The sequence below is a fragment of the Orbicella franksi genome, chromosome 3, assembly GCF_964199315.1.
Source record: "Orbicella franksi chromosome 3, jaOrbFran1.1, whole genome shotgun sequence".
Taxonomy (NCBI): Eukaryota; Metazoa; Cnidaria; class Anthozoa; order Scleractinia; family Merulinidae; genus Orbicella; species Orbicella franksi.
In genome coordinates, this window is record NC_138147.1 from 25,939,903 (window position 1) to 26,011,036 (window position 71,134).

The 71,134-nt window shown below is 39.5% G+C and overlaps 9 protein-coding genes and 3 pseudogenes across 10 annotated transcripts in view; 11 read left to right on the forward strand and 1 right to left on the reverse strand.

The window, feature by feature from the left end:
- The first annotated feature begins 606 nt into the window (after positions 1-606).
- LOC145482837 (adenosine receptor A2a-like) lies at positions 607-4,551 on the forward strand. Its single transcript, XM_081461475.1, has one exon. The coding sequence runs from the start codon at positions 756-758 to the stop codon at positions 1,776-1,778; it is 1,023 nt and encodes a 340-aa protein (XP_081317601.1). The 5' UTR covers positions 607-755; the 3' UTR covers positions 1,779-4,551.
- Positions 4,552-4,646: 95 nt separating this feature from the next.
- LOC145482832 (adrenocorticotropic hormone receptor-like) lies at positions 4,647-9,962 on the forward strand. Of its 2 annotated transcripts, none has more exons than XR_014048825.1 (2): positions 4,647-7,404; positions 8,578-9,157. XR_014048825.1 is itself a non-coding variant. In XM_081461471.1 (2 exons), the coding sequence occupies exons 1-2, from the start codon at positions 5,363-5,365 to the stop codon at positions 9,927-9,929; spliced, it is 1,035 nt and encodes a 344-aa protein (XP_081317597.1). In that variant the 5' UTR covers positions 4,647-5,362; the 3' UTR covers positions 9,930-9,962. The 2 variants fall into 2 exon arrangements, 1 of the variants encoding a protein (XP_081317597.1); XM_081461471.1 differs by lacking the exon at positions 8,578-9,157 and adding an exon at positions 9,835-9,962 and having other exon boundaries at positions 4,647-6,302.
- Positions 9,963-13,027: 3,065 nt separating this feature from the next.
- On the forward strand, positions 13,028-14,623 carry LOC145482840 (octopamine receptor beta-2R-like). The gene has a single exon (XM_081461478.1). It carries the CDS (start codon positions 13,463-13,465, stop codon positions 14,468-14,470), a length of 1,008 nt encoding a protein of 335 aa, XP_081317604.1. The 5' UTR covers positions 13,028-13,462; the 3' UTR covers positions 14,471-14,623.
- A 5,694-nt stretch (positions 14,624-20,317) lies between these two features.
- LOC145482859 (uncharacterized) lies at positions 20,318-21,216 on the forward strand (annotated as a pseudogene).
- Positions 21,217-23,562: 2,346 nt separating this feature from the next.
- LOC145480464 (uncharacterized) lies at positions 23,563-25,951 on the forward strand (annotated as a pseudogene).
- A 1,238-nt stretch (positions 25,952-27,189) lies between these two features.
- LOC145482787 (uncharacterized) lies at positions 27,190-29,666 on the reverse strand. The gene has a single exon (XM_081461421.1). It carries the CDS (start codon positions 29,660-29,662, stop codon positions 27,572-27,574), a length of 2,091 nt encoding a protein of 696 aa, XP_081317547.1. The 5' UTR covers positions 29,663-29,666; the 3' UTR covers positions 27,190-27,571.
- Positions 29,667-30,847: 1,181 nt separating this feature from the next.
- Positions 30,848-33,534, forward strand: LOC145482854 (adenosine receptor A3-like). Its single transcript, XM_081461493.1, has one exon. It carries the CDS (start codon positions 31,498-31,500, stop codon positions 32,413-32,415), a length of 918 nt encoding a protein of 305 aa, XP_081317619.1. The 5' UTR covers positions 30,848-31,497; the 3' UTR covers positions 32,416-33,534.
- Positions 33,535-41,940: 8,406 nt separating this feature from the next.
- On the forward strand, positions 41,941-45,126 carry LOC145482849 (adrenocorticotropic hormone receptor-like). The gene has a single exon (XM_081461489.1). It carries the CDS (start codon positions 42,167-42,169, stop codon positions 43,115-43,117), a length of 951 nt encoding a protein of 316 aa, XP_081317615.1. The 5' UTR covers positions 41,941-42,166; the 3' UTR covers positions 43,118-45,126.
- A 2,728-nt stretch (positions 45,127-47,854) lies between these two features.
- On the forward strand, positions 47,855-51,350 carry LOC145482456 (trace amine-associated receptor 9-like). Its single transcript, XM_081461068.1, has 2 exons — positions 47,855-47,871; positions 49,682-51,350. The coding sequence occupies exons 1-2, from the start codon at positions 47,855-47,857 to the stop codon at positions 50,580-50,582; spliced, it is 918 nt and encodes a 305-aa protein (XP_081317194.1). The 3' UTR covers positions 50,583-51,350.
- An 8,282-nt stretch (positions 51,351-59,632) lies between these two features.
- Positions 59,633-61,490, forward strand: LOC145482836 (adrenocorticotropic hormone receptor-like). Its single transcript, XM_081461474.1, has one exon. It carries the CDS (start codon positions 59,785-59,787, stop codon positions 60,808-60,810), a length of 1,026 nt encoding a protein of 341 aa, XP_081317600.1. The 5' UTR covers positions 59,633-59,784; the 3' UTR covers positions 60,811-61,490.
- Positions 61,491-63,586: 2,096 nt separating this feature from the next.
- On the forward strand, positions 63,587-66,827 carry LOC145482922 (uncharacterized; annotated as a pseudogene).
- Positions 66,828-69,001: 2,174 nt separating this feature from the next.
- The window catches only part of LOC145482917 (uncharacterized), a 6,873-nt gene continuing 4,740 nt past the window's right edge, over positions 69,002-71,134 (forward strand). Inside the window, exons 1-3 of the mRNA XM_081461560.1 lie at positions 69,002-69,301; positions 70,334-70,574; positions 70,782-71,134. The exon at positions 70,782-71,134 is cut by the window's right edge and continues 921 nt beyond it. Of these exons, the coding sequence (XP_081317686.1) occupies positions 69,160-69,301; positions 70,334-70,574; positions 70,782-71,134 (736 nt within the window). The 5' untranslated portion in view covers positions 69,002-69,159. The remainder of the gene's footprint in view (positions 69,302-70,333; positions 70,575-70,781) is intronic.

Here is a 71,134-nt window from a genome sequence, read left to right on the forward strand (position 1 = left end):
TGTTCGTAATTTTCTCAGTAATGTTATAAGTGATTGCTGTTACCAAAGCTCGGTTTTGATATAAGCAGCTTTTATTTTAAGCTAATTCCTCTTATAGGTTCGTGTAATTTTGAGGCAATTTTCACATGACAGGTTATACAAGCTGATTATCATGCCCTGCGAACTGAAACATATTGTCAACTCCTACTTGGTAATTTATTAGGACAGATGAAATATTAAAATGGCCTTAATGCGATCGGTCGATCATTTTAGGCAACAAGAAACAAATAATCAGACAGCTTTAACGTATTATTTTTAATCATATTGTTGTCGGCTAGAATTAGCTTTTTTTTCGATTGAAATAAATCCTCCTCACTCTATTAATACTAACACACAAAAACGCTCTTACAGTTTGTATATAACCAACACATAATTATTAAAAACGTACTCCTGAGCAAACTGCTTTATGTTGACTTTTGTTTCATTCCTCGCTAAAAATCTGCTAAGAAAATGCTACGGAATTGAAAAAATTGCAATTTTTTAGAGTAAAGAAAGGTTTTGAATATGTAAAGATTAAATATTCCAAAGTGATTGAAGGTTGTGTGACGCTATTGTTGCCAGCTGGTCATATAAGTTCAGTTCCATGCTGGGCACAGTGCGAATTACAATACAACATCTCCACGCTCGACTTCACGTCCTAATCATTGCGGTAAATTGAGATACAATTTCCTTGGCTGCTCGTCTAATCGACTACTTTTCATCACCGCAGATCTAGAATGTCCTTGCTCGGCAAGTATCCGTGCGATAACATCACAGCTCCAACCTACTTGTCATTCTCTTCGGCTACGTGTACAATATTGTCGTCCCTTGTCGCAAGTGTTGGCAATTTCCTTGTTGTCCTCGCCGTTTTTCTGGACCCCAACAAAGATCTTCACTCTCCGTTTAACTACTTCGTTGCCAACCTTGGATTGGCGGATCTTACTGTAGGGCTTGTCACCTCTCCGCTGGCTGCCATATACCTCATCTCCGAAGGGCTGAAGAATCCAAATCAACAATTCAGAGTGTGGATGCATATGACCTACTTCATTTCCTGTACTGCATCGCTGCTTAGCCTCACTACCTTAGCTTTAGATCGGTATGTTGCCGTAACATACCCTCTGCTTTATAGATTCAAACTCAGCCCCGTACGAGCATTCTTAGTTTCACTTCTCGTATGGACTGTGTCGATCTTATTTTCGCTGATCTACTTCGTCGTTGGGTACAACAAATTCAGATTTGTTTTCGCTAACACAGCTGTAGCTGTTACCTTCGCCGTGCTAATTTTCACCAATATGAAAATCTTCAAGCATTTACGACGCCAGGTACATCAGTGGGATACGCTACCAGGCAGTACAAATGAGAGCTTGGCCATGAAGCAAGCGGTGAAGAGAGAAAAAAAGGTCACAAAAACTCTATTGATTGTATTGATATTGTTTCTAGCTTGCTATCTGCCGTCATGTGTTTGCATCTATATCGTTAACTTATGTTCTACTTGTGATTGTGTGTTTATTCACTGGGTCAGAGACATTCAGTTTGTTTTCGTGATGACAAATTCAGGCGTGAATCCATTCGTGTACGCATGGAGACTGCAGAGCTTCAGGAAGGCTTTTAAGAGCATCCTGACATTCCGAGCATGTTTCCAGCGTCTCAGGGTCATTTCAGTCAATCTTTACCAAATGTCAACTTTGAGCGTCAACAATCCTGCTTCATTTGATACTGCCGCCGGGAGATTTAATTCTTCGGCAGAAATCAAGGACTAGCATTGTAAAACTCCAAATGAAGAACCTGGTTTTCCTGAGGAGTTAGACTTGAGCTTTGTTGTAAATAACAGGATGTGGATACTCGGCCGAAATTTCTACACTCATACTTGTCCAGACATGTCAATTAAAAGAATGCGGTTTAATTCTATTTTTAAAATTTCAGGTAAATATCAAAAAAAAAAAAAAAAAAAAGAAAAGAAAGAAAAAATCAAATAAGGTTTTATTGAAACCTTGTGCTTAATTCGTGCCGTCTAAAATAACAGATCAGAGAGTTGAGAACGTAGGCCGTCCGCAACCAGAAAGTGGAGATGCATGGTTCCGAAGCTAAGTTCAAACCGCGAAGGATCGAAAGGGAAGTCAACGAAGATACATAATGCATCTAGTGATAGGACAATAAATAATTGGCCACTCTCCATTGGGGCTTTTCAGGACCAATGTAAACAAACAATGATAAATAAATATTCAAATAAACATAACTAGGTTAACCCTTTGAATATCAATTACGCATATATGGGTAATTAATGGTCGTGCTCGTTGTACCACTTGAGACGTCATCAATTTAAATGTCATCAGATATTCTTGATAAGCATATAGTAGCACTAGGCCTTTCCGCACAATGGTCAGGTTTAGATATCGACGACATTCCGACGTCGCAAATCGAAAAACAACATTATCAGTTTTGGTGCAAATACGGTGGTAAAAGTCCAAATTTTGGCTTATGCGCATGCCCGCAATTGAAATATTGCCCAATTTTGTACCTAATCCTCGAAAAATCTCTGCTTTTAGTAAAGAAAAAAAAAGCTTTCTCAGCGCATTTGAACATTGCATGAAATTTGCGCAATGTAGATTTCATTATTATTCAGTATTATTACGTTAAGCTCAAACTGCCAAGTATTAAAAGAGAAGTCTATGAATATGCATAATGCCCGTGGTGATAAAACAATTCCTTATATGACCGTTGATTGGCTGAGAGCAGGCCAATCTTATCGTTAATTCTTAATTTGCACTACAGCGCAAATTAATCCAGGCCCGTTGAAAAATGTAGTGACATTGAATTGATATCATCGACGCTACTGAGAATTAGAATCTGAAATGAGTCAGGGAGGCGAGAAAAACTTGTTTGTATGATAAAGCTAGATTGAACGAAATTAAAAAAACCAAAACGGGAACACTGAATATCTCGGAACATCCCAGAACATGTCGGAACACTAAAAACGAAAACAAACAAACAAAAACAAAAACAAAACAAAAGACAAAAACAAAAACAAAAACAGAAAACAAAAATAATAGTAATGATAAAAGAAATGAAATAAAGCTTATGGGTAATTCTTACCCAATGCAAGTGGTTATGTCAGTATTAGGCCTCACTTAACCTTTACATTTGCTTGCAGTTGCTTTGGTTTCATTTCAATTTGCTTGAGGTTAAACTTTCATTTGTTAGAAAGCACTCAACGTTTTTATACCCTAGTTCGTTATACAATGTTTTAATATTAAAGTATTTCAGTGTTTCGGCATGTGTTACCACACCGCTTCGCGGCTCCGATTGTGTGTTCATTCACTGGGAAAGGGGCAGCTCCGTTGTTGTGGTAATGGCCAATTCATGCGTGAATCCATTTTTGTACGCCTGGAGATTAGAAACTTTCGAAAAGCTTTCAAGAGCATTCTGACCTGCTGTGCATCTGACCTGCCGTGCATTCAAGGCCTAGGAGCGGCTGAGGTCCTACAATTATCAACAACTGTAAGTGCTAATGGTCTCTTAAAGCAACTATGAAGAATGATGCAGTCCAGTAGATATATGATATAAAGTAGACAGTCGAATTAAGACAATTAACGTAATAGCGTAACTTCTGCAAGACAATTCATAAAGGGAATCTTGGTAGAACCCGTGACAGCCATAATCCTGTTTGGGTCAATATGGTCCAGTATGAATAAGGGCCTCACAGCTGTCGACAATTATTTTTCATCATGGACAACTAAATGTTAACCCGGCAACTTAAAAACGTAGAGTTGTGAGATGAATTTTCGACAACTTAACTCTACTTTTTTAGTTCTCGGCAACTAAGTAGTTTCCCTTTTCGAGAAGGGACACTTCTTTAGTTTTAATCAACTATTAGCACTACGTCTTGACCGTTCTTCCCGTGTGGGGGAATCATTGGTTTAGTTGTCAACAACTATCAAAACATTACACACATTTGAGCATGCATTGTGTCTTGAGCATGCGTATTGTGAAAGTCATTCCCCAAGCTCTCGCTGGTCTGACTTAGCTATCGACAACTAACTATCGACAGCTAGCACTCCATTGTGTGGAATGCTCGCATCGGACACAATTAGTTGTCGATAACAAATAGTTGTCGACAACCAAGTATCTAGTCTGTGAAGACCCTAAAACACGAGACAGTTGTTTTCGTGAAGGCTCCTGCGCGTGACTGATTCGTGATGTTTGCGTAGCGATCAACAACGCATGATTTTATTTAGCATCTGTTTCAGAGAGAGGTTCGTATTTCTTTGCAAAACGTTATATTTGGTTTAATATCTTAGCAATGCCCTTCAATTAATTTAATAAATTACTTTATTATTGTTGGAAAGCTGTTTTTGTGAAACTGCAGAAGGCCAAGTACGCCTTAAAGGAAATGCTATCAGAACAAAATAGCGATTTTAATACTTAAGAGTATAAAATCGAAAGTCAAATAGATAAGGATTATTTTGAAAAAAACTGGATATTTAGACCGATCCAGTAATTAAGTAAATCCGGAGTACATACGAAAATATGTAAAAAATAATTTAGTTCGATTCGCTTTTTCGTAATCAATTACAAATAAATAAATTAATTAATTAATCTATTTGTTAACTCACTGTGTCTTTTGTTCTTGTTGCCTTTTTCTTTCGCTTTTTTCTTCGCTTGTTATGTAACGTAGTCTACTGATATAAACTTGAAAGCTAAATATTATTTTTTTTCAGCCTATTTTTACAATGTAATGTAACATGTTGAACTGAAAATAAAATTGTAATAGTAAAAAAAAAAAAAAGAAAAAAAAAAACCGTGGTATTTAGGTCCCCTTAAAAATACCCCATGTCTTCTCAAGCCTAGTGTTCGTGCTTTTGATCACATTTCACGTGCATGATCTTTCACCTATACTCTCGTATTGAAATGGTCCAGCCTCGCTCCCAGGGCTGTTCCCTGCAAAAGCCCTTGGAACGAGGTTGAAAATGGTCGGCAAAGTGGAGAAATGACTGAGATGAATAAATATGCGGGTAAAAATTTAAATATTTGTGCTTTATCTTTTTCTCATGCTGCTATGTACAGGTCCCTCATGTTGTGTGGAATATGTCAGCTTGCTTACCGTGGCGTACCTTGGGTCTTTTGGTTTCGTTCCTCAGCCGCCGGCCACCTATATACGTATCATTCGGCAGGTTGTAGCTATGGTTACACAAATTCGACGAATTCCCTTTGACTCGAAACAGAAAGTTTCTGAAAGGCATTTTACTTAATTGAGCTGAAACTGAGTGAGTTACTGCTTCTAAATACTAAACTCTATTACAGGTTAACGGTCCACTTGCTGTCTTCAGATAGACAAGAGCAAAAAATGTCTCTACTTGGAAAATATCCGTGCGACAACATTACTGCCCCAACTTATTTGTCCTTCTCCACGGCCTCATCTTCAATATTGATCACCATCGTTGCATCTGTTGGAAACTCTCTGGTGGTTCTTGCTGTGTTTCTGAATCCAAACAAGGACTTGAGGACGCCGTTTCACTACTTTGTGGCCAATCTTAGCATTGCGGATCTCATCGTTGGACTTATTACGAGTCCAATGTCTACGGTATATCACATCTTTGAAGGAGTTGGCATGCTGAAACAGCGATTTAAAGACGTAGTTCATATAACATTCTTCATTTCTTGGACTGCATCCCTGCTTAGTCTAACAGCCCTGGCGCTCGATCGCTATCTCGCCATCGCATACCCTCTGATGTACCGAGCCAAGCTTAACCCTGTCAGGGCGTTGTTGGTCTCGCTCATGGTGTGGATTGTGTCGATTCTCCTTTCAATGATCTACTTCATTGTGGGGTTCAACATTTTTCGCTTTGTCTTTGCAAACACTGCTGTTGCTGTTACTTTGGCAGTACTGCTCTTTACGACCGCAAAAATTTTCAAGTATCTGCGATTCCAAGTACAGCAATGGGACGACTTGCACGACAGTACAGAAGAGAACTTAGTCAAGAAACAAGCGATGAAATGGGAGAAGAAAATAACAAAAACCCTAGTCATTGTACTGGTGTTATTTCTAGCGTTTTATCTGCCTGCATGTATTTGCATATACATCATAAACTTCTGCACAGATTGCGGTTGCGTGTTTATTCACTGGGTAAGAGACATTCAGACTGTTCTAGTAATGGCCAATTCAGGCGTCAATCCCTTTGTGTACGGCTGGAGATTGGAAAATTTTCGAAAGGCTTTTAAGAGCATTCTGACTTGTCGCGCGTGCATGGAGCGACTGAGGTCCTTTTCAGTTTTAAATTTAACGCATTTAAATGTATCGGCGACAGTAAGTACTGATGCGCCCTCAAACAGCCCGGAAGGGCTATGCAATCCGGTAGATATCGAGGACAAAAAGTAGACAGATTTAAACTATAGGAAAGAAGTTATTGCTAAATAGATCACAGATGAGGAAGTGAAAAACGTAAACACGGATTTATTTAGAGTTTGTGTTCAGAGAATCATACCGGAAGACACAGCTACAGGACTGATGGTTTACTTTTGATATGTTTAAACAATGGTTAAGTTAATTTGTCATCTCATTTTCATGCAGAGGTAACAGCCTCATTCCGCCATTCAAACCAAACCTAGGACATATAGAACTGGTCTAGATAGCAGCAGACATGTAAAGATTTTAAGGAAAACGACCAATTCTTTAAGTTTAAAAGACATGTTTCGACAGAACTTCTGTCATCTTCAGTTGAATGAATGATTACAAAGCAAGTTGAATAATAAGTAGGCAAAAATGCTAATTAAGACAAATAGTAACAACAGAACGTGAAAAGGTGTAAATTAAAAGGATAATTTTAGATTTACATGGTGTAATTGCTGATTGAGGCAAGGTAGTTCTTTTTGAATATGGATAACCTCCTTTATCTTGAGTTGAAAGCTGGTAGTGGCGTGATCTAAAATATGAAAGCAGTCTATTGAACACAATGAGCGACAACGTTCAGAATTCTGAAGATGTTTGAAGATTTGAGAGGCCCTATCAACGGCTAAGTGCTCACGTACGCGTGTGGAAAAATGTCGGGAGGTTTTGCCGGCATAACAGGCATTACAGCCCGCACATGTAAACTTATAAACCACACGTGAACGAAGCCCGCCGGGGATAGGGTCTTTCACACCAAAAAGGTTACCTATCTTAAAGGAAGAGAAAACTAATTCGATGTCTAAATCATTACAATAGCGCTTGATTTGACATCAAATGATTTAGACATCAAATTAGTTTTTTCTTCCTTTAAGATAGGTAACCTTTTTGGTGTGAAAGACCCTATCCCCGGCGGGCTTCGTTCACGTGTGGTTTATAAGTTTACATGTGCGGGCTGTAATGCCTGTTATGCCGGCAAAACCTCCCGACATTTTTCCACACGCGTACGTGAGCACTTAGCCGTTGATAGGGCCTCTCAAATCTTCAAACATCTTCAGAATTCTGAACGTTGTCGCTCATTGTGTTCAATAGACTGCTTTCATATTTTAGATCACGCCACTACCAGCTTTCAACTCAAGATAAAGGAGGCTATCCATATTCAAAAAGAACTACCTTGCCTCAATCAGCAATTACACCATGTAAATCTAAAATTATCCTTTTAATTTACACCTTTTCACGTTCTGTTGTTACTATTTGTCTTAATTAGCATTTTTGCCTACTTATTATTCAACTTGCTTTGTAATCATTCATTCAGCTGAAGATGACAGAAGTTCTGTCGAAACATGTCTTTTAAACTTAAAGAATTGGTCGTTTTCCTTAAAATCTTTACATATAGAACTACTATCAAAGCTACTGGTAACGGGAAAGTCATAAACTGAGTGAATTTTGTTTTAAAACAGTGCTCTTCATGTATTTATTTGATACACAATGCACTTTTGTATCTTTTTATACCATAATATGGAGACTGTAAACATTCACTCTCGTACCTGTATTTACAAGTAAGATAACATTTGCATCTTTTGTCTTACAAAAAGTGAGGATAAAAAACACTAAACAGTGCATTTTATATTTGTTCGATACACAATGCGCGTTTGTGTATATTATATACCATGGAGACTGTAAACATTTACCCTTGTACCTGTATTTACGAATAAAATAACATTTGCATATAAGTAATATTTAAGCTTACAGAAGGTAAGGTTACAAACTCTAAATAGACCTCCTATTTCAGTTCAGGGAAGTCTAGTCATGAAATGTGTGGATTGTAGATTGGCATAGACAATCTACTGTAACTGTTGCTATATGATATATCAAACGAAACTTACATCTACACTGCCATACATATTTGGCTTTATTAGCTGTTTACGTGTGAGCCAGGTACGTGTAGTTGCAATTCTTTGTTGGACAACAAGAGAGCTCTAAATTGCTACTTGTTTTTCTAATTTAATTAAGACTGCCTATGTTCCTGTATGATATATTATTTGGAAGCTATTGCTCTGTGTAGTACACAAATCTCATCAACGACCACTAAGGAAGTGATCGCTTTGACAAACGATGGTTCGAAAAAAGATAACAAAAAGTCTAAAAAAATTAAGACTATCTCTTTTTTAATATAGATAGGACCCTGTGCGCGCTCTGATTGGTCAAAAGCCAAGTTTTATCAGAATATAAAACATAGTAAAAGCGCGTTTTATTCAGCTGTTTTTGGCCACATCACCTTTAGTCAATATTTGTGTTAGAGATGGCGAAAAACATTTCCTTTGAAGAAATTTGTGATGGAGTTCTCTGCGAAGCAGCAGAAAGTTTTGAAGACGAGGCATGTAGCACTTTAACGGTATTAGATTGCGTCAGTTTGTCGATCTGTATGCTTTGTTGTTTCTACTCGCGGCGTGTAAAATCTATATCCATATCATAACTTAGTCCTTCGTCTGGACATTTGAAAACACCTGAGAGGCAGAAAACACTCGCCTGCGGCTTCTGATTTCTTCATTTCCCTCGTGTTCTCAAATACCCGTCGTGTTTTATCACAGTTAATAGACTTCTTAGGCTTCTTTGAGTGTTAAATATATTAGCTATACCCCTTAACTACACCTTTTTTTTACAGCTCTCAATCAATAATGCTCCATTCACACCAATTAAATTAGTTTAAGTAAATTAGGTTTGGGTTTGTCCAATTTGTCGATTGCACAATTTGTAGTCATTTTGAGAAGACAAATTTCAAGCCATCTTGCTAAGATATTTTAATAAAACAGGTTTTTACCTTGTTTAGTTGTGGGGTGTACACTGCATAAGCGGCTAATTTTTTCACCTTGCTTAGTTAAACCACTGTTAAACAGGTTTAACATGTTGGCGTGAACGGGGTGTAAAAATTAATGTAAAATGAATTAGAGGCCGAACTCGGAGGCCGCCAAAGATCGCGGAACCTGGCGACGACGAGGTGTGATGGGGAATTAAAATACCCGACGAAACCAGGTTACGCAGCAAGCTGCAACAAAGAGGCTTTGAAACAGGCTGGCCTCGCCCCAGCGAATCAACTTTGTCTGTAAAGACTGGCTTACGAATAGGTTTCTGTGACTTAAACTTAGAAAGTTATAACCGGTTACTAAAAGTACGTCTATTGCATCGCTACTCAAAACTCGATTTGTGCCATTTTAACAGTAAAAACCAAACCCGTTTTATCTTTTTTTCTCTACATCGTCAACTTAAGTTCTACATATGGCTACGCGTTTATTCCCTGGGTGAGAGACATCGAGTTTGTTCTCAGTCGTAATAACAAATCCATTGAGCAGTGACAAAGGTTCTGGAAGGCTTTTGAGGGCACCCTTCTATTCCCTGCATGTCTCAAGGCCATTTGACCTGTTCAATGAACAATTAAATGCCAACTTTGGGCGTCAACAATCCTGCCTCATTTGATATTGCCGCAGGAAGATTTAATGCCACAAAAATTAAGGACTATAGTAGGAGGTAAACTGGAACTTATTACAAATAACATGATGTGGATATTTGTCAAGACTTGTGCTAAGATATGCCAATTAAAAGTACCTGCTGTTTATTCTATTGTTATCATTTCAGGTAAATATTCATGGATTTTTCTTTAATTTTATTTTTTTAATGAAACACACAAAACCAGTTACAATACAATATTTTACAGCTCACACGTCTTACATCGATTACGTTGTTTACAACAACTTGAAGAAAAGAAAATTAACTCATTACAGTACCAGTTCATAAACTATAATAATATTAATATTAAAGGAGCTCAGTCACGGTTTGCGCATATTGAAAAGTTTAGCCTCGATTTTTCAAATTCGTCGTTTGTAATCCGTGTCAATCTTCTCCATCCTTAGCCATCCTTGTCCCTTTATGGTTTATCATTATCTCTTTGGTGTTTTTCTATCTTATTAAACTGTTATTTTCAGGTTTCCTACAATTTAAACGTAATTTTGTATGTGGCCAAAATAACTCAGTACCGTGACTGAGCCCCTTTAAGAAAGAAGCAAACAAGGAGACAAAACAAACAAACGAATTTTTCAAACTGAATTAAATATTGAAGTATTTTAGGATGTCAGATAAGGTTTTATTGAAATTTTGTGCTAAATGGTTGCCGTCTAAAATAACAGCAATTTGAAAACGTAGGCCGTATGTAACCAGGAAGTAGAGATGTATGGTTCCGAAGGTAAGTTCAAATCGCGAATTCAAAGGATCGAAAGGGAAGTCAACGCATACCTGTATACATAATGCATCTAGTGTTAGGAGAATAAATAAATGAAGAAATAAACAAGACAGTAGGAAGTTTAAGAAACCACGACGCGACGCCGAGGACAACGTCGATTAAAAAATGATTTTATATTTTACCTACAAATCTGGCGATACTCTAAAGTCATTTTCCTTTGTTTCTCAGTGTCAAAACTATCACGACACTGAACCTGAGATGGGCGAAACATTTGAAAAAGAAATAAAAAAATTAGCCGTCGCGGTTCACGTTCTCCAGACAACGCAGAATTTGGTCATTTCACATTGTTGTTTTCCAGAGGACGGCAAAGAAATGTACCATGAATTATAGCGCACGTGCAGAGCCATTGTTCTGCTATTGTTTGGCGACGTTCCCGTTGCCGTTGCAGTCGTGGTTTTCTTAAACTCGCTATTAATGAACCGATCCTCGTCATTAAACTGAGTTCCGACTCGAACAGTTTTCCGACTTCAACCTGGCACAAAAGTGCCTGCATGCATAACTCTTCTCCTGGAAACCAAAATGTTCGCAGCAAGGAGCGCAGCATAATACTGCTGAATCCATTTCCAAGTTACCGTGTGCCTCTTTTTCAAAACCAGTCATCGTGCAAAACCTTTGATATGAAAATGAGTTTCAATTGCATGAAAATGAACCTGTAGGGTAAAACATTTTTTTACATGAATAGTTTCACACGAAGACACGTTCTGACAAAGAGTGAAAGGCAACTCGCAAATGGCCTATTAGTTGTTGCATTGGCCTCGTGCACCTTCGATCCATGGCTTTCACTGACAGGGCAAATCTATATATACATAATAATAATACTAATGATAGCAACGTCATAAGCGATATCTTGCCTTCTCGGTTGACCTGTGTCCAGTGAGCGCTAGAAAAAAGGAAAACACACAAACAAACAAAAAATTAATAAAGCTTTTTAAAACAACGTGAAGCTGATGTTTTACTTATTAGCAGAGGGATTTGATACTTTAGAAGTTATATCATAAGCAAAACATTGGCACGTTTTCCGCTGTCTTCGTTTTCCCTTTAATTTTCTTTTTTTCTTTACGTTTTCTCGTTTCCAGCTTGTCTTCTCTAGGAATGTGAGAAAGTGCGAAAGTTTAATATTTTCACGAGTTTTGCCAGCTGACTATTCCTTTTTTTTCTTTTAATAAACAGGGAAGCTAACACGCACTTAATCGACTCCATTTGTCTGGAACATCTTGCTCATCCGGCATTCAGTATGTTCCCCATCAGTTAATATTATTTCTGACTTTATTCATTGTTCCCTTCTAGCCAGTCCAATTTTCGTCCGAGATCGCGTTTAATCGAGGCTGACAAAATGCAGGGATGTTGAATTAATTTCACCGACTTTACCGAGTATTAGAAACCAAAAATGAATCTGAAAGGCGAGAAAACTATTTCCGCTGTAACTTCGTTCTATGATATCACATGATTGAGCGGAAGTCTCTAAAAACAGGCGCAGCGCATGGAACATTTATATACCGAAACAATAAAGAAAACAAGAAAAAAAAAAAAGTAAATAAAATGAAATCAGTTTTTAAAGTAATTGCTACCCAATGTAGGTTATTATCTCAGTATTGAATCAAAATTAACCCGTAAACATGTTAACATCAGTTTAGTCCACATTCATTTGCTTGCAATGTGTTCCACCTCAGTTTGCACGTCGCTGACTTGCATTAATTTGCTACGAGAGACAGCTGCAGCACTCTATGCATAAACCTCTGAGTTCATTATGCACTGTACATTGTGGAAGTATTTTAGTGTTCTAGCAAGTTGCGGAATGTTCCATATTTTCTATGTTCCTGTTTTTTTTTTGTTTTTGTTTTTTTTCTATTGAGATATCTAAAGCAAATGTTACTTTGCGCTGCAATGCGTTCATATTACGATAAATTAAATGTAAGAAAAAACGCTGCTAAAAGGCCGGCGTTTGTACGATATCATTGCGGACTAAAAATAATACCGAAAAACAAAACTTACCAAGAGGCCATTAAAAGGTATTGAAAAAAACACCCATTAAGTTTTAATTGAAAGTATGCCTCTTTCCGCTGCAACGCGATTTTACGAAGTCGCGCAGAGTGAATACGATTAATAAAACTTTGATATCACATTAAACCTAGCTTTGTGTTCCATTTCCTACAAAACGAAGTGTTAACTATATAAAAAATGATAGATAAACACGTCTTCCCGATAGCGTACTAACGGAAGGAGTCAAACGTGTTCCTACATGTAGAACAGTTTAAAAAAGGAAGGAGAAGTCGTTTATTTCTTTTAACATGAGCTGTAGAGCCCACGCATGGCTTCCAGGCTTATATGCCGATGTACATTTGATTAAATTTTTGATCTAATTATACCGACGAATTTGACACACGTCACTTTAGAGACTATAAATAGTTGCAATTGATTAGAATTTCAAACTATTGCAGTACATGTATATATGGACTGTTGTACAAAGACAAAAAACATTAAGCGCTCGTAGAGCCTGCACTAATGCTACTAGAAGTAAGGCCCAGCTTCCGGTCCTGCCTAAGCAACACTGACTACATTTTGGCCCGTGGTGATCATCCGTCGAGAAATATACCAGTTCGATTCACACTAAGCCGAACACATTCAGCTCGCTGGAAACACCATTCAGCACTCAAACTTTTTACGATCGGCGTTGATGAAACATTTCCTCAGTATAACTTTCGACATCGCTGGTTGAGTTGAAGTTTACATAATTTGACACATCTCTACGGTCGTTGTCGCCTATCAGAATGTCCCTTTTGAACAAATATCCTTGCGTTAACATTACAGCGCCAGGTTATCTGTCATTTTCGACGGTGTCCTTCACGATATTATCAGCTGCCGTCGCCACTGGTGGGAACCTTCTGGTCGTCCTTGCCGTGTTTTTAGATCCAAACAAAAATCTTCGTTCGCCGTCTAACTACTTCGTGGCCAGCCTTGGATTTGCGGATCTCCTTGTTGGGCTTCTTGCCTGTCCGATGAGCGCAGTGTATCCCATCACGGAAGGACTAAAACAAACAAACTCGCTATACAGGGTCTGGATGCACATGATATACTTCGTCACGTGCACCGCCTCGCTGCTTAGCCTGACTGCCTTAGCGTTAGATCGGTATGTAGCCATCGCATACCCTTTGGTCTACAGAACAAAGCTGAGTCCTCTCAGGGCATTCTTAGTGTCGGTTCTGCTGTGGACTGCGTCTGTGTTGGTATCACAGATTTACCTCATCGTTGGTGACAACAAGTTCCGCTTCGTCTTTGCCAACACAGCTATAGCCGTCACCTTCGCTGTGCTCACCTTTACCAACGTGAAGATTTGCAAGTATCTGAGATGTCAAATCCACACGTGGAGTAATTGGCTTAATAATACAAGAGGAAACTTGGTGATGAAACAAGCTTTGCAAAGAGAGAGAAAGACAACAAAGACACTTTTTGTTGCACTGGGATTATTCTTAGCCTGTTATTTGCCATCTTGTGTTTGCATCTACATCATCAACTTTTGCTCTACTTGCGAATGTTTGTTTATTATCTGGGCGAGGAATATTCAATGGATGCTAGTGTTGGCAAATTCTAGCGTCAATCCCTTCGTGTACGCATGGAAGTTACGAAACTTTCGAAAGGCTTTTAAGAGCATTCTGACATGCCGCGCATGCGGAAGGCGTCAGAGATCCATCTCGGCGAAACTTCCTTTGACATCAAGATTCATCACAAATTTTTCATCAAATAATCATGTGCTTAGAGAAATACAATCCATGAGATAGTAAATGCTAATGTACCTTTAGCAGTTGCTTTGAGTCAGCTTGAGGTATCGTGTAAATAGTTGAAGAAAATGTGACTATGCATGATAAAATATGCAATTTGAAAAACTACGGAAGTGATACGTACCTATGATCGAACTTTAACAACTAACAACCCACTGTGCACGTGCATTCGCTATTTTGCTCTTTTAACGCCTTTGATTGGTTGATATAGTCGGCATAATTGCTGTGATCATAGAAGAACCTGTAAAATCCATTCGAAAAGTTATGTATCACCAAGGACGGAACAGAGGCGTATGCATATAAAGTAGCGTAGACGCACATTGCAGTTAAGAATACTCAAAGACGGAATAGAGAGTCCAGCAGCAATCAATGGGGAAGACAAGTTCCAGAATTAACTTTTAATTAACACCCTGTTCAGCTGAAAGTTTAATCTTTGGTCTTCTTCTTATAATAAATAGTAGCACAGCCTTAAAATAGTAGCATAATATCAGATTAACTTTTAATCAACAGACTTCGTCAGTTGAAAGTTTAGATCTTCATCCTCTGCTTATAAATAGTAGCATCGTGAGTCGAAATTGCCCACCACATATTTTAAGGCAAGTACATCTACCTAGAAAATATCGTTCCCTTGGAACATTGTTTCCGCGTCTTTGGCACTGAACAATTAATAAGACCGATGGATACTTTCGTTTTGTAAAATTCGTTCCCTTCTGTACTGTGCGAAGAATCTTGTATCCTACTGGGTTTAGTAGACTTTTAGGACCTCAACTGTTGAACGGAGAGCGCAAGTCTTTATCAGGATTCAAGGACCTTGACACAGCAACGATTCCCGGGCGGGAAGGGGGCATGCGCTTCTATATAAAAACGACGGGGGTGCTGGTCGTACCTTCTAGAAATCTGAAAGCCGCTTTGGTATCTTTTAGATTGTTCAGCATCAAAATGTCCACAGCGGAAGCTTTCGCGGTATTGTTTAAGGGATTGAGCCGCAAAAAGAATATGACAGCAGCTAATGTGTTGTGGAAAATTGGTACCTATTAGGGGTTTAAAAAAAAAAAAAATTCAAGCGACGCCCACAAAACAGGATCCTGGTACCCTTTAAGGATTCTCAATTCCGAAGAGCTCCCCCGTTCTTTTCATATGGGAGGCCCCCCAGGCAATGATTAGCAATATTGAGCATAATTTGGGGCTACCTCTCACGTTTGGCACTTTCCATTTGAGGAAAAAAAATCCGGTTTGATTTTCCAGAAATTTCCAGTGGTGAACTCAAAGCATTTTCGGAATTTCCGGAAAAGAGAAAAAACTGCAGAAGATACTCAAAATTTCTGTTCAAGTTGATTATTGCACGAATTAAGAATTTCCGAAATTTTCGATAAAATGGTTCGCATTTCGGAAATTCAACATTTTTCAGATAAACCGACGGAACTATTCGCCACCGTTTCGACAGTTCCAAATTTTCATGAACTGAATGCGATTTTGTAGGCGGCATTATCGCATTATGCTGGTGGCTAGATGGAAAAAAAATATATCCTCTTACTGAGTAGTCACGTAGCGATGAACCACATAGCCTACGAGCAGGCTCATTTTGGGTCACACGGACGCCCGAGGAGCGAGTCCGGGAGCGAAGTTGTATTCTGTATAAATCACAGTGAGGAGCAGTATTTTCATAACGCGATAAATTGTTAGAAAGATTAGAAAACAAAACTCGCTTATGTTAATCGAAAAAACAAACAAACAAACAAACAAACAAACAAATAGAAATCCTCACAGCAATAACAGAAGCGTCGAAAAGCGGCAAAAATAGTCACCGACGTATCCCGGCCAATGTTCGCGGAAACACTTAATGTGATCGATGGTCAAATAAGTCGTGACAAGACTGCATCCAACACAATGTTTAATACTCTCGCTAAATACATGTTACGCATACGTACACAGTCCGGGATCGTTATCAGATTTGATAACCATGTGACGTCACAACATGGCGGCCATTTCAAAAACCGGGAATTTTCGTATTCACTTCACTTTGCTCGTTATTTGTTCGATTATACTCGGGTAATTTACCCATAATTCTATCCGATAATTACCAGAAAAGAAGGAGCCTCACGTGTTTTGAAGATGGCGGTTGAAGACCAGCGTAAACGATGTAAAATGCTACCCGTAAAGTGAAACAGCGCTTGCAATTTTGCATCCAAACCAGGTATGTTTTTCATTTTGTCATTAGATTTAAGTTACCTGGAGATTTTTGCGAAAATCACAAAAAATATGTCGTTATTCTTCACGCCATATTCTTGGGATTTAACGTGTTTTTAGTGTTGTGCACGATCTGTGAAAAAAGTGCACGGGGGTATTTTGATTTGCGATGTGTTGTTCGTAACGGCGGCCATATTTACAGCTGTAATCGATATGTTCCTAGGTATTGAGATGGCGGATGCTGGTACCCATAGAATCAAAATAGCAAATTTATGTCGATTTTGTGGATATAGCTTGGTCATTACATAGGGTAGGTTTATTGTTGTCGAGTTTTGCAGCATAAAATTTTCGTTCCTTTTAGGCCTGACAGACACGCACCATTCAACTTTAAGAATTACTGGTGGCAAAATCAAGGGGTACGTAAAAGTAACTTACATAAATCATCTAAGCCCCTTCAGAAAAAATTATAGCTCTTAGTGAGTCGCTCGATTCATGGTACGGCAGTCCAGGTGGTCGGGAAACCACTTGCGAATCTAACATTAGTTGTTTATTTTCTTTTGAAGGGTTACCATGAGGTCAAAATCAAGGGGCCAGAAGGAACTCCTTTTCATGTCCTTGCTGAAAATTCGAAAAAAAGACTCGTTCGCACTTCGTTGTGTTTTGCCGGAAATTAGAAAATACCCGAGACACTTCTAGACGTGCCACAGTCTGGTATCCAAGAGCGCTAAGAAAAATTACACTTTGAGAGAAGTTGCTGGAAGACAGATAGGCCGGGTGCAATACTTCATTAACTGGGAACTAAAACACCTTTCGGACTGCGGGAAAATCGACAATCACGTTAAAGGGTAAGTTGCCTATATTTTAGAGTCAATTTCAACAACTCGCGGTCCTGAAATATTTTCGGGAAATGCCGGCCAAACTAGGTCAGTTTTCTGGCACACCAGTCGTTATATAATGAAGCTTATTGTTGGATTTAGCGAGTGAACTATGGTACGAAAACATATTACTTGAATTATAGTTTCTTTTATATGAATCGGTCATTAAAAGCGTTTTTCCATATCACCGAATGCACAGCAATAGACTACTGATCTACAACTAAAACAATTTTTTTCCGGAAATGCCAAGACTTCCAAGTTTACTGTCACATCTCACGACATAAAGTGTTGCATGTACCCATTCCACTGAACGGAGGTGTATCACGAATTAAAGTAAATATACCTGCTATATTTTTGTTGTTGTGCTAGAACCATATCAGGCGAGCCCACAACGACAAAGAGAACTCCAGTGCATCAAAGATGGAAACGAAATGTACAATACGGCAGACGGGATTGAATTAGCAATCGCAGAGATGGAATTAGGCGTGCGATGGGATATGGCCATCGAGGTAAGCTATTCTATCTTCAGTATATCTGGACAGAGAGTCGACAGAGGGAGGGTCGGGAACTGTTTCGATACTGTTATTTCCATTTCATAGTAATCGGCGTCGACAAAACCAGGATCGGACCGGACCGGATCACGGATCGGATCACGGACCGGATCACGGATCGGATCACGGATCGGATCACGGATCGGATCACGGATCGGATCGCGGATCGGATCGCGGATCGGATCACGGATCGGATCACAGAAAAAAAAAAAAAAAAACGTTTTAAAGCAAACAAAAATCAAATCGTTTATAAGACAATAATAAATAAAAAATAAAAGTGGAAAACTAAAATATGTTAAATAAAAATAAGAATCTCGAATTTGACGCAATGACATGTTAATTACAGAGAATGACAAGAGGTCATTTAAAAAGCCACAGAAGCGCCTGATTTACGACGAATTTAAATTGTAATGAACAGGCAGATGTAGTTATATTTGAACGTTAGTTGGCTTGAAGCTTGCGTGAACCTCCCATTCTCGTTTTTGAAATTGTTGTTAGTATCAGTAGCTAATTCTCGGCTACTTTTTCGTGTCAGATGTGAGCGTTACAGTTAGCGTTACAGTTAATGAGAAAGCTTACGTACGAAAGCTTAAGGACATGACTTGCTTTAAAGGAGCTACGTCACGATTTGCGCATCTTGAAAAAACTAGCCTAGTTTTTCAAGTTCGTCATTTGCAGTCCTCGTTAATCTTTGCCATCCTTAACGATCCTCATTCCGTTTTGATTTGTTCTTGCCTCTTAAGTGCTTTCTATCCTAGAACACGATCATTTTAAGGTTTTATTCCATATAAAGGCAACTCTTTACGACCCTAAAAAGACTTTAAAAATCGTGACGTAACTCCTAAAATGTTGTCTATTCTCGGGTTGCGTTATCGTTCACACTATCGATGTTATTCCTATATTTTTTTGTAAAACAGCTGTATTTCCTTGAAATACAAATGGTCTGTTTCGTATTATTCCAGTACGAAATATCGTATTCCAAACTCACATCTTGTAAAAGTATAGACTTGTCTCAGAAACGGAAATTGTTTGAAATCATCAGGTGTTTAATATTATTAGTGTTTTTAGTTTTTGTGTTTCGATTCATACATGTACGTTCGTCCTATTATTACCATGCTGACGCGTTTTATGACAGTTTACCTTTGATGCAAGGGAATATACGAAATATCATTTATCTGAACTGCGGAGAAAGATATGAAGACATGATTGATCATCGCAATCAAAACCCAACAGCCTGAAAAAATTCATCTGTGACCAGCTCCCAGTTGGCTTGATATTATAAAAGAATAAAGGAATATTACACCTGAATTGAATAAAACGTTCTGCTCACAGTAGTCACTCTAATGTAATTTGCTCAACAAAATTTTGAATTTTGAATCTTGAATTTTGAATTTTTTTTCCTTGATCCGATCCGTGATCCGATCCGTGATCCGATCCGTGATCCGATCCGTGATCCGATCCGTGATCCGATCCGTGATCCGGTCCGTGATCCGATCCGTGATCCGGTCCGATCCGATCCTGGTTTTGTCGACGCCGCATAGTAATGAATCATAGTAGGAGATGTTTCGGTCCTAACCACGCTTCGCTCATGCAAATTGAACGAAATTCAGTTACAGCTCTCCGCTTGGAATATAGAAGCAACTTGTTCAGTGTCAATTTGTGAACTCAAGATTTATTTACTGTTAGTGTTTCGTTTATATTTTATACAGACTGTTGAACAGCCAGCTTCGCCAACTACCAAGAAAATGAAGCCTGAGTGAAAATAGAAGCTATCATATTAGTGTCAATAAACAGCGCTTTTGTGAACAGAATAACTGTTGTCTACCTTGGTGTGTTTTTACTCGGAACAAATATTATACGGTGTCTATCTGAAAATGAAACTTTTCGCTGTAGCTTTTGGACAAAGACAGTTTTCTTCCATACATCTCTGTTTCTATTCCATAATCCAGTAACCTATTGCGAAGCAAACATACAGTTACATTTAAATGAAATTGCATTGTGATGTTGTGAAAAAAGTACCTCCTGTCATCGCAGCGCCCCGTCGACCGCCATATTGAATTATACACTGTTGCTACCAAATAATGTCACGTGAACGAAAACTTGCGCAGCGATTGGTTAATGGTTTGTTTTCGTCGAGGTTATCAAATCTGATAACGATCCCGGACTGGTACAGTAAACAAGCCATTCTATATTTGGATTGCCGGCCTATCTTAGTCGCCTGCGAGAAACTGTAAATGTTCCTTATACTTTCGATAGATCCGTGTAAAAACGCTGCTTATTTGTCCTTTTTCACGGCCTCATCTTCAATATCAATTACTATCGTTGCGTCTGTTGGAAACTCTCCCGCCGTTTTTGCTGTGGTCTGGAATCCTAACAAAGACTTGCGGACACTCTTCGTAGCCAATCATAACATTGCGGACCTTGTCGCTGGACTTATTCTGTCTAGGGCCACTGTCTACGAAAAATCATATCCTCGAGGGACTTGACATGCTGAAACAACCTTTTCAAGACGCAGTCCGTGTAGTGTACTTCACTTTATGCAAGCTCGTCACTTCTCAGCCTAACAGCCCTGGCGCTCGATCGCTATCTCGCCATCACACACCCTACGATTTACCGAAATAAGCTCAGCCCCGGCAGGGCATTGTTGATGTCAGTTGTTGTGGATTGTTTAAATTCTGCTTTCGATGATCTATTTCATTGTAGGGTACGACAGATATCGGCTCCATCTTTGCGAACCCTGCTGTAGTTGTTTCCATCACTGTGCTGGTTTTTAAAAACGCAAAGATTTTGAAGTATTTTCGACACCAGCAATAAGACAACTTGCACGAGACTACAGAGAACTTGAACATGAAACAGTTGATGATGTGGGAAAAGAAAAATGACAAAAACACTGGTCATTGTGATGCTGTTGTTTCTAGCTTTTGATCTCCCAATATGTATTTTTATTTACGTCATCAACCTCTACACAGATTTAGCCTGTTTAGCTGCCGGGATTTCGCGCGCGATGCGACGAAGCGGCGAAGTCGCCGGGGGAGTGCTTTTGTTTTGGTGGCGAAGCCGCGAGGGAATTGGTGAGGAGTCGAGTTTTTCGCCGCTTCGCCGGCAGCTCAAACGGCGGCTTCGCTGCCAGTAATCAGTCGCTCGCGAATCCCGCTAGCTACGCAGGCTAACACAGATTATTGTCATTATATGTTTATTGATTGGATCAGGGACATTCAGTTTCTTCTTGTAATGACCACCTCAGCCGTGAATTCATTTGTGTACCAGTAATGGAGAGTAGAAAATCTTTTTAAAGGGATAGTAGGAGCATTGTGAAATGTCACGCGTGTAGGAGCAACTATTGGGTCCATTATCAACCGTTGTGAACGCTGATGGGTCTTACAATAGCTGTGAAACATGCAATCTAGTTGATAAAGAAGACATAAAGTGGACAGTCTAATTAACTGAAAAGCAGAACTTATTAAGGTAGTTTAAAAGACCCATGGCGGCCATAAACCGGTGCATGGAGGTCAAAACGTGTGAAACACAGGACGTTTGGGCGTATGATGACTGACGCGTGAGGTGTAACGTGACAAATCAACATCACATGCCGCTGCTGACTGACTACACTCATAATTTTTTTGATAAAAATATTGTTTTCTTTTTCCGACGGAGGCTGAATATTCTCATTTTTCTACCGATTTCAGGCTGAAAATATTCTTCGTGGGACTATTTTGCTTGCTCCGTTCATCTCACCCCACACTCTCGTCCCCGCACCCTCGTCTCGCGCTCCTTTTGGTCAGCACCAAGAATCGCGACGTCTGGCCAGGTCCAACACCGGAAGTCCTCGATTCACGGACTTCCCGTCACTCTGCGCATACTCAGAGTCAAGTCTGACAAATCTGATTGGTTCCAGTCTCATTCTATTGTGTTTGCAAAGCCAGTCAGAACCGGAATCTCACTGAACCTATCCGGAGGTCGTGTACGTGATTCTTAGTGCTGACCAAAAGGAGCGCGGCCTCTGGGGACGAGACCGCTCACCCCATGGCCAGAATTTAATTTCACTAACGCGCAGTAGTTATCGACACTTAGGGAAAAATTCACGTTCAATGTAAACAACAGATTTACAGAGAAATGAGTGGCACTATTACTTCTGAGATAAACTGTATAAAATCCTATAAACCTGAATCGATCTGATATCGACTGTGCAACTTCCCTTGATTGAAATTTTGCCTAAATTGAGTCCGTGGCTTAAGGTTTCGCGATTCCCAACAAAAAATTGAAAAGCAATAAAACTTACCTTCGTATCCCGTACTAATATCTGCAACATCGAGTACCGTGCTCTAAAATTAAGATTTTCTTTGCTTCATGGCCACAACACCGTTAGTAAATTCCAATTTGTTCGGTCCGAAATTTCAAGTTGACGTTCACCTCTCTTAAGTTGTCACTGTTTCTAATAGCGTCTGTAAATGCATCCTCAAGCTCGTCCTTCCCATTCCACAACAATGAAGGTCAATATTCGGGTCTCTTCATAAATAACACAGCAGCGTGATGACATGGAGCATTCGAAAATGTTCTGTGCGTTATGGTGTTGTCTTTGCTGTGAAACATCGATCTTCTGTTGATTTCTAGCCGCCATTTTGCTCTCATCGTTTGATTTAGGCCTAAGTACCAAAATCCTCTTATTACAGGACCTTTGATTGGTCTAAAAAAGACAGAAGATGATTATATATCCGGACGCATAATTGGCGAAGATAAAAATTGCCGCGAAATATGAATAAAACGCGCGGCAAGTGTGTTGCATTTCATTCATCAATGAAAGATAAAATCTTTTACTTCAAAAAAATGTCAGATACGCCGATTTTAAGGAGATTTCTTCCTCACTACGTATCAGAAGACATCTGTGGCATAGCTGTGCAGCCTTGGCGGAACAATCAACTTAAATATGTACAACAACAAAAACAAAATAGTAAGGAATCATTTCGCTGTATTGACATTCCCATTATGTTGCTGCTCAGCTGGGAAACCATTAAGAAAAAAAAAATGCGGACTTCAAATCGTTTGTGCGGCTTCAAAAAATGTCAGATAAGCCGATTTCAGGGAGATTTCTTCCTGACTACGTATCGGAAGACATCTGTGGTATAGCTGTCCAGCCTTGGCGGAACAATCGACTAAAATATGTACAACAACAAAAACAAAATAGTAAGGAATCATTTCGCTGTATTGACATTCCCATTACGTTGCTGCTCAGCTGGGAAACCATTAAGAAAAAAAAACTGCGGACTTCAAATCGTTTGTGCGGCTTTTAAATGAACGCATCCCTAGGGGTGGATTTGCTATCAAAGACACTGCAGGAAGAATCGAGGAGCGCCCTCGTGTAAAATGTGCGTTGATTTCACATCAGTTTAAAACCGCATCTGGCCGCAAAAAAAAAGGATTTGTTGCGTGGCAGTTAGAGGATGAATATTGTTTTGGAGGAAGTACGGTCAGTTGAGATGTTGCATGCAGAATTAGAAAAAGAGACAAATGAAAAAAAAAAATCTAGAAAAAGAAAACCAAAAAATACAAGAAGAACTCATTGAGGAGATCAAAAAAACAAAACAAAACAAAAAAAATCAGGGAAGATCAGATTTTAAATAAAACTGAGTCACTGAAACAAAAATAATGAAAAACTGGAAAAAAAACAATGGGACAGACAAAAATGCAAAAGAACTATCAACCCTCAGTCCCACAACGAAGTAGCTACGAAGTGGAGATATCTAAAAGATCTTAAAACCAGGGCACAAAAACTTCTATGGTCTATGAGAGCATATGGCCTCAAACTGAATAGTTTAGAGGTGGAAGAAACAAACAGTAGGTGTGCAACCCATAATTTCAGTTTAGATGACCCTCCTTCAACAGTCCCTACTAACACGAGTAGCACTTCAAAATACTCAACACTGACAGAAGATGGCAAAAAAAGTGGAAAAAGTTTTATTTTTAATGGACCGGTTCAGTGTGAGCAAAGAGTTCTACTATCAACTAACAATGGTGTGTGATGGACAGGACTGCCAAGATCACATTTAGTAAAACAGTGCAAGAATCATCTCAATGGGTTAAGTCACCTTACTGTAACACCTGGGAAATCACAGGGTGTACAAACTTCATTTAAAAAATTGCTCAAGGAGCAAATAATTGACTTGTTAAGTTACATAACATTCATGTTTAAAAGTCTTTCTTCAACTATGTTTATGTAATAGATTTTTTAACTTGAAACAGGTTAATTGTCGAAACACCAGGATGCCACTGGGAGTGTAATAAAATACATGTACATGTACCATGGACAGAAAATATGTTCAGCATTCACAGCTATTCAGCTCACACTAAAAGATGCATCATAAAACTAACATCTGTTTATTCATGCAATTTTAGGGAGAATCAAGTGATCATTTTGTAAGTGATACACAGATACCAGTTAAAGTAAAGATCAGTGGAGATGGTGCACGAATTACAAGAAACAGCAACTACATTATCTTATCATTCTCAATTTTATAAAAAGAACTTATGTCGTCAAGAGCGACTTGATGGCATAGCTTACAACATCATAATCACTGAGTTACCAACAAAAAAAGAGCTCATAAGTCACTAATTGGCTTGCAACATTATTCTACATTAATCAGGTGAACTACTGTATATTAACGCCTGAGGACCCCTCAATGATACAAATAATGCTACTAATCACTTTATCTCCCTTTCCAACACCAGAGCTGTTTGCAAACACATGCTCTGATACACATTTCAATATTAACAGGGAACCGCACAATTGCAGTTGTCAAAGGCAGCGAGGATTACACTACAATTGCAGAGTAATTTCAGATCACATCTTTCAAGACATCAATGAAGTACAAGAGGTTGGCTTTGTCAAAGTGGGGGAAAACCAAATCCCTGTGGAGTTATTCCTAGGTGGAGACTATTAAGTTAGTAAATGTTACATTTGAAGGTGCATGAACATAGGTTTGATTATTAGATGTCTTGGTCCCATATTATATAATCAATCACTAACATTAACTCATTTAAATGAAGTCGAAACAAATCACATGCAAATTTCTACCATGTACATACTAAACAAAATGTGATGCTCAGAAAAATGTACTTATTAATTCCAATATTATGGACACTATTATTACCTTTCTCAAATGTTCATAATTATTATTATCCTCTCTTCCAGTTTCTTCTGTTAATCACAGGCCTACGTGGTGCTACATCACACTACTCTTGCTTGTGGTGCACAATACACAAAGTCAAAAGGTTAGTGAATCTGATAGAGAAATAATCTAGCAGATTAAAACTAACATGTCAATAGAAAGATACCAATCATTTTTAACATTTAGGGACAGAGGTGCTCCACCTGGAGTCTTACATATTTAACACATTTTCTTTGTGCATGTGTATGTGGTTTTGCACATTTATTGTTGTTAGTTAAAGGAGAGCTAACCTTATTTTTCACACCACAGGTATGATATGTCCAAGCCAGATAACTATTACGAAAGCAGCCCACAGAAGCACGCACTAGAAGATTTAAAAAGGTGCCGCTGTTTAAAGTGAGGAAACAAAAACTTTTCCTGTCTCAACCCCCCAGATCACATCATCCTTGATGAGCTGTATCGGCTGTTACTAAGGGTAACAGATGTGCTTACTCTCAATCTTCTGGATGAGATGATTGAATGGGATGACGAGGAAGCCCACAAAAATAAAGTTTCTAATCCTAAAGCTATAGCGCAGCATTTGCAGGAGGCAGTACAGACTATAAACAAATGTGGCATAACATTCCCTGTCTGGGAGAAAAAGAATGCCAGGGTTCCGATACCTACGACTGGACCAGTCTGATGGAAAATGAAAAAAAAAAAAAAAAAAAACTGTCACCAGGGACCTTCCCTGGACACTTTTCTACTCTTTTGAGAAAAGACACAGCTGCAACTGTGGAGAAAATATGGAGGGTACGAACATTATTCTTTCAAGTATAAAAATGTTTAACACTGAAAAACAATATACTTTATTTTAAACTGCATCATTCAACAAATTTGGTTACAGTTTTCCTTAATGACTGTGTACAAGCAAATTAACATCTTAACCCATGAACAAAATTCTACAAATTATGGTTCATTAGAGCAAAGTACAACATACAAAGCTACCTGAGTTCTAAAAATTTTGGTGGTCAAATCCGACCTTCAGCACATGAACACAGGTATCCCCTATTCAACCACCTCAATACCATTCAAGTAATATATCGATCTCATAATGCCACATTTCTTATTTAACAGGACTTTGGAGAACTATATTTGGATCACATTTCAGTCATGGGCTCTGTACATGTTGATGCTTCCTCATTCTGCCAAAAGGTGCTGGCAATCAATTTCTTGACCTAAATTTCTCCTAACTTTTTAAAATAATGTTCATTCTGTAGTTCAGTCTGTGCTTCAGAAGTTAACTTATCAAACTCATTAATAATTCATCAAGGTAAAACAAAGGAAATCACAACCGTGAAGGAAGGTTTGGTCTTAAGTAGCATAGATTTTGACAATTTTACTTCTCCATTTACTCCTTAGTTTTTGTTTCGATTGAGAAGATATATCAAACACTCGAGACAGTGTCTCATCAGCTATCTAAACGCCTCAAATTTTGTCCAAAATACTCCGCTGCACATCGTATTTTCAACTCTCTTCTCGGTGTTTGGATATCGCAATGAAACACTGTCTCTTGTGTTTGATATAATAGTTCTTACTAGAGTGTCTTTTTGCTGTTGTTGTTATTGTTGTTGTTTTTAAAGGCAAAAGATTGGGTGAATCTGTTTTGTTCCTTGGGCAACAAGAGAACTGGTTATAGTAAAAAGAATGTGACATGCTACATGCATTCTATGGTATTCCATGTCCCAGAAGTCATGAAAAGACCCAGCAATGTGAAACAGTTTACAGGACAAGGTATGTCAGAATTCACAAACCCTCCGCAGAGTATTCTTGTCATAAGATATAATGAGTAGTAACAAAATAACAAAATTTTACACAAAATCTCTGGCAGAACATCAAGTCAACAAAAAATATTCTGTTGAATGGAATTCTAACAAAATGACTCTCTTAGGTCTTTTTTAAGTGGTTACTGTTCACACCTGGTTTAAGCTTTGAATAAACTTGTAATAGGCCATGCTCTACATATGATAGAAATCCACACATATGAGGACTTCACAATCTTTATTTCCTTGAGTCTGAGGACTGTATATCTTCACAATCTCGGTACAATCTTGAACTGTCAAGGTAAACAATCTTTTTGAAACACTCGTGCTTTTCTCTCTCATTCACAATCAACATCTCCAACATTCTCTCTCTCAAGCACATGACTCATCTGTCAATTAACTTGAAGCTAAGCACGTGACAAGATACGTAACTCTAGGCATAACACAATGCGTAACGCCAACTACGGATTTTGGACACTCTCCCCCCTTTTGACTTGTATGAGTCAAGAATATAGCCACAAGGTCAGTCGTTTTCCTGATTCGCCAGGCTGCTTATCCTTCTAGCCACATCCAAAGCTGCCACTCTGCGAGGCCGACTGCTCCATTGCAAATTTGCTGGTTGCGCTCGATTTCTGTCTTGTCTCTTACCTGCATTCGGCCCAGCATGAACTTCGATCGGATACAATTTCTGAACAGGCCTAGTTATATGAACATCCCTCCCTTTGGTGATTACCCTCACATGTGCCCCTCTTACCTCTTTGTCGCGTCCACAAAACAACCCTTCTACCACTCCCATCTTCCAGAGGCCTCTCTTCACTCCATCTTCATGTACTACCACGACATCTCCTTCCTTAGGCGATCTTCCTTTCCCAGCAGTTTTGTTTTCATGACTCTCCCGTAAGGCAGTTAAATATTCCCGTTGCCACCTCTTCCAAAAATGTTGCAGCTTCTTAGTCAGGTACTTCTGCCTCCTGGTATATGTTGCACTACTTTCTCCAAACTCTTCTTCTGACTCTAGTACCTCTGGCAATGACTGAATCCTTCTTCCATGTATCAAATGGGATGGGGTAAGAACCTCCTCTGATGGGTTGTTGTCATCGTAAGTCAGGGGCCTTGAATTAAGGGTACCTTCAACCTCCACAAGGACTGTCAACATCTTGTCAAAGGAAAGTCTTGCATTTCCAATGACCTTTCTCAAGCATCGTTTAACGCTTTTCACCATCCTTTCGAAGAACCCTCCCCACCATGGGGCCTTTGCTACGTTGAAACGCCACTCGATACCTTTGTTTTCTAGTTCTGCTCTTACCTCAGGATGTTGAAAAAGTGTGCGTATCTCTCTCTCTGCTCCTTTGAACGTCTTTGCATTATCAGACACGATCAAGGTGGGAGTTCCTTTTCGCGCGGTGAACTTCCTCAGACACCTCAGAAATGTAGGAGTCGAGAGATCTTCCACTAAGTCCAAGTGTAGTGCCCGAGTAACACAGCATGAGAATAAGCAGACATAAACCTTCTTTAACTGCTTACCTCGTCCTTTGACATACATTGGCCCAGCAAAATCTACCCCAACCTTTGAGAAGGGCGGGGCCGGATTGACCCTAAATTCTGGTAAACTCGCAGTCGCTGGTTGGGTAAATGCTGTACCCTCCCACTTCTTGCATGTCACGCACCGGGACAATATCTTCTTCACAACTTGTCTCCCCTTGGGAACCCAGAATTTGGTGCACAGTTCTGCAAGAGTACTCTTCACTCCACAGTGAAGGACCTTCTTGTGACATCTTTGAATTTCTAGGAATGTCAGGTGGTGGTCTTTGGGTAAAATTATTGGCTCCTTTGCTTCCGCAGGCAAATCAGCATACTCTAGCTGTCCCTTGCATCTTATCACACCCTTACTGTCTTCAGTAAGACCAAACTTGTTAGAAAGCTGCTTGTAGTTCTCTTGACACTTTAACTTTCTTTGTGCTGCTTTTATAGAGTCAGTCTCTGCCTCCATCAGCTCTTGCAAGGATAGCGGTCCATGCTTCCTCTCTGACTTTGTCTTCTTGGCCACATTGAAGCAAAACCGTTTAAGCCATGCTGTCACTCTCAAAACCATCCTTATGCAACTGTACTTGTCAATTTCAATGACTTTGTCTATCCCCACAACCAGGTCAGTTCGGGTCACAAGGATGCTGGTCGTCCTCTCTTGTTCTTGACTTTCAGTGGTAGGTGACACTGATCCCTCTGAAGGCCAACTCTCTTCTGACTCTGTTAACCAAGCAGGACCTTGCCACCACAATACGTTCTGCTTTAAACCGGATGCAGACATTCCTCTCGACCCAATGTCCGCAGGGTTCACTCGACTTGGACAGTACCTCCAATCTCCATTGTCACTCAGCTTCATATTTTCGTTCACACGGTGCTTGACAAATTGTTTCCATTCCCCTCTGTTCATAATCCAGAACAAGGCAGTGTGACTGTCCAGCCACAGTTTCGAATGCGTAACACTCTGCTGCGAGGCAAGAGCACCTTCAACATTGACCATAAGTTTCACTAGTAAAGTGCTGCCATAAGCTCTAGCCTTGGAATTGACAGCTCCTTCAAGGGTGCCACTCTTGTCTTTGAAGTCAACATTCATACATATCTACCTACCTGGGTTCTATAAACAAGGTACACCACACCACAGTAGGCCTTCTTACTTGCATCTGCGAACCCATGCAGTGAGCACTCCTCCACCTCCTCATGAGGGTGGTCATAAACACAGCATTTTACATCAATCCTATGACAGTCAATGAGGCCCTTAATCCAATCTTCCACGCCCTTCTTGACCCCTCCCTCCAGCTGTTCGTCCCATCCACACTTCTGACGACAGATCTCTTGGAATATAACCTTGACATTCACTGTAACCAGACTAATAAGTCCCAAGGGGTCATAGACTCCTGCTAGTAGCCTTAATGTATTCCGCTTAGTGGCAGGTAAGCCTTCGGCACGCTGCGCAATCAACGTCAGATCAAGAGTGATGACATCAGCTTCGTAATCCCACTCGCATCCTAACACCTTCTGGCCCTTGCTTCCCAACTTCATGCCCACAGAAGACTTAGCATAACTGATGTCTTCCTCTGTCACCACATCTTGTTTATCACCAATCTGGGTTTTTGTTGCCATTTTGGCCCTTACCTGTGAATCATTTGTCGGCCATTTCCTGAGTTTGAAACCTCCTTCGGCCATTCGACTCTGAGTCTTCTGGTACAATTCCACACCTTCCTGTGATGTCGCTCCACCACCAACAAAATCATCAACATAAAACGAATCCAACAACTTAGCTACAAACCTTGGGTCCGAATAAGGAACTTTATTTTACGGAGGCTTTTAACTATCCACACAAATTAGAGACTGTGTGTATGCTTCTCTGCATTTAATTCCATGTCTCATAAGCTTAAATAATTTAAATAAGTATATAAGTATATTTAAAAATTTAAAGAGGGGGAAACAAAACAATAATATGTTGCATCAATTTCAAAGGTTCACGTGAAATTAAACTCAATTAAACTTAGAACACAAAAGAAAAATCATAATACTCGAACAGTGTGTTACACGTGTATGGTAATATTTATTTTAAAAAACTGACCAAATACAATCCTCTGAAATGTTATCTGACACCTCCCACTTGGATTCATATTTGGAGTAGCCACTCCACTTGACCAAATATTCTGTACCCTGAAAAAATCATGAGACACAGTGCTTCTGAGAACTTGGCAAATAGTGAAATGAAATAAAAGCCAAGATCAAAGATTAAATATACTTTTAGGAAAAGGGCATGGATATTCAGGTCAAATTCTAGGATCTTACGTAATATCTCACTGAACTTGAATGGTTGCTTTTGTTTTCATACGCCTCGTTTGTTACAACGCTCAAAGAGATGTAAATAAATGGCCGGGTATTCTGAGGGTGCTCTTGGCGGTTTTATCTTTCCTAAGTCTAAATCTAACCTTAGCGGCCAATCGACGAAAACGAGCCGCGAAGTGACGAGCGAACAGATTAAACTTTAATAAGCTTATTTGTTTGCTCACCTCATTTCCTTCTCGTTTCAAAATTGAGCCGCTCAACCTCATAAACACCCTTTCTCTTCTTCGGCCGGTAGTCCTTGTATAAGTGACCAAGGATATCCACTGTTGACGTATTTTGTAATTTTTTGTAATCCATCTCGTCCAATTATCACATCCAAAACACAATCAAAGTGCTCGATCGAACCATGCGATCTCGTCTCTAGAGCCTGCGTTTCGGTCAGCGGTGCCACGTGCGAAAGTGAAATGAATATTTGGTTACGGTTACAAAAATTCGATTTTACTGAAACAGGAAGTAAACAGCAATTTTCGCTTGGGCTGGCACTTGAAGAGTGCCTGCTTCCAGCTACTGAAGTCATATTGCAGGAAACACTTCCACTTGCCGTTTTTTGATGGAAAAGAGCAGAGTATGTCTCTGCTTGGGGAAGATCCGTGCGAAAACACTACAGCTCCAACGAGCTTGTCCATCTTCACGGCTTCATGTTCAATTTTAATTACTATCGTTTCGTCTGTTGGGAACTCTCTCGTGGTTCTTGCTGTGTTCTTGAATCCTAACAGAGACATGCGGACACCCTTTTACTACTTCGTAGTCAATCTTAGCATTGCGGATCTTATCGTTGGACTGATAACAGGTTCTATGTCTACGGTATATCACATAATTGCGGCAATCGACGAGCCGAAGGAACTTTTTGGGACGGTGTTGATTGTCGCATTCTTTGTATCTTGCACAGTGTCTCTGCTCAGCCTGACAGCCCTGGCGCTGGAGCGCTATCTCGCCATCGTACACCCTACGACTTATCGAACTCAACTCAGCCCAGTCAGGGCGTTCTTGGTTTCCGTTTTGGTGTGGATCTTGTCCATTCTGCTCACGATGATCTACTTCTTTGTGAAGTACAACATATATCGCTTCATCTTTGCAAACACAGCTTTGGCTGTTACCATCGTTGCGCTGATTTTTACAAACGCAAAGATTTTGAAGTATTTGCGACACCAGATGCAGCAATGGGACACCTTCCACGAGAGTACAGAAGAGAACTTGATTATGAGACAGTTGATGATGTGGGAAAAGAAAATGACGAAAACACTGCTCATTGTAATGCTGTTGTTACTAGCTTTTTATCTCCCATCATGTATTTTTATTTACATCATCAACCTGTGCAAAGATTGTAATTGTGTGTTTATTCATTGGATCAGGGACACTCAGTTTCTTCTTGTAATGGCCAATTCAGCCGTGAATCCATTTGTGTTCCCCTGGAGGTTGGAAAATTTTCGAAGTGCTTTTAGGAGCATTGTGACATGTCGCGCGCGTAGGAGCGACTCAGATTAGGTCCATGTCGGTTTTGAATCACAAACATTGTCAACCGCTGCGCACGTCATGGGTCTTAAAACAGCTCTGAAAGATGCAATTTATAGTTGATACAGAAGACATAAAGTAGACAGTCGAAAAAACTGAAAAGCAGAATTTACGCAAGGTAGATCATAAGACGTATGGCAGCCAGTCGGGGTCAAAATATGTAAAACACGGGACGTTTGTGTCTGATGATGACTGTCTGTGAAGTTGTGAAAAATCAACATCACGCACAGGTGCTGACTGACTATCGGTTTATTTCGGTTCATATCGAGGGACCTTTAGATTTGAGCAGGTGTACGACGATGTGGAATTTTCAATTCCAGTGTTCTTGCTTTCGATCATTACTCGTCACATCTATCTTGTACCGATACAATATACTCTACTAGCTATTTAACTGAATATCAGTGATGTTTGTAAAATAAGACGGTTAATGAAGACGGAATGATTAAATCCATTGACCTTTCCCAGGTTTTTACTGCATAAAACATTTTGCTACCAGACCTCGCTTACTGTCATCTTTTGCGGCACTTGTGGGAATTGTGCGACAGACGCAAATTACGAGAGACACTGATATACAAGGTTGAGAAGGAAATGGTGCCTGACTGTATCCTACAGTTGTGTGATACGCAAAAGTGAAAGGACACATCTACGGGGAACAATGATTATAACATTCCCAGTTTTGACACGAAAAAATTTGGCTAGCATTTTATCAAATTTCCTCTGCCATCACAATATTTTTATCGTTCAGACTTGGAAAGGAAGACAAAGTAGAGCAAACAATAATATCTATATCATTAACAACATCAGATGATTAGGCATTCTTCAAAGTAAATTCAAATTCTCGGTTTCAGTTCCTATTCTGTTCACTAACTGAAATTATTTCGACAGTAGACCAGAATTCAGCTCCTCCCCTACGTTTGTAAATATCGATTAGTTTGTCTCCAGTTAGTCGGGGCCTGGTTTTTAACCCCGTAATGTTTGAATCATCTCTTTCTGACTCGTGATTACACTTTTTTTTTTTTTTTAATATAAGAATATTGTTTTTCCTTCCGATCAAGGCTGTTTATTCTTATTCTTCTGCCGATTTTAGGCTGAAATTTCCTTGTGAATATTCTTAGATCACAGCTTATGACATTTCTATTTTCGAATGTATTCAGTGGTGTCAGGATCATAAAGTAATTTAGAAGCCAGAGCGCAAACATCAATTAAGCAGTAGACCACACTAGAAAAGCTTGAACAATAGACCACGGGAAAAGCTTGTAAATCACGAGCCGTCAGGCTCGTATTTTTGCAAGGTTTTCGACAAATTCGTCAGATGACGCAAGAAAACTAGCCTGCGAGCAGGCTCACCAGGGCGGAAAAAGGCCGGCTACCTAGGTGTAGCTAAGCGCATTGACCACTATAAACAACAACATTTGAACAACATTTGAAAATATAAGCGCCCTGGGCTCACCTTTGAGTCACGCGCGCGAGCGGCGAAGTGCAAAGCGATCCGGCGGTAAGGAGTCTGGTGAAGAGGCGCCAAGAAAGTGAGTTTGCCTTGATCTCTGAAAATTTTTCCATTTCTGCTTCGCCTCAGCGAAGTGAAATACCTCTGGTCGAAAAGCGGGAAAGGCGAAAAAACTGTCAATCTGTTACGTTTGATGAGGAGTAATTACATCCTTACGGAGTCGGTAATTTACCGCAAGTTCCCACAATAAAAAATAAGTCGTCCACATTTGGAGTCAAAGGAAGTGTTGAGTGCGCGTATTATTGATGCGTTAACAAAGTTCCAGTCTGTTTCTGGTTAAATTTCAAACTAGAGAGGGAGCGGGAAACAGCGGTTGAACGGTATGTTAATGAATCAAGACGCGCCTGTCGTGTTGCCGACTGCATATCGGAAGAGTTAAGGTGACCGAAAACAGTTTTCAAGTGTCTATGCCTAATTCACCATTACTTTTAAAATGTTTATGCTTTAGCGCCCGGTTTTTGCAAGAGTCAAGGTTAACCACAAAAAGGGTTTAGTCAGGAGCCATAATCGGGGACGGAGACCGTAAGCGCGCGCCATTTCTAGTATTGGGGCTGTCCCCATGATATGGGACAATTTTTCTATTTTTAGAACAAATTGTGCCATCATGTGCGGCACACGCGCATACATGCAGCGTGGATTTTTGCGGATACAGCGCGAGGAAATGGCGTCCGAAATTCCCGAAATGTTTGATGCTTTTGGCCCACAAATCAATACGTTCATGGAATTTTGCTTTAGTATTTTCGTCGTAAGCTACTCCAGTTTGAGTCCAGTAAGGCAGTGCCGAATTTAGTTATGTCCCGCTTTATATCGCTGACCAAGTTGTGTTCCGCTGCTTCTTTTGCAAGAGCTCCACATTACTCCACTCTAAGTTTCACATATTCTGACATATGTTGAACGAAGATTAACAGCTTTTCCATAACACAACAAAAAACAGTTGGATATATTTGGATATAGCACCGTTTCAGGACTTCAAAGTTTCCCTCCTCTTGCCACACGGTTGCGAGGATTTCGCCAGTCTCTCTCGACCGAAAAGTAAAACAAAGTAATTAAAAGTAAGTACAACAACGTAATTGCAAGTTTGAATTTTGCCTAAATTGTAAGCAACGCTTGATGCTTTATCAAGGCCCAATAAGTGACAACAAAGATTTTGTCTGTAGATGCTGCTCAGTTTTGTTTGTGTAAAAATCCAATAAATTGTCTGTTGTCGATGAATAAGAGCGCCCGCCGATGCGTGTTTTGTACAATCATGAGTAAAACATGACAAATTGGACTTCCCCACTTTCGTGTGAAAACGTACAACGAACTCATATAACATCTCTAGTTTTGAAATATGTTTAAGGTTGATAAATGTTTGAGAACATATTAAAAGCTTAGCTGAAAATATGTGAATACAGCAGAAATAATCAGCTTTCTTTAATCAACTCGAATAGCAACGGTACTCGAATAAAGATTTCGATTTTGTTGGTTGAGTTATCAAAACTCCTTGTTTATTTTATTTTCGCAGTGTAAAATTTCACTATGTTAAAGAAATACACATGATGTTAGTAGCCTTTTGGCGTTGTTGAAAATTGTTGCAGCATCTCAGCGCAAAAGACAACGAAAGAAATCTTTGTCAAGATTTGTTGACAATTGAAAACACCGACTCGGATTTGAAGGTGCACGCGCTGCACTATGCAAATGAGCTACTTATGTACGCATCAGACTTTCCCTTAAAAAAACTTTTGCAAACTCGCCAAACAAACAGAAGCAATAAGAAACTATCAACAACAGGGTTTGGTTATGATTAAGCATTGTTTGGGAAACTCTCAAATTAACTCGATACCAGAGTAAAGAGCTTTCTTTCATAACTTTTCTTTACAGAACAAACGCTAGAGCTTACGCGTTCAACTAACGCGAGCACATATTATTATTCATTCACATCGCGAAATTGAAGTCTTGTTTTCGATCCCGAAAAACTCACCTTTTCCATTTGTTTAGAGCATAAAGCTACACATAAGAACCCTGGATCTAATTCCCTGCCTTATTCCCTGCCATCGCTGTGAAAAATCTGCAAGGCAATCTCGCCACTCTCACCATTTGATCACGCAACGTGACAACATCCACGCGAGAGCCCCCGACATGTGCGTGGATCCGCGCGTATAAATGACGTCAGGATGGCGCAATTTGTTCTAAAAATAGAAAAATTGTCCCATATCATAGGTGCGCGCGGATCCCAAGAATTACGGTCTCCGTCCCCGATTATGGCTCCTGGTTTAGTCTCGCATTTTGGCTAAGGTGTGTACTGTTGCCACGGCAACGGGGCTGGTTAAAAACTAGGCTTAAAAATGGTTTTTGTTTATTTAAAAAATCTAGTCTTTAGATTTTTTTCATCGTTTGCCCACCACGAAATGACATTAAATCCCTTCTGTCAACACTGTTCTAATAAAATTTTGACATAGACGATTTTCGTAATTCGCCGTAAATCGTTTTCACTGCATGTTCTGTGTTATTAAAAATTCCCTGTGTTATTAATAATTCACGTGGATTCTGAACTTTTTTTTTTTTGCCAAATTTCTTGAAATTCTAACCACTGAATCGTTAGAAATCGGCAAATTTCTACCAAAGCAATCGGTCTCGAGCAACTGCGCATGCGCTACATTTAACTGGGTTCTTTCGGTAACAAAGAAAAAGCTGATAATTGCTGGGCTCTTCATCGTTATCTTTTCTAACTTACCTTTGTAATAAAAGACTAAATCCATCAATACACTGCGTTCAGTTATGAAGAAAAATAGCACAGGTAGTGCGGGCATTGAGCAAATAAAATGATCGCTGTATCGACGGCAAGTTTGTTTTTTGCAATCCTTGTGCGCGCGCTGAATCACATTAGCAAGAGCGCGCGTGAAAACTGTGTTCGGCCACCTTAAATATTACAAACGGGCAATCTTTAAAACGAGTAACGGGGGATTGAAGAATTGGAGATTTGGGCAACGGGGAACGGAGAACAGGAAACGGGGAATCTTTAAAATGGGAATCTTTAAAAGGGGATTTTTAAAATGGGTAATCTTTAAAATGGGGAATTTTTAAAAGCGGGAATTTTTAAAACGGGGAATCTTTCAAAGCGGGAATCTTTAAAATGGGAAATCTTTGAAATGGGGAATCTTTAAACGCGAAAATCTTTAAAATGAGGAATCTTTAAAGGAAGAATCTTTAAAACGGGGAATCTTAGAAAGCGGGGATCTTTAAAATGGGTGAAGACAAACAATAAACTGCAAGACTGATACTACGTGAAAAACATTTCGAGACACCAACATGACAAGAACCGATAAAGTAGGATCGATTAAAATGGGAAATCTATAAAAGCGGGAATCTTTAAAATGAAGAATCTTTAAAAGCGGGAATCTTAACACCGGACTGTGACGTTTTTAAATTGGTTCTCGCAGCGATAGATATTTGTCCTAGCCTTATCATGTGCGACTTTACGACAAATATATGGGAAAGAAAACATATGGGTTCCTGGTTTTGTAATAGACTATGCTTGAATTTCTAAGCTTTTGCATGACGCGATATTTACATGTCGGGCAAGAGAGCTGTGATGTTGGTTAAAAAAGTGACTTACTTCGGGGAATTTGGCTGTCTGAACAAGTCAGATAGCCTATAATATTGTCATGGAATAGTAAATTCTCCTCAACTCTTAACTTAAAAAGTAAGGTGATTACGTCACAGAACACCGCCGCCCAATCGTTCGGGCATCTAATTGCTGTATTGCTGGTTTTCAGTGTCACGTCATTCAAAATAGATCAAAATAAAACTCAAAACAGTTCAATAGATAAAGTCCAGAATCTTGAAAAGAAAGGACGTAAATATGCAAAGACTCTCGCCAAGAGTCAGGTCACAGCAATTTTTCTTATGCAAGATATGCGGAGAAATTGTTAAGGAGATGCCACGCTGGTGTACCAGCATGGCGCCCGGAAACCAACAGAAACATCTGTCACTGAGTTTTGCTACAAAAACGTGAATTTATAATACTTTTTCTAATACATGAACTGTCCATTTTAAAGATTTCCACTTTTAAAGATTCGCCATTTTAAAGATTTCCCGTTCCCCGTTCCCCGTTCTTCATTCCCTTTCCCCGATCCACCCATCCCCCGTTCCTCGTTTTAAAGATAGCCATTACAAACGTATGTAATTGCAAGCGGGCAATGAAACAACACGAAGGCGTTTGTCCGTTTACCAGCATCATCAAAGACCAGACTGCCAAAGCAAGGTCACTTGGAATCAAGCAGAGATGTCGGCAAACAATATCCAAAGGTGGGGTAACTTTTCTCTTCGTTATTGTCGACCGACCGTAGTATATGCGTTTAGTCAATTACTATGTAGTACGAACAAAAGGTACACAAATTTGCATATTTCGTACTGGTAAATCATGGAAAATCCTTCGACAAGATCTTTAAAGAGGTTCAGTACAGTAACAGCTAAATCAACTACTTCACTGCTATTTTGAACGAAATGCCCATTTTACATAGGCTAATAAACTGGGAGTTCTCAACTTATTAGTTTGCGTTTCGGTTGACTGACAAGCGCATTCTTCTTTCAGAGTACGACAATCTCCGTCGGTAGCTATGGAGTCGAATCTTGACAGTGTTCGACACTTAATTTTGAGTGCACTCCCCATTCGGGCGAGTGACGTGACCCTCCAAATGCACTCGCCCGGACCACGTTTCACTCGCCCAAAAGTTTACCCCCGCCTTGTCTCTCCAACCATTTGTCCATTTTAGCCATCTTTTATTTTTACTATTTTTACTAAGAATCGACTCCGCTGTGTAGCTAGTGCAGCTATCGATAAATCTAGTCCAGTTTAGAACATTCTGTGTGACCACAGTTTGTTTGTTCTCAACGCACCACTCGCAAATCCTAATACCTTTCTCCTCGTCATACTTTACCACGTCGGGCCAACTTGTCGGAGCTTTTCGTTCTTTTTCTCGTCGCCAACTTTAGAAACTCCGGAAATATATTTCCACATTTTGGCCGCGATCAGTTTACTCCATTTTTGAACTTACCAGGAGAACACACATTAATCAGAGTGCTGGGAAAGTACGGGAAAACAATTCGCTCGCAACATCGTCGAGAACGCGGCAGACTGAGGATTATTACTTGCATGGTAACTAATATATCAAACACGAGAGACAGTGTTTCATCGGGATATCCAAACACCGAGAAGAGAGTTGAAAATACCACGTGCAGAGGAGTATTTTTGACGAAATTCGAGGTGTTTGGATAGCCGATGAAACACTGTCTCGAGTGTTTGATATGTCTTCTCAATCGAAACAAAAACTAAGGAAAAAACGGAGAAGTAAAATCGTCAAAATCTATGCTAATTAAGACTGGTTATCCAAACCTCCTTCACGGTTGTGATTTTCTTTGTTTGAACTTGATGAATTGTTAATGAGTTTGAGACCGATTCTATTTAAAGACCTTAAACCCGATGGAAACATAATGTAGGCACTTACAGCTGTACTTTATATTTCAAATAGTTTCTTCATTGATGAATCTTCGTGAGATCCCTGCAGTTTGCGAGTAAACTTTGTAATTAAAAATAGAAATGCTAAGTTGATGTTTAGGGATTCTCTCGGCAAATTGGAATGTAAAAAACAGTACTCATTTTGCAATTCAAATAATTTCTTGGCAACGAAAATCGTATTCACCAAACGGGCGAGTGGTCGATGATTTGCGCTCGCCCGACACCTTAGACACCCGCTTGGGCGAGCGGGCGAGTGCTAATGTCCAACCCTGTCTTAATCGCTTGTTTCACTTTCATCATATATTTATAAATGTTTGATCCATTCTAAGTTTGTAATTTAGACTATTTCTTTACTCAATCGCCTCGTTGTAGGTCGTATAGGTTTTGTTTACTATTCGTTTAGAAAGTCTCTATTTCGAGTACAAAAAAGATCCATGCGTTTAATTTACCGTGTAATTTCGTCACCTATAGTTTCGTCTGGGACTTTGAAGATCGTTTAAGCTCAGAATAGTCAGATGGCTTCCAGCTTATCCCAAATTCGTGTCTTGACAATGTAAAGCTTTTCATTATAGATAGAAAAGAATACATAGGCCACGAAAATCTCTTGGCTTTTACAGTAGCGGCGAATCCGAGATCGAAGAAATCCTCGATGGCTCCCCTTCTTTAGCTTTGCACAGATCAGCCCACTCCTTTTGTTTTTTCTCTTTTCTGGTCGAGTTTCGTCGAGATAGAGGTATTGAATGAAGAGGAATACTCTATCCTACGCATCCTGTATTGCTTCAGCCTCCAACAACACATCTTCCTTGCATTCTGCAACGATTCGCATGCTCGCATATATATTTTGTTTCTCGCGAAATGACGTCAGAAGCCAACTCGTACCATTCTCCGCTGCTCCTCGGTCGTGAACATGGAAAAACTTTGAAAATCCATACAAAATTAAAGAAGATAGCTACAACGATAATTTTTTCCCAGTGGTGATCAGGAGAAAAAGGAAATTTATATTAGCGAAAGAGAACTTTTTTTCGGGGGGGGGGTGGGGGCTATTGGCACTTTAATATGTCGCTTAAACAGGGTTATAGCTGGACATCTTCCAAGCGAGATTTCACGTCTCATACAGTTTTTAATCCTGCATGGTGGTGTAGTAACAGTGGAGTTGATTGACCCTAAGCACAGAAGATCCCTTTGATACAAGGAGGGCTTAAAATTCCGGTAAAAGTAATCATTGAAATGGAGCAGAGCACAACGAGACGTGAGATATTTGCAAGATACCAGACACATATTACTTAGCTCTTATTAACCGAGCAGGAGGTCTGTATGGGAGAATCTTGATCGAGGTCGGGAGTACAGACCGAACGCAGTGAGGTCCGTACACACAACCGAGGTCAAGATTCTCACATGCAGATCGACTAAGTTCGGTTAATAAGATGTTTACTATATGGCAAAGAAGAAAAAAAATAATTTGTTTAATGTAACTGGTTTGTCCTAGCTGACATTTTGCTTGCGAACGGCGATGAGCTCAACTTAATTCTGCCAAACTCGTCCTCTTTACTGTTTTACGTCATCAGGCTTCGCACTTCCAGCCGTACACAGCCATATAATAAAGACAATTACAAAGAACTACCAGATGGAAAGTCTGACGACTGCACAAGCGAGATTTTGATGAACTTAGCGGCAGAGGACTGTTCTGTCAGCGAGAGTGATGCAGTGAAAGATAACTGATGGACAAAATCAAACATCACACTCCTAAACATGAAGCTGATACATGTTAGAATAACAGTAATCAAACAACAGCTTGAATTTAATTATTAATTGATATTATATAGTTACTAAATTTCGCGATTTAATCTTCGCGTGTCCTATAATTGGCGAGTTTTAAATTTCGCGATTTTTTCAAAATCGCGAAGTTTAGTATAAGGTATGTTCTTAAAGTTTCGCTCAGCCTTGATATTCTTATAAAATATATTCTTCTAAAAAAGGAGTGTACTTGGCCCCTGTAGCCTTTGTGCTATAAATACTGAGACAGGGTATTTTATGTTGTTTTTGCTAACTCATTCTTTTTCTTCGGTGCTCGTTTTAGAAAAGTATCTTTAAAACCTTCTGTTGTTGACTAAGCTGACAGATTAAACACTAAAAGATTTGTAAGCATTCCATCAAATTTTCTCGGCCAGCATATAATATGGTTCCCACTTGGAAAGGATGATAAAGTCAGACAGACAACACTGATTTCTTTATCATTTAGCGTGCGCCTCTTGCCTCCAGGATTTGGCGCGGTCATTTTTTTCCTCGAGATTTTCTTTCGCGTCACGCGCGACTAAGCAAAGAGCGCCCATTGGTAGTCTAGCCAGCTATGGCTTATGTTAAACAAACAAACAACACAGAAATAACCAAAGCGGCATGGAAAACCGTAGTTACCGGCGTATACAATAATTTGACTTCCAAAGTTCGAAACTACATTTCGTGTGATCGAAGCTCAATTAACTCGTGACGACATTGCATCCAAGAGAATGTTTACCGTCCACCGACGTATCCAAGAATTTGACCGCCAATTTTCGAAACACTTCATGTGATCGACGCTGAAATAACTCGTGACAAGACAATATTACATTTTAGGGAATGTTAGACGCTGACTCGCTAAATACATGAGTGCTTTGGACTACTCTTGGTCGCCCGAAAAAATCTAGGTCATACGAACTGACCTGTCCACCGACTGTGGGCAGAAAATGTCTCTTATACTTGGGGAAGATCTCTGCGTTAACGCTACAGTTCCAAGTTATTTACCCTTTTTCACGGCCTCGTCTTCAATATTAATTAGTATCATTGCGTCTGTTGGAAACTCTCTCGTGGTTATTGCTGTCATCTGGAATCCTTACAAAGACTTGCGGACACCGTTTTGCTACTTCGTAGCGAATCTTAGCATTGCGGACCTTGTCGTTGGACTTATTGTAGGGCCTTTGTCTACGATAAATCATATCCTCAAGGGACTTGACAAGCTAAAGCAGCCTTTCGGAGACATAGTTCTGGTAGCGTATTTTATTTTATGCACCGCGTCACTTTTCAGCCTATCAGCTCTAGCGCTCGATCGTTATCTCGCCATCATGAATCCTCTGAGTTATCGAACCAACCTTAACCCTGTCAGGACCTTCTTGGTTTCAGTTATTGTGTGGATTGCGTCCATTCTGCTTTCGATGATCTTTTTCATTGTGGGGCCCTTCAGATATCTTTTCATCTTTGCTAACACTGCCTTAGCTGTTACCATTGTTGTGCTGATTTTTACGAAAGCCAATATTTTGAAGTACTTGCGACACCAGATGCAGCAATGGGACACCTTGCACGAGAGCACAGAAGAGAACTTGATTATGAGACAGTTGATGATGTGGGAAAAGAAAATGACGAAAACACTGCACATTGTAATGCTGTTGTTTCTTACTTTTTATCTCCCATCATGTATTTTTATTTACATCATCAATCTCTGCACAAATTGTCATTGTGTGTTTCTTCATTGGATCATTGACATTCAATTTCTTCTTATAATGGCCAATTCAGCCGTGAATCCATTTGTGTTCCCCTGGAGATTGGGAAATTTCCGAAGGGTTTTCAGGAGCATTGTGACATGTCGCACGTGTATCAGGTCCATGTCAGTTTTGAACCACAATAATTATCAACCGTTGTGAACGCTAATGGGTCTTAAAACAGCTACGCGCGATAGGTGCAGTTTAGTTGATACAGAGGACATTAAGTAGACAGCCGAATAAACTGAAAAGCAGAACGTATGCAAGGTAGTTCCCAAAGCGTATGGCGGCCATAAACCGATGGGGGTCAAAATGTGTAAAACACGGGACAGTTTTGTCCATGATGATTGTCTCGTGGGGTAAACGTGATAAATCAACATCGCACAGCGTTGCTGACTGACTGTCGGTTTATTTCGGTGTATATCGAGTGACTTTTAGATTTGGGTAGGTGTACGACAATGTGTCCGGTTAACAAGTTTCAATTCCAGTACTCATGCTTTCGCTTATTATATGTCACATAAATCTTGTACCCATAGTCTACTAGCTATTTAACTGAATATCAGTGATGTTTGTTAAATAAGACGGTATGAACACAGAATGATTGAATCTATTCACTATCTATTGACCTTTAATACCCAAGCTTTTACAGTATACTATTTAATTACCAAACCTCGCTTACTGTCAAAGTGTCCGGCACCTCTGTAAAAGTATTCGACCGACGGAAATTAGACACTGATGTACTATGTTGAGAATGAAATGGTGCCTGAGTGTATCCAAGGATTGTGTGAGGCCCAAAGTTCGGATTGGTGAGTTTACGATGACCGAACTCAATCGAACCAATCGAACTAAACCGACGGGATTTGTTCAATAAAATTGTTAAAGTAATTCGAAATCCCTTCTCCCCTTTTCTTCCTAACAATAAACTTTTCACCGACGCGGTAGCCTTTAACTTCCGGAATTGTCAATTTCAGGCTGGGTTTTACGTTATTCGCCCTCTTCGGCATCTTGCCTGTGTACTCGTACCGACACACAACTTGTGTGACCACAACACCTCATTTGAAACCAAACAAGAAGATCTTTAAGATCTTACAACCGCGCTTTTAAAAGTTAACTGTTTTGGTAGCATGAGTGACCCGAAGAAAAAAAAACGAAAAAAAAAATATCGGTTTTGAACCTATTTCCAGCAAATTTGGCACACTGGAAGCTGAGAAAATTACTCTATTTCCGGTCATCATTTTTCAGCTCTTTTCGTCATATCCCCCCCTCGGGAGGGTTTTGTAAAGTTAGCGAATTAGTTGCAAGCCACCGTAATGGTGATTGCTGTCGGCGAAATGTTAATTTGCTAAAAAATTGCGGCCAAATCTTTCGGAGATGGAAGTCAGGACATTTGTAAGGATACAGAAAGTAATTTGGGACCAGTTGCTGACTTGTAAGGCTGAAATTATCCAGAAGTAAGGTTATTTTAACGTGAACGTAACGAAGGCCACGCGGTGAATAAATTATCGGCTCTTCTCACTGTCTCGTTCTGTTTTTTGTTTCGTTCTCTTTTGGAGTCCGCCGAGGTCTTTTTTTCGTCTAAATAACTTGAGAAAAGTTCGAAAAAGATGTTCCTCTTGAATTTTCAGCTTTCAGGCAATAATCCTGGATTTTTTTGACCGAAACGTAGGTTCACTGGTTATGTTAATGTATTTCGGTGGCTATGGGCGACCGTCGTTTCCTTTGTCGACTCACGTAATGAAGCTAGGTTACAAAAAAAATCTAATAATATTTAGTTCTGGTTTTGTTCGATTTCGTTGAAATTTTAATATGATGAAGCTGGATTGTTAACGAATAGATTTTAATACTGCCGATATGAGGTAGCTATTAACGCTAAAGTGATATATCGCTTCGATGTCAGGGTTTTGAAGAGATTTTTTTGCAACGTGTAGGTTCGGCGTGATTTTGTAATCTGAGATTTCTGTTGACCCTGAAGAAACAAGGTTTGGCGAGTAAACATTACCGATTGCGTAATTCAAAGTTGGCCGAGTGGAGATCTACGTCTGGTCTCCGACAAAAAAAAAATTAAAAAAAATAAACCAAGGGTAGAACATGAACCGCGCTCGGCCCATGGCCGCGCGGTTAATAAAACTGGCTTTATGTTTGATTGCGTAAGCCGGTTCTATTATGTTCGATGGTCAATACGCTCGATTTCCTAACGTTCGATTGTGTTCGATTGGCAAAATTTTAGGGGGAGTAAGATATTGTTCGATTAGCGAACCCAATGGAAGTCAATCGATCGATTGGAGTTCGAATGAGTCCGATTGACTACGCCGGGAAGAACATCGAGGAAGAAATATGCGAAATTTTAAGAATATTTTAAGAATAACCTCCAGGCTGAGGTTCTGAAAAGAATTCAAAAAAAAAAAAAAAAAAAAAAAAAACTTTTCACTCGGCCTCATTAAAATTGTACCTTTCTCTAAACAGTAAAACGAGTCAAAAGTAACAAGAACAGCGTTGGGCCTTTATTCGAGGCTACTAACATTTCTGCACTCATGAGTCATGTGTGTCATATCAGGCTTTATTGTCTGCAGTCTTGCTCAAAAATTACTTATCACATAGCCTTAGCAAAGCGCGCGTTCTGATTGGCTAATACGAATAACCAAGGTAGAAGTTATGAAGACCCATGGCGGCGCCCATAAATTAAACCGGTGGGGGTCAAAATGAGTATAACACGGGACGTTTGTGACCGTGACGAGTCTCCCGTGTAGTACGCGTGAGAAATCAACATCAGGGCGGTATTGAAACCGGAAGATACCGCAGCTGTTTGCTGATCATCGGTTTATTTTCGAGATTGTGTGCGCGTAAGACTTTGTAAGCCTAGTGCTTATGCTTTCGATGACCTTAATCATATTTCACGTCAATCTTGGACCGTTAGTTTCCTTTTCAACTGGTCAGCGACAGGGAGAAATGAAGGATCCAAAAACATGTCACGGGGCGGATTAAAATTCGAAAGATGTGCTCGATCTTGTCAGTCCAATAAATATCTAAAGGTCCGTAATATTGTTAGTGTCATGGTGTTTGTCCGGCCGTGTACCCGTACAAGGACAATCTTGCTCTCAATTCCCTTTCTATTTGTCCTCATTGTTAAATGTGGTACCATTCTCGCCTTCCAATCCGGTACACTAAAAACCCAAATTGGGAGAGCTTAACATAGGGCTTCGTCGGTCAATGCCACCGGTGTTGCTATTTCGCATTATCGACATTAAATTGTATCTGGTAGCATAATTTGAGTTGAAAAACAATCTGAAAAGCATTAGTTGCGGTTCCACTTGACCTTTTGCCAACGGCAAAGAAGGACCCATGGCGAGTCTGTGTTTTGTGTGTAGCCTTTATTCCCACACAATTTTCACGTGTACTTTACACATCTTAAACACACAAAATTACATTCTTTTCAAAATCTCAGCCTGTGGTTACGTCTTAAAATATTCTTACAATTTCGCTAATTCCGGCCTCGATATTCCGAATTCTTAAAAAGAGAGCGTGCTTGATTTCTTCTGCCTTTGTGTCATAAATACTGAGTCTAAGGGAAATTAAAGGTATTTTATGCTTTTTTTTTTTTTCTTTCTATTCGGTGCGTGTTTTAGAAAAGTATCCTTAAAACCTTATGTCGTTGAATAAGTTGACAAATGCCCAACCCCCGATCAGCCATTTTCGAGCCCATGTCATATACTGGGACTCCGACAACTCTTGTGTCCATCTTCGGAGCAATGTTTATTAATATTCGTGGATTAAACACTAAAAGACTTGGCAGGCATTCCAACGAATTTTCCTGGCCAGCACATAATATGCATGGCTTCCACTTGGAAAGCAAGACAAAGTACAGTCGACTCCCGATAACTCTAACCTTCAAGCTAGGAAAATTTAAAAAAGTTTGGAGTTATCGGGAGTTTCGAACAAATGACCGGAAATTAGGGAAAAAAAAAACAAAAACAAAAACAAAAACAAAAACAAACAAAAACAAAAACAAAACAAAACGGTGTTTATTGTTTTTCTATTCATGCAGTGTATATTTTAATGAAATTTAAACATAACAGAATGGAGAACTCGAGTGAAAACAAAACAGTACAAATCTAAATGACTGTATAAATCGGAACGTAACGTAATGTGAAAAATATAACAAAGGAAAGCAGCAGGAACATTTTGAAAAAGGAGTTAAGAGGCAACACTTTATGAAAACCAGCGGAACCTGAACTGAACTGACACGTTTTGTGTAATGTACTGAGAAAGGAAAAAAGTTCACATCTTCTTCACACGGCTGCTTCAAAATAAATTCAATGTTTTGGACTAGAGTACACTGATTGTTTTGACGTGTCACGTACTCATAGACATGGTTCGAGTCATCGAGGATAAAATTACATAGAAAATGTCAGAAAATGACCTGAGGGGAAACAAAAATTGCTTCGAGTTAGCGTGAGGTTCGAGTTACGGGGGTTCGAGTTACCGAGGGTAAAAATGCAGTAAATGTATGACGGAAATCCAGGGGAAATCGATTTTGGTTCGAGTTAGCGCGAGGTTGGAGTTAGAGGGTTGGAGTTATCGGAAGTCGACTGTAACAAACATCAATTTCTTTATCATTAACGCGCGCTTCTCGCCCCCAAGATTTCGCGCTTCGTCCGTAGGACGAAGGACTATTGATTTTAGAATATTGGGAAATATATTCTAAGTAAGTGAAATACTGCTAACGTGGCCTTCAGATGTCCATATTTTCGTCAGCTGGACACAATATAATTAACGGCATACGAAAAGACCGTAGCAGAATTATGTTAAACTTTTGATTGTTAACTTTTCCATCGTTAACTTTTCCATTAATTGTGAACTTTTCCATTGTCAGCTTCGCGTAGGGGTAGCTGGGGGGCGTATATGAACTCCCTTGCAGGGTAGGTGAGACAAGTGGTCCTTTGAAAATACCAAGAAATTGCCTCTTTCCCACTCCCCAGAGATATCTTTGGTACCTATTGTGGTTTTGGTTTTTTGTATATTCTAGTGGGTAGGGGAAAGGTTTTTTTATGTTTTATGTTTTATTTATGTATTTTTTTTTTTATCGCAGCATTAAAAAATAAAGAGGGCGTCGTGTGTCGTGGTTTTCTTCAAGACGGCAAAATCCTGTACTAAGAATCAAAGCACATCTTTTAAGAGGAAAATGGTAAGGAGTAAGCATCAAGAAGACTCGACTGATGGCTGAGAGGGTGATAATGCCTTAGAAGCAATGATATCGTCCTTCGGGTTGCAAGAAGGTCTGAATCAAAGGTCCCATTGAATACATAAGCTTATAAACCAAAACTGCGCTATGGAACACTGTGGACAAGTTTAAAATGGATTTTCTCGTCTACGATATGGAAATATCTCTAGTTCAAACAAATGTAACGCTTATTAAATTAGCATTCTCTTCTAGAGGAATTGTTTTGGTGCTCAGCTGACTTTTACGTTCTCAACAGATGGACAATAACACGCATTTGGATAGCACAAATATACTTTTCGAGAACACTTATATCCAAGTCACTATTTTTCATGAACACGAGCTTTATGTCGTTCACCTATAAAAATAAAAAAATTAAGTGGAGATTGCTGACTTCGCACTTTCCATTCGGAACAGCTCATTTTCATAGAGCGGCTTTTCTTTCGCGTCACGCGCGACGGACTAGGCGAAAGAGGGTCTATTCGTAGTCTAGCCATGCTGTATCAGTTTTTAGTGTATCTCTCAGTTAGTACGCGTGTTGTGATTGGTCAATTTAGTGGGCCGTACTCTCCTGCACGGCCCGCTAAAATTTAAAGTTGGTTTTGTTGCCAAACTGTTTCGTGATTTATCGCTAAGTGTTCTTAACTTTTATAGCAAGTTAGAATTAAAACTTTCTTATACTCTAAATTATGTAATAAATTGTGCTAACCACTTAAAAAAACAGTGTCAAACTGGCTCGTTTTGCTTTCGAGGTGCGTCAGAAATTGAAGCCTTTCCGAGTTCGCGTGAATAGAAATCGTTTCCGAACCTGTCAGGCACACAGTAGAGATATAATAAATATCTTACTAACCTCGTCTTCTCGGTCCGTACTGCAAGTTGCGGATCCTCGTTTTTTTCCCCTTCGATTTATGGCCTAAGCGCGAAGCGCGCGGGCCATTAATCGAAGGGGGAAAAACTCGGTCCGTAACTTACAGTACGGACCTCGATCTCGGTTAGTAAGAGGTATTAACCGTCTAACTGTAAAGACCCTGTAAATTACAATGCGAAAAAGCATTTTTATAACGAGGGAAATTGTTACAGAGATAAGAAAAAAAAAAAAAAAAAAAATGGCCTAGGTTAAACAAACAAACAAACACAACAGAAATAACCAATAAGCGGCAAACATCGTAACCGAAGTATCCAGTAATTTGAATTACATTTCATGTGATCGAAGCTCAAATAACTCGTGACGCGGCATTGCATTCAAGAGAATCAGTTCACCGTCACCGACGCATCCTAGAATTAGACCGCAAATTTTCGACACATTTCACGTGATCGATGCTCAAATAAATCGTGACAAGACATGATTGCATTTCAAGGGAATATATGATGTTCGACACTGACTCGCTAAATACACGAGTGCTTTGGATTACCTTTAAATTTTGGTTGCCCCCAAAAATTTGGTCATACCGACTGACCTGTCCAGCAGTCCACGGGCTGTGAACAGAAAATGTCTCTCATACTTGGGCTAGATCCGTTTCTTTCTTCACGGCCTCATCTTCAATATTAATTACTATCGTTGCGTCTGTTGGAAACTCTCTTGTGGTCATTGCTGTCATCTGGAATCCTTACAAAGACTTGCGGACACCGTTTAACTACTTCGTAGTCAATCTTAGCATTGCGGACCTTGTCGTTGGACTCATTCTAGGGCCTTTGTCTACGATTTCTCACGTGCTTGAGGGACTTGACATGCTGAAGCCGCCTTTTAAACACGCAGTCCATATAGTGTACTTCACTTTTTGCACCGCGTCACTTCTCAGCCTAACAGCCATGGCGCTCGATCGCTATCTCGCCATAATGCACCCTCTGAGTTATCGAACCAACCTTAGCCCTGTCAGGGCGTTGTTGATTTCAGTTCTGTTGTGGACTGTGTCCATTCTGCTTTCGATGATCTATTTCATTGTGGGGTACAACAGATTTCGCTTCATCTTTGCGAATACTGCTGTAGCTGTTACCATCATTGAGCTGATCTTTACAAACACGAAGATTTTGAAGCATTTGCGACACCAGATGCAGCAATGGGACGACTTGCTCGAGAGTTCAGAGGAGAACTTGATTATGAGACAGTTAATGATGTGGGAAAAGAAAATGACGAAAACACTGCTCATTGTAATGCTGTTGTTTCTTACTTTTTATCTCCCATCATGTATTTTTATTTACATCATCAACCTCTGCACAAATTGTCATTGTGTGTTTATTCATTGGATCAGGGACTTTCAGTGGCTTCTTGTAATGACCACTTCAGCCGTGAATCCATTTGTGTACGCCTGGAGATTGGAAAATTTTCGAAGGGTTTTCAGGGGCATTGTGACATGTCACACGTGTATTAGGTCCATGTCAGTTTTGAACCACAATCATTATCAACCGTTGTGAACGCTAATGGGTCTTAAAACAGCTACGTGTGAAAGGTGCAATTTAGTTGATATAGAGGACGTTAAGTAGACAGCCGAATAAACTGAAATGCAGAACTACCAGAAAGGTAATTCCAAAGGCGTATGGCGGCCATAAGCCGGTGGGGGTCAATATGTGTAAAACACGGGACGGTTTTCTCCATGATGACTGTCTCGGGGGGTTTACGTGACAAATCAACATCACACACCGCTGCTGACTGACTATCGGTTTATTTCGGTTGATATCGAGCGACCTTTAGATTTGGGTAGGTGTACGACAGTGTGTTCGATTAACAATTTTCAATTTCAGTGCTCGTGCTTTCGCTTGGTATACGTCACATAAATCTTGTACCGATAGTCTACTAACTATTAACTGAATGTCAGTGATGTTTGTAAAACAAGACGGTATGAAAAAAGAGTGATGAAATCTATTCACTGTCTATTGACCTTTAACACCCAAGCTTTTACAGTATAAAACTGTTTAAGACAAATTCCGCTCAAAGTGCGAGCAATAAGTGCAAAAATTACTTACTAAAAATCTACTCATAGCACGGTAACGTTTTGAATACTATTTAAAACATCTCACCGTAATTCATTTCTCCAGGCGACCCCGCGATTAAATCCCCAATCATTCTCGAGAAATTTAATGTCAAACCTCGTAAAAATGCTTAAAGGCTCTGTTATTGTGTTTTCAACTAACGCGAGACGTCCGTTTTAATAGAAATATTGATAACTTCAAGTTCAATTTTCTCTCGCGGGGTCAGCTTGAGAGCTAAGGTCCAGATAAGATCTTCCTACTTTTATTCAAAATATTACCATGCCATGAGGTTTTTTTTTGGTAACTTAATTTTTGCCATTATTGTTCGAATGTTCTGCGGAAATCATCTTAATTACTCTCCCAAACCAAATACATTGAATTAAGTACATGAAAAGTTCGGCGTTTAAATCACTTAAGAACGGCTATTTCAATTTGGTATATGGCCCAGCAGTTCTTACCACCTAGCTCAGCCGGGAATTTCGGCTTTGGAACGGCTTTAATTCAGACGTCGAACTTTTCATGAGCTGAACCTAATGCATAAATTATTATAACGTATTTTACAAGCAGTTGTCTCTTTGCCTGAAAATCGCCGACATTTCGATGTGATTTGGTTTAAACTAAATAAAGTTCGGCGAATTTAGTTCGACGTCTGAATCAACAGGTGTACTTTTGATAATTTGGGTCGGTCTAAATTCGAATTAAGTTCGGCTCATGAAAAGTTCAGCGTCTGAACACTGATGTACTACGTTGCGAACGAAATGGTGCCTGACTGCATCCAAGGATTGTGTGAGGCCCAAAGTTCGGATCGGTGAGTTTTCGATTACCGAACTCAATCGAACCACTCGAACTACACCGACCAGATTAGTTCAATTTTGTTCGCCAGAAAGACAAAACGGTATAAAAATCAATAAGCATTCAGTTCCAATTAAATCGGAAAGATTCCCCTTTTATATTAGTATGTATAAAATTGTTAAAGTAATTCGAAATCCCTTTCTCCACTTTTCTTCCTAACGATAAACTTTTCACCGACACGGTAGCCTTTAACTTCCGGAATTTCACCCTCTCCGGCATCTTGCCTGTGTACTAGTACCAACACACAACTTTATGTGACCACAACACCTTGTTTGAAACCAGATAAAACTGACTTTATGTTTGATTGCGTAAGCCGGTTCGATTATGTTTGATTGTCAAAACGCTCGATTTCCGATCGAACGTTCGATTGTATTCGATTGGCAAAATTTTGGTTGGAGTTCGATAATGTTCGATTAGCGAACCCAATGGCAGTCAATCGGTCGTTTGGAGTTCGAATGAGTTCTTGACTACGCCGGGAAGAATATCGAGGATGAAATTTGCGAAATTTTAAAAATATTTTAAGAATAAACTCCAGGCTGAGGTTTTGAAAAGAATTTAAAAGGAAAAAGAAACAAATTTTAACTTAGCCTTAATAAAATTGTGCCTTTCTCTAAACAGTAAAACGAGTCAAAAGGAAACAAAGACAGCATTAGGCCTTTGTTCGAGGCTACTAACATTTCTGCACTCATAAGTCATGTGTGTCATATTAGGTTTTATTACATTGTCTGCAGTCTCGCTGCAAAATTACTTCAGCGGCACCAAAGTCGAACCGGAATGTCATACGCTGAGAATATTCGCAAGAATATATTCAGCTCTAAATCGGCAAAAAATAAGAATAACCAGCCTGAGCCGGAAAAACAATATTCTTAAAAAGAGTGTGTGAAAGATGCAATCCAGTTATATAGAAGGCATAAGGTAGACAGTCAAATAAACTGAATGGCAGAACTTTTTAATATGCAAGGTAAACGTTATGAAGACCCATGGCGGCGGCCACAAACCGGTGGGGGTCAAAATGAGTAGCACGGACGTTTGTGACCGTGATGAGTGTCCCGTGAAGTATGCGCGACAAAACACAGCGAAGTTGAAACCGGAAAATACCGCTGTTTGCTGATCATCGTTGAATACTGTGAGCCACCTTCGGATTGGAGAAGGAGTACGAGTTTGTGTACACCTAAGACTTTTCAAGCCTAGTGCTTATGCTTTGGATAACATGTATCACATTTCACATCTTTTTGGACTGTTACGGTTTCCTATTCAATTGGTCAGCAACAAGGAGAAATGAGGAATCTAAAAACATATAACTGCGCCGATTAACATTCGAAAGATGTGATCGATCTTGTTCTCCTATCGATATCTAAAGGTCCCTAATATTGCTAGTACCATGGTGTTTGCCCGGCCGTGTATCCGTGTCTCCTTACAAGGCCGTGTGTCCTTACAAGGACGATCTCGCTCTACTAGGTCCCTTTCTATTTGTCCCCACTGTTATAATGTGGTACGATTCTCGCCTTCCAATCCAGTAGACCCAAAAAGCCAAGCAGGGACAGATGATCATAGGGCTTCGATTCAACAGGGTGTTGCTATTTCGCATTATCGACATTAAATTGCATCTGGAAGCATATTTTGTTAAAATATCGCATAAGCTGAAAACAATTTGAAAAGCATTTTCATGGTGGTGCATCACTAAATAACTGACTTTTCGTCGGCAGATCGTGATAAGTTACTGACGTTAGGTTAACTCGAGAAGACAAAATAAGAGTTTGGCGAAACCAAGAATTAAATTAACCTGTACATCGAAGGAAATGGCGTTGGACCTAAAAAAGTGCTCAAATTACTAGTAGGAATTGGAAAATACTGGGAATTAGACTTCTGCGGGAATATCAGTGACGTTTGTACTGACGGCCTTAGCTCGGAGGTTTCGTATTTACTCCGAGGCCTAACTTTCTTGTTTAAAGTGTCGACAGGCCATAAAAATAAAAGCTTTGGAAAATATCCTCGTGATTATTTAAATCACTCTTATTTCTTAATAATTGCTGCAAGTGTTTTGAAGCCTACACACACCTCGCGGCAAACAAACAGTGAAAAGATTAAAACATTACATCCGGAAAACATTTCGCAAAAATGCTGACGCGAAACTGGTCCTTTTTAGTTGACGGCAGTTTGTCTTGGCGGTCTTCGTGGTCTGGGTGCTGTCGCTGTGGACGAACACAGAGAATTCGCTTGTATACTAACCCGCCTCGTGTAAATGACGGGAAACCTGGTACTGCGGCACTTGTTCAAGTTCAAAGATGTTCCATCAAGTACTGCAAATGTGAGTTCTTTTTCTCATGTTTAGCACATGTAAAAAAGACATGTCAAGTGCAAGAAGAGTGGGCGGGGGGGTGGGGGTGGGGGAAGGTGTTGATGATCTAAAGCATTAACAAATTTCTGCTCTCGCCTCGGAAATACTGGACAACTAAAACTAGATCGATAGGTCATCAAGTATCCCTGATTAATAGATGGTCGGCCCCAGCCAATTGCGCTTACGTGCATGTTCTAATTAACAAATCGAATGTGGTTTAGCGTGGTCTGTACACTTATCGACAAGGATTAGGCGTCATCGCAGTAGTCAAAATGTTGTGGACTCACCGAGACGCACCAAAATATCAAAAATAACGAAAGAAATCTTTGCCAAGATTTGTTGACAATTGAAAGCTCGGACTTGAAAGTGCTCGCGCTGCACTATGCAAATGAGTTACTTGTACGCGTCAGACTTTCCTTTCAAAAATTTTTGCAAACTCGCTCAACATGCAGAAACAATATATAAAAAAAAAAAAACAAAACAAAAAAGTGTTTGGGAAAAGAGTGATGACACATACTCGTTGTCGATAAGAGTACAGACCACGCTAAACCACATTTCGATTTGTTTTTACGACGATATCAACGTCAAAGAAAATGTTTTTTTTTTTTTTTTTCAGGGTGCGAGCATAAAAAAGGCATTGCGCGACACATCGACGCGAGTAGCATGGTCTGGAATATTATCGACAGCGGCAAATTAGCCAATCAGATTGCGAGATTAGCAGCAATTGTGGTAAAAAATCAGTCATTTAAAGCAAAATAGTTGTCCTTCTTCCCTTGCATTTTCTAATTTGTCACGAGGTTGAAATTACTTATTGTTTTTCCATAGAAAGAAAAGAAAAACACTCCTCAGGTTACTGGCGATGACTGAGTTTTTGTAAGAGCAAAGCTAAAGAGCCTGTGTATGTCTTGTTGTTTTCTCTTAGAACAAAACATTTCAAACTTTTCTTAGAACATTTCAAACTGTTCGTTGATGAGTGAAGACATGTCGTCCGGCTGAGAGCTCATTTTACTCCTGAAGGAAGAAGATGCTTGATGCTGGAAAGACCTAACACTTGGAAGGAAGTCCTTATTCGGATTTATCTATATCAACCAAAGGCAAGCGCTGCTGTTGGAAAGCATTCCTTTAATTTTGTCCAGAAGGCCGAACAAGTTTTAACTGTTGACCAGGCGAGTGAACAACTCATTTCAATTCAATTCAGTTTTAATTTAAACTCTCGTAAACATTAATTTTACAGAGGTATCAGAAAAAAATAGTATACATATAAACACAGTGGACACATACGGACACACGTGGTCTCGCTGTTTGCTTTGAAGCTCTTTAACCGTCGCTTCATCTTGAAACAGGACAGCAAAGAGACATCTTAATGTAAATAGTAAGGTACGCATATTCAAGGTTAACGGCAACCTGAAAACCAGTTGTTACATCTGGGTTTTAAATTTGCCGCCATTTTACTGCCAAATGTAAAAAAAATCCTAGCTTTTTGAACAAACTTTGAAACTTTGTCCAGCAACTTGTAATACAGTGATACAAGAAATATAACGTGAGGCTCCTTTGTAAAATATGCACGAACTAAAACTAAATTTGCTCGAGTCAAATCAGTAATACAAGACAACCTACCTATGTACATAAATAATATGCAAGTGATATGACGGCTTCATGGGTGGCTTCCTCCAATCTTCTTCTGTGATCTAGGATTGAGAAAAAGCTAGCCGCCAAATTACAATATGCCTCAATGCAGTGGCCATAAAATGGGCCGGGATAAGAAAACTTATTTACTTACCAATAAGTTGAGAATGGTAGTCAATGAAATATCCTTCCCTAATCTCTCCTCGGAAGCTAGACTTTCTAAAAGTCCTTTCCAATAATTCTTCCCTGGCCTGTTGGCCTGTTGATTTGTTGACTTACGTCGCTCGCACTCGCACTCGCAACTTCGTCGCTCGAAGATTACCCTCTCGCTTCGCTCGAAGGAGATAAATAAGTCGAGGTTTAAGAAAAGGTCGACTTGCGGCAAGTCTAGTTGGAAGCTAGCACGTGGGAAAATATTTTCTAGTTGAACGATCGATAAGCATTGCGGGATATGTGTTCTTTACGGTCCCTTCCTCTCCGCATAGGGAGCAAAAAAAATCCTATTTTGACATGCGTTTGAATTAACCGTGTGCATGAAAACTTGCGATCGCCGTTTCACTTTGTTGTATTTTAAAACAATCTGGCGACTACAAGTCAACTATTCTCGCATTTTGATTGGTTCTCGCCTATAATCTATTGGAGGACAGACGTGTAGATGGCGTCATTAACTTTGTTTTTTACTACATTTCTGTTTAAAAGAATGCAAATGAATTTTGACGAAATTCCTGGATTTTCCTGGCTTTTCAAGGCAATTTTATCTGAAGCGACATTTCGCTCGTTTATCGCCGTAATTTCGCGTCGCCTATTGTTTTCGAGTCCGCGCGAATTTTCGAACTCAATTCGCTCTTCCCAAAAATTCCCAGAAAAATTCAGAATGTGATAAGAACATCAGTGACACGCTCGGCTAAAGAGCTCGTGCGTCATTTTTTTGTTCGAATTCCTCCCACATTTTGACGTCATCTGTGATCTATTACTGAACAGACGCACAGTAACATGGAAACTGTTTCTTAAAAAATGCAACGTGACCATCAATTTAAGCCAGTCTAAATTTCGATTTTCATTGCTTGTCGCTAACGAGTATAATTTCAATAATTATGAGGTTTTTATTCTGCTACTGTATTTAATATAAATCTTGCTTACGGACGGTACCTGCAGGCTTGGTGAATTGTTTGTTTTGTTCTCAGGCAAGGGGAAAAGGTGAGTTTTTCATGGTTGAAAACAGGACTTCAAATTTCGCCCTGTGAATGAATGAGATTTTCTCGTGCTAGTTGTATGCGTGAGCTTTTACATTTCTTCTGACTTATAACGAATAACGCTTATGCAAGGAAACTCTCTACTCTGGTATTAAGTAAATTTGTGAGTTTCTCAGAACAATGGTTATCATAACCAAAATCTGTTTACCAGTTCCTTCTTGTTTCTGCTTGTTTGGCGAGTTTGCAGAAGTTTTTGAAGTAAAATCTGACGCGTACAAGTAGCTCATTTGCATAGTGCAGCGCGTGCACTTTTAAGTCCGAGTCAGTCTTTTCGATTGTGAATAAATCTGGACAAACATTTTTTTCGCCATCTTTTGTGCTGAGATGCTGCAACAATTTTCGCCAACGCCAACGCTAAAAGGCCTCTAACATCATGTGTGTTTCTTCAACATAGTGAAATTTTAGACTACGCAAATGAAATAGACCAGGAGTTTTGAGAATTCATGCATCGATATTCGGGTTGATTAAAGAAAGCGCTACCTTACCTCTGCTGTCTTCCCATATTTCCAGGTAACATTTTGAGATGTTCTCAAACATTTATCGGTCTTAAAAATATTTAAAAACCAAACTGAAATATTGTTTGAGTGCGATGGACTTTCTTACACGAAAGAGCAGAAGTCCAATTTGTAATGTTTAGCTACAAAACACTTTTTCATCGACAACAGACGATTTATAGGATTCTTAAACAAACAAAATTGAGCAGTATTTACAGACGAAAATTATTGTGCCCTGATGAAACATCACGTGGTGCTTGCAATTCAGGCGAAACTCAAACTCGCAAAGTTTTATTACTTTTCGGTCGCGATAGAATCTATGGCGAAATCCTCGCAATCGGGTGGCAAGAGGAGGGGAACTTCGAAGTAAATCGCTGCTATATCCAAATATATCTAGCTAATTTTTAGATATGTTTTGGAAAAGCTGTTGATCTTCAACAATACGTAAAATTTAGAGTAGAGTAATAAGGAGTCCTCGTAAAGGAAGCAGCGGATCGGAACACAACTTGGTCATGATAAGCGGAACATACCTACATTCGACACGTGTCTTACTTCACTCAAATTTGAGCTGCTAAGAGGAGAATACTCAAGTGATGTTCCAACAGACATAATAGTATTGATTTGTGGACCAGAAATATAGAAAAAGCCTTTAAAAGTACGCCACTAGTGGCTCAGAAAAAAAGAAAAAAAATGATTTCCTGTTTGTCAAGAGGAGATTTTACAATTATTATACATTGCATGTAGTCACCATCTGTCTTCTCATTGGCCGAAAGCCTACAGTTAATTATGGGAGACAACGCAACCTACAGATTATTCACTAATCTGCTAGCAGATTAGTAAATAATCCGTAGGTTGCGCGCGCAATGCATGATTTCCAAGAGTAATGTCAAGTTCACGTAAGAACATGGCTCGTCGAAAATAAACTGTGTTCGGTGCGATAATGCGTTTGTCGTTATTTTCTTTAAAAGAATGTACAATAAAACAATTATGAGATTCGGGTTTTGTAATATCCGAAATAATCAAGGTCTCGGTTAGTATTATCAGCCTCAGCCTTCGGCTTCGGCTGATAACACTTACCTCGACCTTGATTATTCCGGATATCACATAAATCTCATCCAATGCAATAATTGTTTATTAATCGCAACGGAAGCGCAGAAGGCGCGCTCGGGCCAGTCCTTCTCCGCATTCGCGACATTGGACCAATTACGGACTGCCCGTTTTACCGCACGAGCGCGCTAAGGTTAAAATTGAAGTAAGTAAACGCTCTATCACGATAAACGTGCTTTTCTCCGTAGAACATTATATTCAAGTCTAACTGTAAACATGTAGCTGCAGATGCAAAACAAGCGCGAGAGAGGCAAATGTTTGACTTACTAGGGAAGCGACGAGAACTGGTAACGGGCACCGAAAAAAACAAAAACAAAACAAAAAAGACTGAAACAATCCATTTTAACTTTCAAAATGCGTGGTTACCGCTACTTTTTATGTGGCAAGCCTATTCAACACGTGATTATTTTCTGGTTGTAAGGAAAAGCACGATTTTAAAAACATTTTTGACTACAAGTGTATTTTTTTTGTTATCGTTTGCCATTTAGTTGAAAGATCTTTTTAAATGTGTTCAGTGGCTATTTTGCACGTAAACCCAATTCTGAGAAAATCTGTGAAGAAATATGGGATTTTCCTTCTCAGTTTCTGAAAAATGCTGTGGTCAGTATTTTTGCTCAAGATTCAAGCCTAATTATCTCAGAAAAATGCATGGCTTCTCTCTGGATTTTAAAATAGCCCTTGTTTAAATCTGCTTATTCCTCCGCTAATCGGGCGAAAACAACTTTGTACTAGAAGGCACCTTTCTTTTAAAAGGAAGTGCACTATTGCTATATGTTGTCAGCAAGAGACTGTTTTAGTCTCTCGCTGTAAGTTGTAACTATGGTTACATAATTACATTCAACTAATAAAAATAAACTGAGCAGCGGTTTTCGGTTGCGTTGAAACTGAAAAAGTTCCTGCTTCCGGAAACTATTAAAAGTGTATTATAAGAAACACCTCCACTCGCAGTCTTTACACGGAAAAGTTGCGAGCCGAAAATGTCTCTGCTTGGGAAATATCCGTGCGACAACATCACAGCTCCAACGTATTTGTCCTTCTCCACGGCCGCATCTTCAATATTAATTACTATCATTGCGTCTGTTGGAAACTCTCTCGTGGTTCTTGCTGTGTTCTTGAATCCCAACAAGGACTTACGAACGCCGTTTAACATCTTGTTAGCGAATCTTAGCATTGCGGATCTTGTCGTTGGATTCATATTAGGTCCTATGTCGACGACTTACCATATCTTTGAGGGACTCGACATGTTGAAGCAGCGTTTTCAAGACGTGGTATATCTCTCGTACTTCATTTCTTGCACTGCTTCTCTTCTCAGTCTCACAGCCCTGGCTCTAGAGCGCTATCTCGCCATCACGTACCCTCTGATGTACCGAACCACGCTCAACCCTGCCAGGGCGTTGCTGGTCGCGCTCATGGTGTGGATTGTGTCCATTCTGCTCCCAATGATTTACTTCATCGTGGGCTACAACAAATTTCGCTTTATCTTTGCGAACACTGCTGTAGTGATTGCATTCGCAGTGCTGATTTTCACCAATGCAAAGATTATCAAGTATTTGCGAAACCAAGTACAACAATGGGATGACTTGCACGACAGTACTGAAGAGAACTTAGCCATGAAACAAGCGATAAAATGGGAGAAGAAAATAACGAAAACACTGGTCATTGTGCTGGTGTTATTTTTAGCGTTTTATCTGCCATCCTGTGTTTGTATTTATATCATAAACTTCTGCACAGACTGCGACTGCGTGTTTATCCACTGGGTCAGAGACATTCAATTTGTTCTAGTAATGGCCAATTCAGGCGTCAATCCATTCGTGTACGCCTGGAGATTGGAAAATTATCGAAGAGCTTTTAAGAGCTTTCTGACGTGTCATGCGTGTATGGAGCGGCTAAGGTCCATTTCAGTTTTGAATTTGCAATTATCAACAACAGTGAGCACCGATGCGCCCTCAAACAACCCAGAGGGGCCATGCAATCCGACAGTAGATATCGAAGAAGTTGAGTGAACAGTGGAATCAACGAAATAGAGGATTTGAACCAAGGGAAGATAGACCTTGAAGGAATTAAAAACCTAAACATGGTTATATTTAGCATCTGTTTCAGGGAAACGTTTATGCCAGAGTTCAAACCGATAGATGCAGCTGACTGAATATTGGTTTACGTTCAATTTAGTTAATGATTGTGCATTGTAGGTTCCCGTTCTTCTTCCACCAGGCAACCCCTAAGTCTACAAAAAATTGTTCATTCAAACCAAAACTTGGACATAAAATTACATGTTATGGCAAGGCTATGCAATCAATGTATGTTTAGTCGATGATGACGCACAACATCGACACAATTCATTTACCCTTTGTACTGACCTGTAATGGCACGTAAAATATGATTTGCCTCAAGTCACCGTGGCTTGCTAAAAGCAGGGTTAAAAAATATAAATAGACTGCGTAAAAGACAGCTTACAGCTGTTTTGAAATAAGTGTATGTGCAAATGGCTATTTTGTTGCTGGGATTCGATGATCATTTGTAATTGTTGCAATTTGATGTCTGGTATAATTAAAGTGGCTGCGAGTCACAGAACTTGGAAAATAAATTATAAATACTTTCACCCTCCAGTAACTGTGTCCTAGTAGCGTAGTGTGATAAGCGCTGGTTCTCTGTGCGAGAGATTGTGAGTTCGAATCTTAATGGCTCCTGCTGATTATTTTTCCTTTTCTTCTTCATTGATTTTTCTTTTACTGTCAAGAAACCATTTACCGAAAGGTAGCGTTTGTCTTTCCGTTTCTTTGTTTAAAAAAAAAAAAAAAAAAAAAAAAAAAACCGTCTGGAGCCGTAATTCGTTTATATCGATTGCTTTCGAACTCACAATATCACGTAGCTTTGTGAAGGAAAAACCACGAAGACTTTCGCTGGATCGAATCCCTAAGCAAGAACCATAAGTATTTTCCATACAATGAGAAAATCGTTACACCTTCTAGCTCTCAAAAAGAAAAAAAACAGCTGTCCACTTGTCATGTTGGTGTCTCGAAACGTTTTTCACGTAGTATCAGCCTTGCAGTCTTTGTTTGTCTACAAACCAAGGATTCTGGTCTCACTTAGAGTGTTGATGACGAAGTGTCACCGTTTTTAGCTGTCGAAGTATCCTTTAGGGTGCATTCGAATAAAGAAACCCTCTCATTTAATTTTTGTTTTCAGGTTTGATTTCCGCTGATCTCTCGAGTACGCGAGTCGTGTCCGTTCTTGAACAGTGACTAGTAATCGAACCTATTCCGTTTTAAGTGGTATATTTTAAGGGTCTAATGAAGCTCGAGCAACGTCCACATCAGTCTCCCTCAGGAGTCAAATCCAAACTTTTCGACGAGCATCCCTTACCTTTTCATATGGGAGTTTCCCCACGGGTTTCCAAATGTCTAACAGGAAGTGAAGGAGTGAAGAAAAGAAGGAATGATGGAGTGAAATCGTTCCACGACCACAACTTGAAAACTAGTGATAAATATTTCCAAGTTAAAAAGGGAAAAATACACTTCTATGTAAACTTGAATTGATTGGCTTATTTTTAGAATAAGATGACTTTAGATATGTGATTCAGTTAGTTATATTTTGTTAGACACGAAGGAATTGGTTTTATATTTTCTGGCTTCTTCATAGTTTGACGTATGCTACTTCATTAACCTTCCCTCTAGCTCCCTCTCGTTTTTCCTTGTGGGGGAGGGATAGCTGCACGAAGGCTATTACATCATGAGTAGGGGGGAGGGGGATTTGGTGGCAAGAGGTTAGAGATCTGAAAACGAGATCAGTTCTTACCTTTGATAAAGTTCGTAATATACGTGTTTCGTCTTTTGATAGCGTTGTTGGTTCCAAAAAAAAAGTTATTATACAAATAAATAACAAATAAATAAATAAATAAATGAATAAAAATAAAATAAATAACTAACTAACTAAATAAATAACTAAATAAATAAATGACTGACTCACCGACCGACCGACCGACCGACCGACCGACCGACCGACCGACCGACCGACTGACTGACTGACTGAATGAATGAATAAAAATTGAACACACTAGAATAAACAAGCTGTAGAGTCAAACCGCACTACAACTGCCACTAGCTTGGCAGCAGCATTGTTTGGCTGTTGTAGAAAGCTGGCTGTTATCAGAATGTTTAAGGCTTATATGCATTTAATTACCTGATTACACCCGGGAGGAAAGCTCCTAACGTTATGATGCGTTATCACACGTTATGAACTTGATATGATAAATCCTAATTTCAAATGATTCTTTTATGTTTATTTTGATATAATAAATCCTGATTTCAAATTACACGTTTACGAGCCGCTTGACAATTTCAAATCAGTAATCGATTATTTAATGTCCGGCAGATAATAGTTAATTCAATCTCTGATTTGAGACAACAAGAAGCCTTATTTCAAATAACAAATCCAATTTGAAAACCATGACTTAATTTACTAAGCAATGAGTAATCGTAGCTCGTCCGTGTGACTTGGTACGTAGGTTATTAGCGTGGGAATAATAACGAAGATGTCTACACAACCGGACTATGGGGCGCCGTTTGTAAAAACATTATTTAGCTTAATATTATCATTTGTTTTCGTTATTTACCAATTAAAGTTTTGTGATATTAAATCATGTATTTAGGATTTGATATAATAAATTATTATTTTAAATCATGGGTTTATGATTTGATATAATAAATCCTGATTTCAAATCATGTGTTCATGGTTATATATAATAAATCCTGGTTTCATATCATGCGTCTTTGATTTGATATAATAAATTCTGATTTCAAATCATGTGTTCATGGTTTGATATAATAAATCCTGGTTTCATATCATGCGTCTATGATTTGAAATCACGACTTCATGATTTAAATTAAACTTTCACATTTGATATCAGTGAAATCATGATTTAACTTAATAAGTATGATTTAACTTAATACATAATCCGCGCGAGCGAGTACATGTGACAAGTCACATGATCATCTATTGCGCGGGAAAACACAAACATGTCGGATGAACTTTCAAGGTCAATTGCTTCTGCCGTATCCCAGGCAGTTCAAAGGGCCGTCGATGAGGCTCTATCGCGTCTTCCAAGTCAGGGAGTCACTTCAACAAGTTGAAGCTCCACCTCAAGCTCGACCTCGATCTCCACATCGAGCTCAAATTCAAATTCTCAAGAGGTACGTTCATGTGCTGGCGGGCAAACAGTCATTGTGTTCCTCTGAAATCTAGTGTGTTATTCAATACTGAATATTTAGCCATTTTCAATTTTCCTGACTTACTGTATTTTTTGATGCCGGTTCCTGTGGTTTGCATGTTGTTCCAGCAGCTCTATAAAAGCTGCGTTTTGAACGGAAATCCCCCGTCTTTTACACATTGTATTTTCTCACCGTTGCGTGACTTTGTTGATAGTCGCTTCAACCACTTGAAACGAAACCTTAGCTTGTCATAACGAACTTCCGGTTTCACTTTATTTAGTGTTTATTTATATGGGGAAAGCTTACAAGGTAGATCAGTAACAATTGTTTACCACCGTTTCAGGACATGGTACCTTGTTCTGTGTCAACGGCTAGTCATGGAGAGCAACCTCATTCGTTAAATGAAGGCACCAGGTGAAATATCTTTCATTAATGAACACTGTTTAATATACATGTATACGATATAAAAATGTAAGTATGAAATTGGACACTGCTTGACTCCACTTTGAAGAAATTACGTAACAAAAGGTATCTACTGAGTAACTGTGGATACCGATTTCGGTTCTCACTCAGTGAACGCTTTCAGCTCCCTAAGTGTGCTTTTTGTAATCTTTTATTACAGCCATCGGAGAAGAGCTGGTAGGCCACAAAAAACAATATCCAAGGAACTCTTGGAGAATCGTCTGATGTTGAAAGTCCCCATTTCGGGAGTGGCAAGTTTTTTTGAGGTATCGCGGCCATTCGTTTACAAAGCAATTCGGGATTACGGCATAGAGTATAGAAAATTTACCGATTTATCGGATTCTCGACTGGAGGAGATTGTGGCGTCCGTTAAAGAAAATCATCCACGCGCTGGTGAAGTGATGTTACAGGGTCATTTACGAGCGCAGGGTTTGCATGTACAGCTATACATCAGAGTGATCCCATGGGTGCAGAGGCAAGACGAAGACCACCCATTCGTCGACGTGTCTATTCGGTTCCATGCCCAAATTATTTATGGCACATAGACGGTAATCATAAGCTTATTAGGTGGCGAATGGTTCTCCATCATGCCGTCGACGGCTTCAGTCGCCTCATTGTTTTTTCCCGCTGTTCAGCAAATAACAGGGCTGCAACCGTGCTATCTCTATACCAAGATGCAATACGACAATACGGATGTCCGTTCAGAGTCAGAACGGATCATGGGGGGGGGGGGGGGGGAATGTCGCTGTCTGGAACGACATGGTAAATGCCTGGGGCGAAGAAGCCAGACCCGTTGTCGTCGGCAGCTCCGTACATAACCAGCGCATCGAGCGCCACAATCGAGCTGTTAACGAGCAAGTGTTTAATGGATTCAAACAAGAATTTTATGACCTAGAGAGGGAAGGAATTTTGGATCCTTTAAGGTGGCCGAACACAGTTTTCAAGAGCCTCTGCCTAATTCACCATTACTTTAAAGCTATTTATGCTTTGGCGCCCGTTTTTTGCAAGAGTCAAGGTTAACCACAGCAGGGTTTACGCTCAGATTTTGACTAAGGTGAGTGCTGTTGCCATGGCAACGGGGCTGGTTAAAAACAAGGCTTAAAAAATAGTTTTTGTTTATTTAAAAAAAATTCAGTCGTTAGATTTTTTTCATCATTTGCCCACTATGAATTGACATTAAATCCCTTCTGTCAACACTATTCTCATAAAATTTTGACATAGGCGACTTTCGTAATTCGCCGTAAATCGTTTTCACTGCATGTTCTGTATTATTAAAAATTCCCTATGTCAAAATTCAGATTTTTTGCGATAGATCATTCAAGTGGTTTCTGAATTATTTTTTTGCCAAATTTCTTGAAATTCTATCGACTGGATCATTAGAAATCGGAAGTTTCTGCAAAAGCAATCGGTCTCAATTTTTCGAGCAACTGCGCATGCGCTGCATTTAACTGGGTTCTTTCGGTAACAAAGAAAAAGCTGAGAATTGCTGGGTTCTTTGCGTCGTTACCTTTTCTAACATAGCTTTGTAATAAAAGACTAAAGGCATCAATACACTGCGTTCAATAATGGATAAAAATAGCGCATATAGTGCGGGTGTTGAGAAAATAAAATGATCGCTCTATTGAAGGCATGTTTGTTTTTCAATCCTTGTGTGCGCGCTGAATTGCATCAGCAAAAGCGCGCGCGAAAACTGTGTTCGGCCACCTTAAACGAGACAGACATGTTTTGTCTACAGTACATATACCTGCCAAGAATAAACAGGAGACTGACAGAATTCACTGATGCTCATGACAATCATGCCGTGTCAACAGAGAGGAACAATTCCCCGGCTCAGTTGTTTTGGTTAAATTTCCATCTTACTGCCTTCAGAGGAGGCAGGTCTTCTGACGATGCTTGGCGTGGTATGAACGTCTGAGATTTGATGTCAAGTCAAACTCTTCCACACGTGCAAGTTCCTGATACAAGTAATTCTCTTAGCAACGAATCTTACCTCCGACTGCAGCGTAATGTGGACCCTCTCTCCTCGGCCAGCGGCAAAGAACTATGCCGCTGTGCCTTGCAAATGGTGGGAGAAATGATGCAACATCAAGACAGCAATGACTAAACGTGATTTAGATAACAATTTATTTTACTGTACATTTTTATTCTGGGTTGTAACAGAGCAAACCCGAGGTGACCATTAGTCAAAGCTCGTAACATTAACTTCACTATACCTGAAGCTTTAAAACCAACTGGAAACCGAACGCCATCAAGGGCACGTGTTTGGTGTTTCTGAGACTTAGCAGGGGGTGGGAGAGGGGAAAAAGTCTCCCCTATTAATGGTTACGTCTAATGTCCCTAGTTAAAGAATTCGCGTCCCTCCCTCCCTCCCCCTCACAGCCCTCTGGGCTCAGTAGCATTAAAAAGCGGCAATTTTCTATAATAAAGCTTAATTTCAGGTGCCGTAAAAACAGCTCCGCAAAACTGACACTTGTCACAAGAATGAACTCAACATAGTAAATTCATAACAGTGATACAACAATTAACTGCAATTATTACGTATATCAATATATTATTTCAAATTTAAACGCGCACATTTATTGTTGATTAATAAAAATAATATAACCAAAGTGTACTGTTCAAGCGTATCCAAAGCATGGGGAATTTTTAATCGCAAAATCCATTTATTGTTACTGTTTTATTTGGATATGAAGCTAATAGCCGAAAGTATATTATTAAAGAACTTTCGCAGCGGTAAAAACATTGATTTCATTGACATCATTGACATCATTGCAGAGTAGCTCTGAAAGGGGTTGGCAGCCCAACGTCTTAGCTCGAAGGGTTCAAAATTTAAGACCTCTCCATCCATCATTCACAAGAGCATATTTGCATGCTTATCGCTTAATAAATCCAACATCGGATAGGCCAACAGCACATGATTGATTGATGGATAATTATGTAGGCTACACTACTTAATAAGGCACCTGCTAGATGAACGTGCTCAAATAACCTTGCAGTCGAATTCATCAGTGCCTTGATCTAACAGTGGAAATTGAAAGCAGCTACCCACGTTTTCTGATTGATCCTTCAGTCGTAAGGTTTGTTCTTGTTGTTATTCCCGAATCGATTTTCAGTTTCCTCTCACAAAATGTCAATTTGCTTGCTGAAGAAAGTTATATTGCTATTGAATATGTATAACGCGAACTGTGCTTTCAGTTTTATGCCTTTGCAAGGATGGCCGAAGCCTAACTTGAAGCCGGCTTTGCTTCTCTCGTAAAATTAGCTTGCTATGAGCAAGTTATTTCCACAGATTTAATCCACCACTTGTATCGTCATTCAGACCAAATTAAATTATGACCAAATCGACCTTGAAGCGTTGTTTTTCTCGTAAAATTATCTTGCTTTCAACTAATTATTTCCACAGACTTAATGCACCACTTTTATCGTCATCAAATAATTTAATTCTGACCAAATCTACCTCGAAGCTTTGCTTGTCTCGCAAAATTATCTTGCTTTCAACTAATTATTTCCACAGATTCAAGCCACCACTTTTATCGCCATTAACCAAATGTAATTATGACCAAATCGTAGTTAGTGAAAAGGCTAATAATGAAGTTTGTCTTAATAACTCTTTAGCTTCTAGCCATTTGATTAAATTTCCTTTAGCTTACTTTACTTTATGTTATTTTTATTGATAGATATTATATTTTTCATTTCCCTTTGTTGACGTTCATGAAGTTAGAATCCTTACGTGGCCTTACACACGTACTTCTAACTTCATGTTAATTCCAAGCGCATAATTAGTCAGGTTATTATAATTGTATATTCGCCAGTTGTCACTAAAGCACCCTCTGGTTTAGATAAAATTATTATAGGTTAATTCTGCTCTAATTTGCTGGTAACCCCAATAGCATAGCGGTTATTTATCATGGGGGAAATTGTCGTTTGACGGATAATTCCACCATCCAACTGAATTACTTACACAGAGCTTTGAAAACGAAAGTAAATAAGGTATTTTTTTTGTGAAAGTAGTGCCTTGTGTTGTCACGATCTTGCCTAGCAAATCCATCTTAATTTTCTACACTCATAGCCATCTATGAGATTTTGTTTCTGGTTTATTTGGGTGAGGTTTAAGTTCGCTCCTACGAATAATTTATAGAATAACGTTGACCAGTGACATACGAGTTCTAAAAACAGTTTATCAATTATATTCATAAGCAGAATAAGCTTTTTGTGATTTCTCCATGGTATGATGTAAGTAGCACGGCAACGGAGGTATCAAAATTGCGACGGTTAAATTTATAACTTACTCCTTTAGAAAACAGAAGAAAACCTTGCGGTAAATGTTGTTGTTATTTATTTTTTTCCAAAAAGCTATCGATTCCTTAAGGCATACGTGGTTCAAGTGTAAATCGCTGCACCCTCGTCAACTATCGTGCCATAGAAATCTCAAACTCATGATCTAAATGTTAAATAGAGAACAGTATTTATTTGTATCTGCAGGCATATTCCTTTGCATTTTATAGAAAGATGACACGTCAGGCGTTCTAAATTGCGTTGTAAATTGCTAATGACCGTGATGAATAATTAACAACTTCGTGCTATTCATGGTGCACCAGTAACCAATTGCTTTAGTTTCAAGATATAAACAGCTCTTAAATTTGAACATGTTCCTGTTTCCAGAGTACCATTACGTACACAAGGATGTTCGCCTTTGTTGCCCTGTGCCTCCTCCTCACTGACTCCACCGAATCAGTCAACACTTCTTCACCGCAACCTGCACCAACACGGCCAACGCCGCCGCCTCTACCAACCAGACCAGTGCCTTCCCCGCCTCCTCCGTCAGGTACGTATTATAGCTACGCTGCTGTCTAGGTCTCTTTACTGGACAATGTATTGTGTCCTTAAGACCTGTTCCAACGATTCACAGAGCTTAATTTTCCAGCGTTTTCGTTTAAAAAAAATAGCCACGAGTCCAGTTAATAACCAGCTGACTGCATAGCAAAAGAGTCTTCAAAACATGCGCTTTCTATGCGATCTCACCAAGCTGATTTACGCTTCACTCGCAATGTAATAGTTTCATCGTTTTCGTGCACAATGTATAGTTTTTTTTTTTTTTTTTTTTTTTTTTGAGTTAAACATCTGAATGCGCCAAAATAATCTAAACTGGCTGGTTTTAAAGAATATTTAACTAAAGTAATAGAAATTAAAATGTCATTTACAGGGCCGGAAAAGTAAAAAAAAAAAAAAAAAAAGAGAGAGAGAAAGAGAAAATACGAACATTTTAGCCATCTTCAATATTTTGTGAAATTTAGTGCCAAGCACTAATGAGGCTAGCTGATACCTCCATATTAGGAATCTAAGTAGTTCTTAAATAAAAACTCGGTTCAGGTTCAACCGCTACTTTTGAAAATGGTTTCGTATTAATTGTACTGATTCGAACAGTTTTCCATATTTCAATTTAATTAACGTTGCTATTAACAACTCTCTCCGTTCCATTAAATGTGTTTACTGGATCGTTACCCAAAATATTATGTTAACAGGCTTAATCTTGATAACAACACTGGGGTATGGCATTTGCAGACCGCAAACTGCACACTGCAGATTTCTTAAAGCAATATCATATTCCCGTTCCAATTATCGAGAGCTACCGGTGAACAGACTAGCCTGAACGCTATTCAGGCTAACCGGAGCGATATCTAGGCCTAAATGTACGTAGTCTGAAATCTGCAAATGTCATGCAGTGTCACAAAACCAATCTATATAGAGAGAAAACTTCATCAGAACTTCGGATTCCGAAGTGGTTTAGTAAACTGTTTGACAAGTAATCAGTTAACTTATTTACATTGCTTGTTATTTACATTTTATCATATTTTAGCTTTTGAAGATCTGGTTGTTCAGTTTTACGACAAGAAAGTCAGCACACACGATCTCCTTCTCAGACTGAATATGACTTCTGGTCGTTTTGACGTGAGAAATATATGCCCCTCTTTCCAGTACTCTTGTGATTTAGTTTGCCCTTTAGACACAGAGGAACAAGAAAGAGACCTCGAGAAGCCTTGTTATTGCGATAAGTTGTGTGTTGAACTTGGAGACTGTTGCTATGACTATTTCTCAAGGTTAGTCGATTCTCAATTTTTTTCTATCTCCATGCTCAAGATTTGGGAAATTCCAATTTGGTAGGGAAATAACTTTCAGTTGACTGCCCTATTTGTAATAAACAAGCTAGCACTTTTTACTAAACAACAGCTCTCATCGTCATTGGTCCATGTCTTACGCAACATCCCCTGTCTGTATAATTAATTTTGAGCATTTTTTTTCTAAAGATGCGCTACTGCCAACACGCCTAAATCTTTGATAAGTCATTTGAAACGAACGTGTGTGAAAACAGCGAACTCAGCCGGGGACCATGGCTATTCCGTGATTGACAGCTGTCCTCTTCATAACATTGACAAGCGACTTGAATCTTTGTGTTCTGCCAAATCTTCAACAGCCGACCTCTTTGGAATGCTGCCTGTGTCAGACTTCGTAGAAAAAACTGATTACAAGAATGTATTCTGCGCCAGATGCAATCATGCCAAGAACCAGACTTACTGGAAATTTTCTGCCTCGTGCAAAGACGCCTATGACCTTCCAAGAAACAGATCATTACTGCTGCAGTTTATAATGTCTTCATGTG

Coding starts and splice junctions, on each gene's coding strand:
- LOC145482832 (XM_081461471.1), top strand. CDS start 5,363: ATGTCTCTACTTGGAAAATATCCGTGCGACAACATTACTGCCCCAACT. Junction 6,303..9,834: donor TTCAGTTTTAAATTTAACGC/ATTTAAATGTAT, acceptor CAATGAACAATT/AAATGCCAACTTTGGGCGTC.
- LOC145482837 (XM_081461475.1), top strand. CDS start 756: ATGTCCTTGCTCGGCAAGTATCCGTGCGATAACATCACAGCTCCAACC.
- LOC145482836 (XM_081461474.1), top strand. CDS start 59,785: ATGTCTCTGCTTGGGAAATATCCGTGCGACAACATCACAGCTCCAACG.
- LOC145482854 (XM_081461493.1), top strand. CDS start 31,498: ATGTCTCTGCTTGGGGAAGATCCGTGCGAAAACACTACAGCTCCAACG.
- LOC145482849 (XM_081461489.1), top strand. CDS start 42,167: ATGTCTCTTATACTTGGGGAAGATCTCTGCGTTAACGCTACAGTTCCA.
- LOC145482840 (XM_081461478.1), top strand. CDS start 13,463: ATGTCCCTTTTGAACAAATATCCTTGCGTTAACATTACAGCGCCAGGT.
- LOC145482787 (XM_081461421.1), bottom strand. CDS start 29,662: ATGAATGTTGACTTCAAAGACAAGAGTGGCACCCTTGAAGGAGCTGTC.